Raw genomic sequence first — 72,089 nt, 5'->3', positions numbered from 1 at the left:
CAAGAGCAACCCGCTGGCACGAGAACAGCAATGCTTAGCTCGAGCACAAGTCCCACAGGACTGCACAAATGACCGCACATCCCGTGACAAGGAAGGCCACCAAAAGGACCTAGCCACCAAATCTCTGGTGCCAAAAATTCCCGGATGCCCTGCCAACACCGAGGAATGAACCTCGGAAATGACTCTACTGGTCCATTTAACAGGAACAAACAGTCTGTCAGGTGGACAAGAGTCAGGTCTACCAGCCTGAAATCTCTGCAACACACGTCGCAAATCCGGAGAAATGGCTGACAAGATTACTCCCTCTTTAAGAATACCAACTGGTTCTGCGACTCCAGGAGAGTCAGGCACAAAGCTCCTTGAAAGAGCATCAGCCTTCACATTCTTTGAACCTGGTAAATACGAGACCACAAAGTCAAAACGGGAGAAAAACAATGACCAACGGGCCTGTCTAGGATTCAGGCGTTTAGCAGACTCGAGATACATCAGATTTTTGTGATCAGTCAAGACCACCACACGATGCTTAGCACCCTCGAGCCAATGACGCCACTCCTCAAATGCCCACTTCATGGCCAGCAACTCCCGATTGCCAACATCATAATTCCGCTCAGCAGGCAAAAACTCCCTAGAGAAAAAAGCACATGGTCTCATTACAGAGCAACCAGGGCCTCTCTGCGACAAAACGGCCCCTGCCCCAATCTCAGAAGCATCCACTTCAACCTGAAAGGGAAGTGAGACATCAGGCTGGCACAAAACAGGCGCTGAAGTAAACCGGCGCTTCAACTCTTGGAAAGCCTCCACGGCTGCAGGAGCCCAGTTAGCAACATCAGAACCTTTCTTGGTCATATCCGTCAAAGGTTTAACAACGCTAGAAAAATTAGCGATAAAACGACGGTAGAAGTTAGCAAAGCCCAAGAACTTCTGAAGACTCTTAACTGACGTGGGTTGAGTCCAATCATGAATAGCTCGGACCTTGACTGGGTCCATCTCCACCGCAGAAGGGGAGAAAATAAAACCCAAAAAGGGAACCTTCTGTACTCCAAAGAGACACTTTGAGCCCTTAACAAACAAAGCATTCTCACGCAAAACCTGAAACACCATCCTGACCTGCTCTACATGCGAGTCCCAATCATCAGAAAAAAACAGAATATCATCCAGATAAACAATCATAAATTTATCCAGATACTTCCGGAAAATATCATGCATAAAGCACTGAAACACTGAAGGAGCATTAGAGAGCCCAAAAGGCATCACCAAGTACTCAAAATGACCTTCGGGCGTATTAAATGCAGTTTTCCATTCATCTCCTTGCTTAATGCGCACAAGGTTGTACGCACCACGAAGATCTATCTTGGTGAACCACTTGGCACCTTTAATCCGGGCAAACAAGTCCGACAACAGAGGCAAAGGATACTGAAATTTAACAGTGATTTTATTCATATAGCTACACCCCTGGACTAACGACCCAGGTGGGTGCCAAACTAGGGAAAGACAATCTCAGAGTCGTACCACTAGTGACCACAAGAGGGAGCCAAAAACGTCTAATTCACAACAGCCCCCACTGCTGCAGGGCCGAGGGGTACCCGGTACCGGGCCTCTGAGTCTCTGCTCTGGGGTTGTCAAGGTGGCTATACCCGGTCCGTGACCCTGCTGAGGGGCGCACAGTGAAAGGTGGTGGTATGGTGCTGATGTTATGGTGCGGTGTAGTGCCGGTCGCGGTCAATAACGAGGACACCAGGTTGCAGTCTCTTTACCTCTTTACTGAAGGCTTCTGAGTCCTCAATCCGGAATACGGTTAACAGGGCTGCGCAAGTCCGGCCGGTCCGATGGCACCTCCAGAGTTCCCTTTGCAGGTGGAAATCTGTGCCTACCTTCCTGCGCTTGTGTGTTGTGGTCCTTCCCTGCTGTGCTTACGGGATAGCACCCACAACTGTTGTGTCTGTTTCTCGTGTTCCCTCAAAACCTGATTCTGATGTTCTCCCTCTACGTCCCCCTGATCTTACGGTTAGGACGCACCCGTATGACGGGGAGGCTCGGAGCTTTTCCGGGACTCCAGCGTCGCCCCACTCCTGTTGTTACCCCCCTGTGTCTTCCTGGGTCTGGGTGAGACAGCCCACCTGTAACTGACTGTCCTGCCGTAGGTTTGAAGTTTGGCTTGGAGCTCTATACTTCCTCGGCGTTCCGGCCACCGGTTATGCGCCTCAATAGGATGTTGCCTCGTCTTACAGCACGACTCCTACTGGTATTCTCCTTGTTGCGTTGATCTCGTTTCTCACTCAGCACAATAAACCTCGCTTCTTGTCCTTTCTTAGGGTACCGCCGCTATATCGTGCAGGCGCGGTCCTATAACGTTCTCTCTGGTTGCTAGGCCTCTGTCAGGATCCCACCCCTGACAGGGACCCCTCTGAATCTTCCCCTACAACACCCTCTGCCACAAGGTGTTGCCTGGTTCCAACCCAGTCAGCTTTCTCTCTAACTTCCTGCCTAACCCCCAGTTTTACCAGACTGTGAGGAGTGGCCTAATGAATAGTGCTCTTAGCTCCCCCTGGAGGCCAGACTGTGAAATGTATTGGTGTCTGTGATACCTGGTCAGATGAACTCCTTCAGTGCCATCAGACGTACCATAGCCCCCCTTAGCGGCGGAGCCACAGTACTGCAACGACCAGGACTCTGGGGCGCTGCACATGCGCAATAGCTGGTGGACTGGGTGTACCTCTAGCGCCTGGAAGGCGCTCTGGGTTGAATACAACACAGGGTCCACAATTGGAAGCGCTTTGAGTATAATACAGGGAATATCCCTGTGATCCACCATAAGGTGATGTGCATCGGAAAATGGAGGCAGGCGTACAGACAGGAGCCTCAGTGTTCTCTCCTATGCGACGTTACCCTAGCTTAGCTATATGTTTATTTAAAGACCTAAATGCCATAAGGTAATGACCCCTGCAACCAAGCGCTATTTGAATCTGATGTCAGAAGACACGGATAACCCCATATGCCTCCTGAGGAACTACATCAGGGGAGGGAAACGCGTCGAGGCGATACATGATTACAGATAAGTGGGAGCAATGAGGATCTGTGCCATCACCTTGTTGGTCTCTGACTTTTTTCAATTGGGCATATATACATCTGCAATATATGGATAAACTAGACCATTTTTTACTGGTGTTATCAGTCTGCTAGTGATTGGTTCCCCGAGTGGGGTATAAACTAATTGGTGCCAGTTTTTGTGGAGTACAGTGCAACACTCAATTAAGATGTGGGATATGTGCGATTATGCTGAGATGACATTGTAAAATTGTACGGCATATGAAAAAGGTCTCAGTAGAGTTGGAAATGACTCTGGAAAGCTGAGAGACATCGCAATAACACATTAACGATCATGCACAAAGATATTTCCAAAAAATTTCTAACTAAGAGATATCTAAAAGCATGCTGAGATAACACTGTATAAAGTATATAGTATTGAATTGGCTTGTAAGGGGTTGCAAATCCATAAACCTCAGTAAAGAGATACTGCAGGATCTTGTTAAATGAGGTTGGAGTGATATTTGGAGTCAATACACTGGGCAGCCCCTTTTTTGTCACATATTGTGTGCCCATAGTTATTATATGATCTGGGATTCCCTGATAACAAATTTTGGCTCTGGACTAGTTTAGATCTCGGACTGGGATAGTTCTTGTTAAAAGAGGATCAATACTCCAGGTTACCAATAGAGACTGTTAGGGATACTGAGGGTGAGCCACTGTTGAGCGGGGGCGCCACATTGCGATCAAGAGGGTGCCAACCTCCGCTGACAGGCAGGGATCACCCTAGGGACTTGTTAGGTGTATATACATGGTCATATTGTGATAGAAATATATATATCATGTAGATCTCACTTGCATGTATACTCCTCTATAATCAAATATATACTTATATGCTCACAGCTAATATATACATTATAATCAATGGTTTAAAATGGCTGACACAAACTAATATAACCTAGACAGATCATAAAATGGCTGACATGAACTAATATAAACCAGACAGATCGTATGGGGTTTTCCATCCTTAAAAGCAGAAGAATGTCAGATGTTTGATGACTGCTGATCGAATGTCTCAGCTTAATCAGCAGTCATATGAGCATTAATCACCATATTCCATATATGTTTAGATAACCAATGACAGACGAGCTAGACAATATGGTAATTAACTAACCACCCCTGACAACCCCTAACCACTCCTTTCTATGTGAAAATATAAAACTATGTATGTACAATAAAGATTCAGTATTGATGGAATGTTGTTCTGACACAATGGTGTTGCAGTCTCATTCCTTTGAGCGCTCAAAATACTCAGTCTAATTGGGAGCGGCCACAGCACACACAGGGATATATTTATCCAACCCTAATATTTCCATAACAAATGGCGCCCAACAGCGAGGCCCGGATGAAACGCACACGTGGACCCACTACTGACCGGAACCGAAGTTATGGCCGTGGCTTTGGCACAGGGACAGGAGACTGCGCAGCTCCATAAGTAAGGTAAGAAAATGTTATCATCTTACCTGAAAGTCCCCTGTGCCCAGTCCTCGTCTATGCTTCTTGCCGGTAAGATGTGGTCACAAATTCCCAGGTAGTGTAAAAAATCCGTAGCCACGAATCCACCCTGGGAGGTGTCTGCTGTGGACCGTGTATGTGTTTGTGTAAAATCCGAGAGAGGAAGGAAAAAGTGACTTTTGTTTATGGTGGCTGGGTAGCAGACAGCAGGAGTTCAAATCGCTGAGTAAGCTATCACAGATTCCCGTGCAAGAGGAAAGGAACAGGTAGTTCCGGAGCAGGTGGCTCCAGAATCCAGGCATGGATGGTGATAGTTTTCAGGGGCTACCACAGATTCCCGTAGCCGGCGGCCAGTCAGGACGACCAGAGCGGAGGGTGGTAGAACCCGGCATATGCGTGCCAGTGCGATTGATAGTTGTCTGTTCCCAGCGCAGCCTGCATGTGTCACAGAATTTAAAAGGGCATCTCTCGGATTGTCTATCTGTCTGTTTGTGTCATGAACTATTGCCGCTTTAAGAAGCAGAAATAGTTCTCTTGTCCGAACTTCCTCTTTCTCCGTGCTGTTTAGCAGAGAGATATGCATTGTAAATCAAACTGTCATATCTATTTTTTTTTTCCCTGACTGTTTTCAGCTGCAATGCTGGGTATGCGTAGTTTTTTTGTGAAGAAGTGAAATTTAAATTGTATCCATCATTTTTGATATGACAAACGGGATTTTAGTGACATTGCATATTAGAATATTATAAAAAAAAAAAAAAAAAAAAAAGAGGAAGTGTGTCTCTGACTGCATTTGGGCGCAGAGATTCTAAAAGAGAAAAAAAAAAAAAAAAGGGAAAAGCCGTTTTCATTTTTAATTCTTTTTACTCTCTTAAAGGGTCTTTTTTTTTTCCTTTTTGCGGCATTTTAAAATTTTTAATTAAGTTTTCCTCAATCTTCAATCTCTTTATCTTTTTATTTTTTTTATTTATTTATTTTTGAAAAAAGTTTTTTCTTTACTCTTGTATCAAAGTTTTTAGTTTTTGGTTGTGAACTAAGTTTTTGACGGTTTTCTTATCGTTTTGGGTTTTTCTTAGAGTTTTATATACTCATTTTTAGAAGTTTTTTTAGTACTGTTTTCTTTTCTCATTTTTGTGTTTTTCATTTTCATTTTTTGCTTTTGCCATGGGGAACAAAGTGGCCGAGCAACAGGAAAGTCTTTTTACTTCCTGATGAGAAAAGAGCCCCTAGATAGTGGCAGGACACGGAAGGTATTAAGTATGTGAAGATTTTTGGAAGGTACAAAGTACGTGAAATTCATTAGAATGGCAGACTTCAAGCTGCGGAGTGGCATGACGTAGAAAGGAAAATAGGGAAGTTACAGTAGCCGATGTTAGATTGCTGAAAACTAATACATGGAATGAAGTGGCAGCAGAGCTTACATCGTTTAGTTGGTACAGAAAATTATGTGAGCAAACCAGGAAGTGATTTTTGTGGGTATAAGACGGGAGAATCTGAGTAGTCTGCTTTTAGCAGAATCCATGGTATAGGTAGTTATTTTTGCACAGTATGTGGTGCACCCCGTCTCTCCCTACAGGGAGAAGGCATCATTGCTCCACTCTATTGTTCTCATTCTGTTGTCAGTCTTTTCTCTCTGCATTCTTCTCTCTCTCTCTTTTCCTCTCCTCTTCCTCCACATATTTCTTCTCACCCTCCATCTTCTCCTCCCTTCTTCTCCACTTCACAACCACACCTATCTCCTCCTTCTTTTCCTTCTACACACCCATCTCTCTTCCCCTCCTTCTCCACATTTTCTCTCTCTCTCTCTCTCCCCTCCGACTATTCCTTTGTCTCACTCATCACCCCCTCCTCCTTCTTCTTCCTCTTTTTTCCTCCATGTTGCCGGCTGGGCCAACGCCCAATTCAAACAATATGGTGCTTACAGCACAAAGTGTCCCTGGCACAGTCCAGCCATTGCCAGTTGTGATATCGGGGAGGGAAGGTGAAAGCCCCCCCCCACAGTGGGCAGCCCCAGACATATCAGGCAGCAGTCAGCTCAGCCCTGGGTGCAGAGGGGGGAGGAGTGATATCAGAACGAGCTCACTGACAGATCCTCCGTTACCTCATTTCACAGTCAACAATATTGTAACCCTTAAGGTTTTACATGAACTTTGATATCACCATGTATTGATAATGTACAGCTTCAGCACCGGTCAGAGCTGCCTACATCCACATTCACACCAACATGAAACTATAATCCTAATCCATCATAGCTTCAGCAAGGGGGGAGACATCCTCACATAAAAAAGCAACTTCTAAGTCCAAAATCAGTCAGTGTACGACCCCAGTACAAGCTACCACAACTATTCTTCTGATGAAGATGAAGAGGGAACATCATACATGCTGTCCAGTACTAGAAAAGAAACCCACAGGCATCAAGAAAGCAGGGGCAGATAGAGGCACCACCATTACACTATGTGCACTGCACTTCAAGTCAGGTGACAATAGTCCAGACCCAGGGATGCATCCCATGCCATTTTACCGAAGAATGTAGCAGAAGCAGCAAACATATGCAGGCAGCTGCAATGATCTCTGGGCCATGAATGAAAATAGAAGCAGGTGATGCACTCTGGCCAATCATGAAGGAACAATTCAAACTTCCAGCAGAATCAGATGTACACGCTTGGGAGTCAGGGCCACAGCTAATTGAACAACTCAGAGAGTGGGCCAAAGGCAGATTGGCAGGACAAGCCATGACATGAGCCAAGATAAGACAGAGTCTGTAAAGAAGTTTCATGGCAGAGTAATGCAAGTATTCCAAGACTTGGGCTTTACCATTCATGACCAGATACACAGGCCTTTGGGCATGGACTGAGACAGCCAATCAGGAAACCACTGATAGTGGCTAGGCCTAGGAACAGGTCAATAGCAGTGGACTGACCCAGAAAAAATGTTTTATGTGCGCCTAGGAGACTGTCTATTGCTAATTGTTGCCAAAACTGCCGCCATTATAGCACGACAAAGAGCGCAAAGAAGGAAACCGGTGCCGTGCTGCTGAGAACACCAGAAGGGGAGCCAGAGGTGAAGATGCTACAAAGTGCCGACCAACACACCAGAAGAACTGCTGCAGACTCCAGAGAGGAGACACCGACCTCAATAAGGTTAGCAAAGGGGAGAAGCTATGTCAGACCAGGGGTAAGAAGTGACGGCAGATGCAGCCGCAGCCCCTGTAATGCCCCAAGACCTTGGGTTGGATGCAGCCGCCGGTCTCATGGCACCCCGGGCCTCGTCACGAATGCACCTGCAGGCCCCGTCTTACCACCGCAGCTTCAATCAGCAGGCCGGACCCCGCTGCCGCTACAGTACCCATCATGCCGTTGTCCACAGTAGCCAAAAGGATTGAGTCACAACCAGGGGTGCAGAGGACAGCCCCTCTCATGGTGACCACTGACCTGAAAGCGCAACCACCCTACAAAGACAGAAGAAGTGTCAAGTGTTACATCTGTGGCAAGTTTGGCCATTTCCAGAACCAGTGCAAAGCACTCACGCCCCCGAAGAGACTGGACCCATGCAATCCAAGAGTTGGTCCAGAGAAACAGGTCAAGGAGGAAGTGCAGAAAGCAGTGAAGTACCCCGTCCATAGGACAGAGGCAAGCAAGCCAGGTCTGCAAGACACTACGCTCCTGACATGTAAAACTTCATCTGCAAGACCAGTACCTCAAATTACCCTTTAAAGTGGATGGCGTTGTCAGATCCAAAGTGGTGCAGCCAGAAGTGTGATGACACCTGTGGAACTCGCTGATCCCACCTGCCTATCAGAATCCTCTGTGTCTCGCATGGGCATTGATGGTCAAGTCAGACATTCTCAGCTTACAAAGCCACTGAGCGTGTACACTCAGCCAGGACACTCTATCCTGTCCCAGTTTGTGGTGTAAAGGACCTGCCACTCAACCTGCTGGGAGCGAACCTACTGCAGAAGCTGAAGGCAACCACAGTGTTCCACGAAGATGGGACAGTGACACTTTCTTCATCCCTGACCCGAGAAGAGTCATGCTGGCGGCCCTACAAGAACATTAAACAATCGAGGCCTACCCAAGGAGGTACTGGATGTAGTACCAGAAAGTCTATGGTCTAAGGGACCCCAGCACGTGAGAAAACCTCAAGTTGCCCCAGTACGGGTGTCACTCAAGCCATGTACCCCGTACCCTCGTAAGGCCCAGGCCAGGCCTAGAGTCAAGCTGCCTCTGACCAACTGAAGGTCTACCTGGAAATAGGAATCATTGTTCCTCGCACATCGCCTTGCAATACCCCGCTTTTCCCCGTCAAGAAAAAGACTGTAAAAGGAGCGCCAGCCAAGTTCAGAATGGTATATGACCTGAGAGCTGTGAATGACACCACAGTGTTTGAAACTGCAATTATGCCGAATCCGCACACTCTGCTCTCGAATGTGCCTGCCACAGCAAAAGTGTTCACAGTGACCGACCTGGCTAAGGTTTTCTTCAGTGTTCCCCCTCATCCGGAAGACCAGTTCCTGTTTGCCTTAATGCACCAGGGGGGACACCACACATGGACAGTGATGCCACAGTGGGCCCAGAACAGCCCTTCACAGTTCACCAAAGCAATGTCCACAGTTCTCACCAACTGAGTCACAGAACAAGCAGAAGTAACCCTGCTACAATACATGGACAATCCACTCCTTTGTGCAGTTGACTTTGACACGTGTAAAGCCCATTCCTTGTATCTCCTACTCTACCTGGCGGAGCAGCACTGCAAGATCTCAAAGAACAAAGTCCAGTGGTGTCTGAAGCAAGTTACATTCCAGAGACACTGTATTGCTCACCAGGCGAAACACCTGACAGATGACCGGAGGACCACAGTGGAGAAGATGGTCCCTCCGACAACTCCAAAGGTGCTACAGGCCTTCCTTGGTCTAGTGTCATATTGCAGAGCCTGGATCCCTGATGCTTCCGTCCTAATGCAGCCTCTGTGTGAATACGTCAGTGTGACCCCGTTCCTCCAGACAGATGTGGCCTTCAGTTCGTTCAAGAAGTTAAAAGGCTCTGTAGTCTCAGCGCCAGCACTAGGCCTATCTGACTACAAGAAGCCATTCCGTCTCTACTTGATGAGAAGAGAAGGCCTTGCTACTGGAGTCCTGACACAGCTTCAGGGGGGAAAGCAGAGACTTTCGGACTACTTTTCAGCTTGCCTGGATCCAGTTGCAAGGGAAGCCTCTTCCTCCCGCATGAGAGCAGCAGTTGCAGCACATGCCCTCCTGGACAGGACTACTGACATCAGTGGAAAAACCATTGGAAATCCTGGCTCTGCATGACATCTCAGCAATCCTCAACCAAACCCAGCTAAAACATCTCTCCACCGCCAGGCATCTTCGCCTCCAGTGCTCTCTACTCCTGCCCAACAATGTCACCATCTCCAAATGCACAGTCCTCAATCCGCCCACTCTACTCCCACTCCCAAGGGGGGATACAGATACGGATCCTCAGATAAAAAGTCTGAATTTGCTCCGGACGGATGACCATGATTGCTTCAGCATCATGCAACAGGAAACAGCAGGACTACCCAAGGTGGCAGAAGAGCCACTGACCAACCCAGAGTTGATCCTCTATGTGGATGGCTCCAGATTTGCAGATGATGAAGGAAGATTCCACACGGGAGGTGCAGCGACCAGCAATCAAGAGATCCTGTGGTCCAGAAGTCTGCCGCCCAGTCTGTCAGCCCAGGAAGCAGAACTGATAGCGCTGATGAAGGCCTACCAGATGGCAGAAGACAAGACTGAGAAAATGTATACCGATTCAAGGTACTTGCATGGCACAGCACACGACTTCGGACCCATCTGGGCTGCAAGGGACTTCCTCACAGCAAGCGGAACAACCGTGAAGCATAATGGAGCCATTAAGGACCTGCTGAACACACTTCAACTTCCAAAAGTGGTGACAGTGCTAAAAGTCAAAGCGCATGGAAAACTAAACACAGTAGAGGCACGGGGCAACAACATGGTCAATATGGCAGCCAAAGAAGCAGTCAAGGGAAGACAATATGGACAAGTGGAAGAGGTCGTAGAGCCGGACGGCTACTACAGGACGGCTGAAGACAGGAAACCTGACAAGATGACATCCTGGGATCTGCTCAAAAAAGTTGCAAGAGCAAGCCCCAAAGGACAAGAAGGAATGCTGGATGCAGAAGTGAGCAACACATGAAGAAGGAAGGGTATACTAAATGGACTACAAACCCTGTTTACCCCGAAGCATGTACCCTATGGTGGTCCAGTGGGCACATGGGCCCACACACAGATTAAAGACACAGATGAATGATCCGATTGGTGCTTACTGGTTCGCTCCAGAAATCTCCACCCTAACAGCCAAGTTCATAAACAGCTGTCTGACCTGTGGCAAATGCAACCCTGGAAGAATCAAGAAAGTTCCCACTCATCAACTTGCCAGACCACTGTACCCCTTCCAGAGGATCCAGATAGACCACATCCAGATGCCGCCAAGTGGAGGATTCGAATATGCCCTTGTGGTCATGGACGTGTTCTCAGGACAGCCAGAAGCTTTCCCAGTGAAGAACCAGTCAGCAAAGACTACTGCAAAGAAGCTACTCTCAGAGACGAGATGTGCAGCTATGGGGTCCCAGAAGTGATAGAGAGTGACCAGGGACCTGCATTCACAGCAAACCTCACATGAGAGATCTAGTCAGCAGTAGGGTCAGACTTAGGCCTACACACTCCCAATCACACTACTCAGTGTTAGGCACACTCCCAGAGGCCCAGAAAAGTTGTCACCATATGAAATTTTGTTTGTGTCTAGTCCCAGGTTAGGGGTATCTTTTCCCTCAGCAGCTGACTATGTAATATGATACTTTGTCTGCTTTCGTAATTGAAATCACCAAGAAACTTGCTAACATCCATTCTCGAGTTTTTTCTTCATTGCCAGATCCAGATTCAGTGTCCGGTATGCACTCCTAGAAGCCAGGAGATTGGGTGTTGGTGAAAAAGCTTGTAAGGAGAACACCACTCGATCCCAGATTTGATGGTCCTGCTCAAGTGCTGCTGATGACACCAAACTCTGTGAAACTGGAGGGAAGACTCGCTTGGATCCACTCATCGCATGGCAAGAAAAGCTCCCCTACCAGAAGATGACACCCAAGCCAGAATGATGTCGTGGATGCCCTGCCTGACCGGAAAAGATGACCTACCTGATAAAGACTACACATCGCTCACTACACATGCTATTGACTAAGAGACTGATTGCAACGAACCCCCGTTAGGGACAGATCTCCTGACCGCCCATTTGCGAAAAGTCTGTATGGAGTGGGGCACAGGCGTTAGGCTTGTGTCAGTTCGCCAACAGCACAAAAGAGTTGCAGCGCTTTGGGACAGGAGGCTAGGATTAGGGCAAGTGATATCTAAGGGGGGCTTGTGATAGAAATATATATATCATGTAGATCTCACTTGCATGTATACTCCTCTATAATCAAATATATACTTATATGCTCACAGCTAATATATACATTATAATCAATGGTTTAAAATGGCTGACACAAACTAATATAACCTAGACAGATCATAAAATGGCTGACATGAACTAATATAAACCAGACAGATCGTATGGGGTTTTCCATCCTTAAAAGCAGAAGAATGTCAGATGTTTGATGACTGCTGATCGAATGTCTCAGCTTAATCAGCAGTCATATGAGCATTAATCACCATATTCCATATATGTTTAGATAACCAATGACAGACGAGCTAGACAATATGGTAATTAACTAACCACCCCTGACAACCCCTAACCACTCCTTTCTATGTGAAAATATAAAACTATGTATGTACAATAAAGATTCAGTATTGATGGAATGTTGTTCTGACACAATGGTGTTGCAGTCTCATTCCTTTGAGCGCTCAAAATACTCAGTCTAATTGGGAGCGGCCACAGCACACACAGGGATATATTTATCCAACCCTAATATTTCCATAACAATATAAGGACCTTATGTACCAGATCATTTTTTCATTTTTTCCATTCTGCACTAGATTCAATGTGGTTATGGTGTTCCGCAATTATTTATCCCTATAGGTTTGTGTAAGGTTGGATACCTGTATGAGTACGGGTTTTTAGGGTTGAGGTACTACCTAGGTATCCCCCATTGGTGTGTACACTAGGGTTTTTTAGGGATAAAATGGTAAGCTGCCGAGGAGCGGGGGCGCCATATTGCGTTCAAGAGGGTGCCAACCTCTGCAGGTAGGTAGGGATTAGGAAGGGACGGGTAGGACACAATAGGGACACCCATACCCCTCCCTCCCCCTACCAATTCATGTGAGTGTATTTAGTGTAGTATTATTGTTGCCTGGTATCAAAGTTTTAGGACATTGTTACATTTTAATCAATTTAATAAAATAGTGATTTTATGGTATTAGTTTTGTTTGTTGTAAGACGTGGTTTATACTAATCCAGACATATAGCAAGAATACTTTTTTCTAGAACGCACAACCTCAGCTGTGGATGTTACCGTAGTCGCTGTTCAGGCTGCTAGTGTGGCTGCAGCCAGTCTGTCCTCTGCTACCCCTGCTCCGACTTTATCCCGTCTCCTGCTTCCAGACAAGTTTGCTGGAGACAGTAAGCAATGTCAGGGATTCATGAGTCAGTGCTCCATACATCTAGAGCTTCTGGCTGCACACTTTCCTACGGAACGGGCGAAAGTGGGTTTTATCTTATCCCTTTTGTCAGGCAGGGCATTGGAGTGGGCAACGCCGCTGTGAGAGCGCAATGATCGTGTGGTGCAGAGTGCTCCTCTCTTCCTGGACTCTCTGAAACAGGTCTTTTTAGGACCTTGTGTCACCCACGACGCTCCGACTTGTCAATAACACAGGGTTTGTCCATGGTCAACCAGTTCGCTGTCCAGTTCCGGACTCTGGTCTTAGAGCTGGAGTGGCTGGATAAAGTCCTTATTCCGGTGTTCTGGAAAGGACTGGCAGACCCTGTGAGATACGCCTTGGCCACCAGGGAGATTCCTGCCAGACTGGAGGAGCTCATTACAATATCTACCCGCATTGACATCCATTTTAATGAGCAGAGGTTAGAGCGGATCCAGTGTAGGCAGAGGTTCCAGCTGGCTCCCACCTTCGCCAGACCTCTAGAATCTTCCGTTCAGGCGTCCGACTCCCATGAGGCCATGGAGATTTCTCTAGCGGGACCTAAGTCCCGGGCCGCTCAAGTACCCGTGGTTTATTTGCCAACAGTTAGGACATTATGCTAATAAATGTCCACAGCGGTTGGGAAACAATCACATCTAGTAACCATTGGAGGAGGTTCACTAGACACAGCGGCATTTTCCTCCAAGCTGTCTTTTAAAGGGACAATCACTTTTGGCTCATCCACGCTAACAGTCGAGCTTTGTGTAGACTCAGGAGCAGAGGGGAAATTCATGTCCTCCACCTTTGCTCACCACCACGCAATACCTCTGGTGATGCTCGCCCAAACCGGTGACTGTTCGAGTAGTGAATGGGTCGACACTGCCCTCACAAATCACACATCAGACTAACCCTTTCACATTATCCATGTCCCCTTCCCATCAGGAGATTATTTCCCTTCTTGTCATTCAAGAGGGAATAGACGAGATTCTGCTGGGAATACCCTGGCACCGTTTCCACTCCCCACATATTAAGTGGACCTCTGGGAGGATATTGGGTTGGAGTGAATCATGTAAGGGCAGATGTGTGAGGGAGTGCGTTCAGGTTACCACTACAGAGATACCCACAGATCTTACTTCCCTTCCCAAGTGCTATTGGTCCTATGTAGACGTGTTCTCCAAAAAGGCTGCAGAGACCCTTCAGCCTCATCGTCCCTATGGCTGTCCTATTGATCTCATGCCTGGAGCAGAACCTCCTCGGGGACGAGTCTATCCCCTCTCTCTCCCGGAAATGGAGGCTATGTCCCAATACATCCAGGAGAATTTGGCAAGAGGGTTCATTAGGAAGTCAGTGTCACCTGCAGGGGAAGGGTTCATTTTTGTTCAGAAGAAGAACAGAGAATTACGTCCATGCATAGATTACAGGGGTCTTAACGCCATCACCGTTAAGAATAAGTACCCGTTGCCCCTGATTTCTGAGCTCTTTGGTAGGCTACAGGGAGCAAGGGTATTTATTAAATTAGATCTGCAGGGTGCTTATAACCTGATTCGCATCCGTGAGGGGGACGAATGGAAGACGGCTTTTAATACCAGGGATGGGCACTGTTATGATCCGGTGACCTTGGAGCCGCATGAGATTTTCTCAGGAGTAGGTGGTACCTGTACTGACCGCAAACCCTAAACTGACACCACAACTAGAAGTAGCCGTGGGGTGTACCTAACACGTCCTAGACACCTCGACAGAGCTGGAGGACTAAATACCCCTATAGATGGAAATGGGAATTCTATCTTGCCTCAGAGCAGAACCCCCAAGGATAGGCAGCCCCCCACAAATATTGACTGTGAGTATAAGAGGAAAGACACACACAGGCAGAAAACAGGATTTAGCAAAAGAGGCACTTCTAGCTAAATAGAAAAGGATAGGACAGAATTCTAAGCGGTTAGTATTAAAACCCTAAAAATATCCACAGCAGATAATACAAATATCCTACATCTAACTAAAGACATAGAATGTATATCTGCATCTCCTGAGAATCCAGCATGACTGAAAAATCCAAACAAAGTCTAAGCTGGACAAAAACACACTGAATTGCACTGAATTGTAAAGCACACTGCATGTGTGCTGCAGAGACAAAAAAACAGACAGTTATCTTAGCTGAATTGACAGCAGGGCATGAGGAACCAGACAGAGATGCAATCCCTCCAAGAACAATGGACAACTGGCAAGGACTAATGGATCCTGCACACCTAAATACCTAGTAGAGCTGCAATCAGCAGAAACACCTGCCCTGGATTACAACCCAGAGACAACTGCACTACCACCAACAACCACCGGAGGGAGCCCAAGAGCAGAATTCACAACAGGGCACTATGAATATCTGGTGATGCCCTTCGGGCTCTGTAATGCCCCAGCCGTTTTCCAAGACTTTGTTAACGATATCTTCCGGGATATGCTCTCCACCTCGGTCATAGTCTATCTGGATGATTTTCTCATCTACTCTCCAGATATTGACTCCCACCGGAGAGATGTTTGCAGAGTCTTCGACCTCTTACGGGCAAATTCCCTCTATGCAAAGTTAGAGAAATGTGTGTTTGAGCAGGAGTCTTTACCTTTCCTGGGCTATATCATCTCCACCCAGGGATTGGCTATGGATCCTGCCAAACTACAGGCTGTGATGGACTGGCAAGATCTACATTCTCTTAAAGCGGTGCAGCGCTTTATAGGGTTCATGAATTACTATCGCCAGTTCATCCCCCACTTCTCAACTTTGGTAGCTCCCTTGGTAGCCCTCACCAAGAAGGGAGCAAATCCCAAATTGTGGTCTGAAGAGGTCTCCAAGGCTTTCACTTCTATTAAGTCTCATTTTGCTAGAGCTCCCATCCTACATCGTCCCGATGTTGATAAGCTGTTTATATTGGAGGTGAATGCCTCATCCGTTGGCGCTGGAGCAGTCCTCTTCCAAAAGGATGCTCAAGGTCGGAAGCATCCTTGTTTCTTCTTCTCCAAGACTTTCACACCAGCGGAGAGGAATTATTCCATCGGGGACAGGGAGTTGCTAGCAATGAAGTTGGCCTTCTCGGAGTGGAGACATCTTTTGGAGGGGGCTCGCTTTCCCTTCCAAGTCTTCACTGACCACAAAAATTTGGTGTACTTACAAACAGCCCAGCGGCTAAATTCTCATCAGGCCAGATGGTCCTTGTTCTTCTCCCGGTTCCACTTCACCCTCCATTATCTCTCTGGGGAGAAGAACATTCGTGCTGATGCTCTCTCTTGCTCCGTTGTGTCTTCTGAGGAGGAAGTGGAGCCTCAGCTTATTGTCCCTTCTGAGAGCCTGAGAACCGTAGCTCCGGTTTCGCTAGAGTCAGTGCCTCAGGGCAAGACTTTTGTACCTACTAATTTGCGACCCGAGGTTTTCTCTTGGGCTCATTCGTCTAGGGTGTGTGGACATTTTGGGACAAAGAGGACATCTGAGCTTTTGGCGAGGACGTACTGGTAGCTGCATATGGTCTGTGATGTCGGAGATTATATTCAGGCATGTGTCTCCTGTGCCAAAAATAAGTCTCCTCGACAATGGCCAGCTGGGTTACTTTATCCCTTGCCAGTGGCAGACCGACCCTGGGAGATGGTCGGGATGGACTTTGTGGTGGGCTTACCCAAGTCTCGTGGCTGCACCATCATTTGGGTTATCACCGACCATTTTTCTAAAATGGTGCACTTGGTGCCGCTTCCACGGCTACCTTCTGCACGGGCCTTGGCAGCGTTGTTTATAAAACACATCTTCTGCCTACACGGTATGCCGGACAAAATTGTCAGTGACCGGGGTCCCCAGTTTGCATCTCAGTTCTGGAGAGAGCTTTGTCGTCTTCTCAGCATTGAGTTGAATCACTCTTCTGCATATCATCCCGAGATGAATGGCTTGGTAGAGAGGGCCAACCAGACCTTGGTCACATATCTGCAACATTTTGTTTCAGCCAGGCCGGATGACTGGGCATCCTTGCTCTCGTGGGCAGAGTTTGCACTGAACAACGCCATAGCTGACTACTACTGGACAGACCCCATTCCTCCTTAACTACGGTCAGAATCCGCGGTTCCTGTTCCTATGCCCGTGTCTTCCGATGACTCCAGGGTGGCAGACTGGGCTGTGGAGGCACGGGATATTTGAGACCAAACTCAGGATGCCATTCGGGCCTCCAAGGAGAGAATGAGGTTCTCCGCCGATGCACATCGGCGCCCCACTCCGACCTTTGCTCCTGGTGACTTAGTGTGGCTCTCCCCCCGTAACATCAGGCTGCGAGTTTAGTCCACTAAGTTTGCACCTCGCCTCTTGGGCCCCTTCAAGGTCCTCGAACAGGTTAACCCTGTGATCTACCATCAGACCTTTCCGCCATGCCTGGGTATCACCGACACCTTTCATGTGTCCCTCTTGAACCCGTATACATGTCCCAGTTTTCCGAGTCATCTGCCGGAACATTGGGTTCATCTACGGACGATTACGAGGTGAACGCTATTTTAGGGTGCAAGGTGGTACGTGGCAAAAAATTTTATTTGGTGGACTGGAAGGGTTATGGTCCTGAGGACAGGTCCTGGGAGCCTGATGAGCACATTCAGGCTCCGCAGCTCATTGCTGCCTTCGAGCATAGCGAGGTCCAAGGAGGGGGGCCCTAGGGGGGTAATGTCAGGGGTCAAGTTCCCGCCTCTGCACAGGGGGAATCTCGAGCCATCTCTGCTGCGGTCTCCAATTCTTCTTCTGCCGCAGTGGAGCCTGCTCAGTGGAGGCGTCGGTCCCAGTGTCTCGCTCAGTCTGATACTGTGCAAAGGGTTAATGCTGCCTTTCCAGCTTCTGCCATTGTAGCCAGTACTGGTCAGCGGCAAGCAGATGTCTTTGGGATGAAGTCCTACATTTCCCCTTCTGAGCATGCCCAGGGTAAGATCTCTCATTGGAGATCAATGGTCACATGCTCAGGTACTGCAGCAACTCCCATTGGTCCTCTAGGAAGGTCCTGAAGTTGCTCAAGTTCTGTGGCAGCCTCCCATTGGTCCCTCTGGGAAGGTCCTGAAGTTGCTGCAGCTATAAAAGGTTTGCATGACCGCACGGCCATGCACTAGTATCAATCTATGTTATGTGCTTTGCGCCAGTGTGGTCTTGTGTGTATTTATTTAGAGCCCTGGCTGAAATAAGCCCCTAGAATACCGGCACCTCTAGTGAGGAGTTTTGTGTGTATGTATTCAGGGTCCCACCTGAAATAAGTCCCTAGTATACCGGCACCTCCGGTGATGAGTTTGTGTGTGTGCAAGACCACTGACTGCTATCAGCTCAGCAGTTAGCTGTGTTCCCCTGTGAGTCTAACAGGGCACAGTGCTTTCTTTTGTCGGCGACTCTGTGAAGTAGCAGAGTTCGCTTATACCGCCATAAAGTGCCATTTGATAGCATCAGGTTCCTCCTGCATGGTGGAGTAACTTCATCTATTTACTCAGTGTGTTCCACTAGCCCTAGCAAAGGGTAATTTATAATGTCAGGTAAAGACCTTTGGTAACCACTACCCCAGCTACAGAGGACGCAGAAAGGGAAATGCAGAGGACTCTTACCCACAGGTACAACGGGTCGAGGGTCCAAAGTCTATAGTAGGTTTATCTGCAGCCAGGAGCCGGGACCTGAGGAGAGTGGAGGTGCTCTGGAGTACTTTGCACCAACAAGACCTGCGGTCACGTGACCGCACTTCAGAGGAGGGGGTGGAACTACTGCAAAGCCCCACTGGGAGCCAACAGCAGCACAGGAAAGAAAAAGTGAAGAGGAGAAAAAAGTAGTCAGGTCAGCAAAGCAATAATATCATACACTGAGAGGTCGGTGTGGTACAGCAGGAATAAACAGAGGGAGGTCAGGACAAGGCCGAAGGTCATACACAAAGAGGACAGCAAAGTACAGCAGGGACAACCAAAGGAATATCAAGACGTAGCCAAAGGTCATACACAAAGAGGGCGGTGAGATAAATAATCAGCAGACGGAAGACTTAAACAGAGATGAGACTAGATCAAAAAACAAGCAGACATACAAGGATAGGCACGAAGCACAGGCAGAGCAGGGTCAGACACACTCAGCTTAGAGTATAAACGACAGAGAATGACCCCACAAAGAGGCTATAAAAACCCTCTCAAGCTCTCAAAGAGAGGCCATCCACATTAACACTTAAACCACCTAACCAGCAAACCCAGCGAACCATGACAGTATCGCTGTAATCGTACTGACCTGAAAAATAATACTGCTTTATCAATTTTACCAAACGTGGAATGGTATAAACGCCCCCCCAAAAGAAAATCATGAATAGCTGGTTTTTGTTCATTTTGCCTCACAAAAATCGGAATAAAAAGCGATCAAAAAATATCACATGCTTGAAAATGGTACCAATAATAATGTCAACTCATCCCGCAAAAACAAGACCTCACATGACTCTGTGGACCAAAATAAGGAAAAATTATAGCTCTCAAGAAAATTTTTTGCAATAAAAAGCGTCTTTAAGTGTGTGACAGCTGCCAATCATAAAAATCCACTAAAAAACCTCTATAAATAGTAAATCAAACCCCCCTTCATCACTCCCTTAGTTAGAGAAAAACAATAAAATAAAATAAATTTATTTATTTCCATTTTCCCATTAGGGTTAGGGTTGGGGCTAAAGTAAGGGTTAGGGTTGGGGCTAAAGATAGGGCTAGGGTTAGTGTCGTGGCTAAAGTTAGGGTTAGGGTTGGGGCTAAAGTTAGGGATGGGGCTAAAGTTAGGGATGGGGCTATAGTAAGGGATAGGGTTTGGATTATATTTACGGTTGGGATTAGGGTTAGGGGTGTGTCAGGTTTAGGGGTGTGGTTAGGGTTGGGGTTAGGGGTATGGTTGGGATTAGGGTTAGGGGTGTGTTCGGATTAGGGGTATGGTTAAGGTTATGGTTAGGGTTGGGATTAGGGTTAGGGGTGTGTTTGGGTTAGGGTTTCAGTTAGAATTGGGGGGTTTCCACTGTTTAGGCACATCAGGGGCTCTCCAAATGCGACATGGCGTCCTATCTCAATTCCAGTCAATTTTGCATTGAAAAACCAAACGGCGCTCCTTCCCTTCCGAGCTCTGCCATGTGCCCAAACAGTGGTTTACCCCCACATATGGGGTATCACCCTACTCAGGACAAATTTCTCAACTACTTTTGGGGTCCAATTTTTCCTGTTACCCTTGGTAAAATAAAACAAATTGGAGCTGAAGAAAATTTTTTGTGAAGAAAAGTTAAATGTTCATTTTTTGTTAAATATTCCAAATATTCCTGTGAAACACCAGAAGGGTTAACAAACTTCTTGAATGTGGTTTTGAGCACCTTGAGGGGTGCAGTTTTTAGAATGGTGTCACACTTGGGTATTTTCTGTCATATAGACCACTCAAACTCAAAGTGACTTCAAATGTGATGTGGTCCCTAAAAAAAAAATGGTGTTGTAAAAATGAGAATGAGTCAACTTTTAACCCTTATAACTCCCTAACAAAAAAAATGTTGGTTCTAAAATTGTGCTGATGTAAAGTAGACATGTGACAAATGTTACTTATTAAGTATTTTGTGTGATATATCTCTGTGATTTAAGGGTATAAAAATTCAAATTTGGAAAATTGCAACATTTTTGCCAAATTTCCATTTTTTTCACAAATAAACGCAGGTAATATCAATTAAATTTTTACCACTATCACGAAGTACTATATGTCACGAGAAAACAATGTCAGAATCATCAGGATCCGTTGAAGCGTTCCAGAGTTATAACCTCATAAAGGGACAGTGGTCAGAATTGTAAAAATTGCGGGGGGAGCGCGGCCGATCGCGGCCGGGTGTCAGCTGCATATCGCAGCTGACATCCGGCACTATGTGCCAGGAGCGGTCACGGACCGCCCCCGGCACAATAACCCCCGGCACACCGCGATCAAACATGATCGCGGTGTACCGGCGGTATAGGGAAGCATCGCGCAGGGAGGGGGCTCCCTGCGGGCTTCCCTGAGACCCCCGGAGCAACGCGATGTGATCGCGTTGCTCTGAGGGTCTCCTACCTCCCTCCTCGCCGCAGGTCCCGGATCCAAGATGGCCGCGGCATCCGGGTCCTGCAGGGAGGGAGGTGGCTTACCGAGTGTCTGCTCAGAGCAGACACTTGGTAAGCCTGCAGCCCTGCACAGCAGATCGCAGATCTGGCAGAGTGCTGTGCACACTGCCAGATCAATGATCTGTGATGTCCCCCCCTGGGACAAAATAAAAAAGTTAAAAAAAATTCCCCACATGTGTGTAAAAAAAAAATAAAAAAAATATCCTAAATAAAGAAAAAAAAATATATTATTCCCATAAATACATTTCTTTAGCTAAATAAAATAAAAAAAACAATAAAAGTACACATATTTAGTATCGCCGCGTCCGTAACGACCCAACCTATAAAACTGCCCCACTAGTTAACCCCTTCAGTAAACACCGTAAGAAAAAAAAAAAAAACGAGGCAAAAAACAACGCTTTATTATCATACCGCCAAACAAAAAGTGGAATAACACGCGATCAAAAAGACAGATATAAATAACCATGGTACCGCTGAAAGCGTCATCTTGTCCCGCAAATAACGAGCCGCCATACAGCATCATCAGCAAAAAAATAAAAAAGTTATAGTCCTGAGAATAAAGCAATACCAAAATAATTATTTTTTCTATAAAAGTTTTTATCGTATAAAAGCGCCAAAACATAAAAAAAATGATATAAATGAGATATTGCTGTAATCGTACTGACCCGACGAATAAAACTGCTTTATCAATTTTACCAAACGCGGAATGGTATAAACGCCTCCCCCAAAAGAAATTCATGAATAGCTGGTTTTTGATCACTCTGCCTCACAAAAATCGGAATAAAAAGCGATCAAAAAATGTCACGTGTCCGAAAATGTTACCAGTAAAAACGTCAACTCGTCCCGCAAAAAACAAGATCTCACATGACTCTGTGGACTCAAATATGGAAAAATTACAGCTCTCAAAATGTGGTAACGCAAAAAATATTTTTTGCAATGAAAAGCGTCTTTCAGTGTGTGACAGCTGCCAATCATAAAAATCCGCTAAATAACCCGCTATAAAAGTAAATCAAACCCCCCCTTCATCACCCCCTTAGTTAGGGAAAAATAAAAAAATAAAAAAATGTATTTATTTCCATTTTCCCATTAGGGTTAGGGTTAGGGCTAGAGTTAGGACTAGAGTTAGGGCTAGGGTTAGGGTTAGGGCTAGGGATAGGGCTAGGGTTGGGGCTAGGGTTAGGGCTAGGGTTGGGGCTAGGGTTGGGGCTAGGGTTAGGGCTAGGGTTAGGGCTAGGGTTGGGGCTAGGGTTAGGGCTATGGTTAGGGTTGGGGCTAGGGTTGGGGCTAGGGTTAGGGCTAGGGTTAGGGCTAGGGTTAGGGCTAGGGTTAGGGCTAGTGATAGGGCTAGGGTTATTGCTAGGGTTAGGGTTAGGGTTAGGGCTAGGGTTGGGGCTAGGGTTGGGGCTACAGTTAGGGTTGGGGCTAAAGATAGGGTTAGGGTTTGGATTACATTTACGGTTGGGAATAGGGTTGGGTGTGTCTGGGTTAGAGGAGTGGTTAGGGTTACTGTTGGGATTAGGGTAAGGGGTGTGTTTGGATTAGGGTTTCAGTTATAATTGGGGGGTTTCCACTGTTTAGGCACATCAGGGGCTCTCCAAACGGGACATGGCATCCGATCTGAATTCCAGCCAATTCTGCGTTGAAAAAGGAAAACAGTGTTCCTTCCCTTCAGAGCTCTCCCGTGTGCCCAAACAGGGGTTTACCCCAACATATGGGGTATCAGCGTACTCAGGACAAATTGGACATCATCTTTTGGGGTCCAATTTATCCTGCTACCCTTGGGAAAATACAAAACTGGGGGCCAAAAAATAAGTTTTGTGGGAAAAAAAAGATTTTTTATTTTCACGGCTCTGCGTTGTAAACTGTAGTGAAACACTTGGGGGTTCAAAGTTCTCACAACACATCTAGATAAGTTCCTTGGGGGGTCTAGTTTCCAATATGGGGTCACTTGTTGGGGGTTTGTACTGTTTGGGTACATCAGGGGCTCTGCAAATGCAATGTGACGCCTGCAGACCAATCCATTTAAGTCTGCATTCCAAATGGCGCTCCTTCCCTTCCGAGCTCTGTCATGCGCCCAAACAGTGATTCCCCCCCACATATGGGGTATCAGCGTACTCAGGACAAATTGGACAACAACTTTTGGGGTCCAATTTATCCTGATACCCTTGTGAAAATACAAAACTGGGGGCTAAAAAATCATTTTTGTGAAGAAAAAAAAAAGAATTTTTATTTTCACGGCTCTGCGTTATAAACTGTAGTGAAACACTTGGGGGTTCAAAGTTCTCACAACACATCTAGATAAGTTCCTTGGGGGGTCTAGTTTCCAATATGGGGTCACTTGTGGGGGGTTTGTACTGTTTGGGTACATCAGGGGCTCTGCAAATGCAACGTGACGCCTGCAGACCAATCCATTTAAGTCTGCATTCCAAATGGCGCTCCTTTCCTTCCGAGCTCTGTCATGCGCCCAAACAGTGATTCCCCCCACATATGGGGTATCAGCGTACTCAGGACAAATTGAACAACAACTTTTGGGGTCCAATTTATCCTGATACCCTTGTGAAAATACAAAACTGGGGGCTAAAAAATCATTTTTGTGAAAAAAAAAAGAAATATTATTTTCACGGCTCTGCGTTATAAACTGTAGTGAAACACTTGGGGGTTCAAAGTTCTCACAACACATCTAGATAAGTTCCTTGGGGGGTCTAGTTTCCAATATGGGGTCACTTGTGGGGGGTTTGTACTGTTTGGGTACATCAGGGGCTCTGCAAATGCAACGTGACGCCTGCAGACCAATCTATTTAAGTCTGCATTCCAAATGGCGCTCCTTCTCTTCCGAGCTCTGTCATGCGCCCAAACAGTGGTTCCCCCCCACATATGGGGTATCAGCGTACTCAGGACAAATTGGACAACAATATTTGGGGTCCAATTTATCCTGATACCCTTGTGAAAATACAAAACTGGGGGCTAAAAATCATTTTTGTGAAAAAAAAAAGAATTTTTATTTTCACGGCTCTGCGTTATAAACTGTAGTGAAACACTTGGGGGTTCAAAGCTATCAAAACACATCTAGATAAGTTCCTTAGGGGGTCTACTTTCCAAAATGGTGTCACTTGTGGGGGTTTTTAATGTTTAGGCACATCAGGGGCTCTCCAAACGCAACATGGCATCCCATCTTAATTCCAGTCAATTTTGCATTGAAAAGTAAAATAGCGCTCCTTCCCTTCCGAGCTATGCTATGCACCCAAACAGTGGTTTACCCCCACATATGGGGTATCGTCGTACTCAGGACAAATTGCACAACAACTTTTGTGGTCTAATTTCTTCTCTTACCCTTGGGGAAATAAAAAAATGGGGGCGAAAAGATCATTTTTGTGAAAAAATATGATTTTTTATTTTTACGGCTCTGCATTATAAACTTCTGTGAAGCACTTGTTGGGTCAAAGTGCTCAACACACATCTAGATAAGTTCCTTAAGGGGTCTACTTTCCAAAATGGTGTCACTTGTGGGGGGTTTCAATGTTTAGGCACATCAGGGGCTCTCCAAACGCAACATGGCGTCCCATCTCAATACCAGTCAATTTTGCATTGAAAAGTCAAATGGCGCTCCTTCCCTTCCGAGCTCTGCCCTGCGCCCAAACAATGGTTTACACCCACATATGGGGTATCAGTGTACTCAGGACAAATTGCACAACAATTTTTGGGGTCCAATTTCTTCTCTTACCCTTGGGAAAATAAAAAATTGGGGGCGAAAAATCATTTTTGTGAAAAAATATGATTTTTTATTTTTACGGCTCTGCATTATAAACTTCTGTGAAGCACTTGGTGGGTCAAAGTGCTCACCACACATCTAGATAAGATCCTTAGGGGGTCTACTTTCCAAAATGGTGTCACTTGTGGGGGGTTTCAATGTTTAGGCACATCAGGGGCTCTCCAAATGCAACATGGCGTCCCATCTCAATTCCAGTCAATTTTGCATTGAAAAGTCAAATGGCGCTCCTTTCCTTCCGAGCTCTGCCATGCGCCCAAACAGTGGTTTACCCCCACATTTGGGGTATCAGCGTACTCAGGACAAATTGTACAACAAATTTTGGGGTCTATTTTCTCCTGTTACCCTTGGTAAAATAAAACAAATTGGAGCTGAAATAAATTTTGTGTGAAAAAAAGTTAAATGTTTATTTTTATTTAAACATTCCAAAAATTCCTGTGAAACACCTGAAGGGTTAATAAACTTCTTGAATGTGGTTTTGAGTACCTTGAGGGGTGCAGTTTTTAGAATGGTGTCACACTTGGGTATTTTCTATCATATAGACCCCTCAAAATGACTTCAAATGAGATGTGGTCCCTAAAAAAAAATGGTGTTGTAAAAATGAGAAATTGCTGGTCAACTTTTAACCCTTATAACTCCGTCACAAAAAAAAATTTTGGTTCCAAAATTGTGCTGATGTAAAGTAGACATGTGGGCAATGTTACTTATTAAGTATTTTGCGTGACATATGTCTGTGATTTAAGGGCATAAAAATTCAAAGTTGGAAAATTGCGAAATTTTCAAAATTTTCACCAAATATTCATTTTTTTCACAAATAAACGCAAGTTATATCGAAGAAATTTTACCACTATCATGAAGTACAATATGTCTCGAGAAAACATTGTCAGAATCGCCAAGATCCGTTGAAGCGTTCCAGAGTTATAACCTCATAAAGGGACAGTGGTCAGAATTGTAAAAATTGGCCCGGTCATTAACGTGCAAACCACCCTTGGGGGTGAAGGGGTTAACTTGCAAACCACCCTTGGGGGTAAAGGGGTTAAGGACACACACTTACATTCTAGAAATTTCTGGGCAGTATAAAATTCATAATTGCTTTTCACTAGGGTTGAGCGAAACGGATCGGTCATTTTCATAAGTCGCCGACTTTTGGCAAAGTCGGCGTCTCATGAAACCCGACCCGATCCCTGTGTGGGGTCGGCCATGCGGTACGCGATCTTGGCGCCAAAGTCGCGTTTCGTATGACGCGTTTAGCGCCATTTTTTCAGCCAATGAAGGAGCGTAGGCAGAGTGATGACATAGGTCTTAGGGGCATGTAAGCCTATTGCCATTTTAGCGCTTGTGCGCAGTAGTGATTTGCAATGTGTAACACGAGAGAGAGAGAGAGAGAGAGAGAATTTTTCCCCATTGACGTGCATTGGGTTTCGTGTTCCGGCCGATCCCCGATTTTTCACAGTAATCGGCTGATTTCGCCCGACTCGACTTTTCAGATAGTCGGGTTTCGTGAAACACCACTCGACCCTAAAACAGGCAAGGTCGCTCAACCCTACTTTTCACTAAAAGAAAGTTGTACAGGTCTAAAAGCAGCATAGTAAAAACAGTAAAAATCTTAAAATAATAATAAAACGTACTTACCCAAAGATAATAATATTCACATTCTGTAAACCATGTTGCACATTACGTAAAAAACAAACAAACACAACAATGTTAGAATAGCTTTTTACTACTCCACCTTAAAAATAATAAATTTCAGGTAATACAAAATTGTGGCAAAAGGTATAATTAAACCTTGAAAAAATAAGCTCCCATATTACTTTGTCAATGGATCGATCTTGAATTGAACAAGGCACTAAGAATATCCAGCATGTTTGTAGGCTTTATACTTAATAATTTTTGTGAATTTCATTCCAGTGCTTCTATTAGATGAAAATCTAGTGACCATGCAGGGCATTTAGTTCACTGCTCTCTTTATGACAAAAAGGGCAATGAAGTCAATGCCCTGCATGGTCACAACATTTGTGCAACTAGCTTGAGGTCATTTGTAGTTTGAGCTTATGAGAAGATAGATAGCTAGTGATCATAAAGACGTTACCATAATCCACAGTATTAACCCCTTTCCGACATACATTCACCTCACAATCACGTAGCATTGCATTGATGATACGTGCTTGATCATATTTTAGCATTATTTAGCATACTGAATAATAACTACCTAAGTGGTTATTGGAGGTACATATTATAAGAAAAATATCTTGTTTATAAATGTTTTACAAACTTATGTAATTCCATTTAAAATACATGGATTCTCACAATATCAGTGACTTTTGGAATGAGAGATGTGAGTGCGCAGATGAACTACAGAAAATCTAAATTTAGTTATGGAAAGACATTTCATCTAGTAGAGTTTCCAACCTATTCACAGTACGGATCATCAACTGACAATGTCAAATATAAGTTATAATTAGTTGTTAAGGTTGAAAGTTTCAACTTCTTTAATGAAAAAACATAATACCTAAAGCATGTACTATATTATGTCACAAGTTTGAAATTGGAAATTGAAAAAAATTTGAAATTAGCTATTTATGAACATTGATCACAGAGACAAAAACAGTCAACTAAAAGAAAAAATATGCTTTAAAACGAATCTGTCAGACAAGGATGACAGTATAAGCTAAGCATATAGCTTCGTAAGGGATAATACCTCTATAAAAATTGCACTTTCAGTGTTTAAAATTGCTGCCTTCATTCAGCAGAAACTGAAGTTTATGAAATATGCAAATATGCTCAGAGCACCCATGACATTGCCAAAATGCACGCACTGTTCGGCCCATTTATTTTGTATGCCCCACCTCCGTCACTGTTTATTGGCAGATGCTGACTTACCTAGAGGGAGAAATTCTGCATAAAAAGCTCAGGCCAGCTAAGACTGTAAATCATCAGTGAGGTAAGCATGCAAAATCAGTGGGAGGAATGCTGCACTGAGCCTCTCTGCCACACCCATCATGCACCAAGGAGCCTATGCCAGGCTATATTATTTCCCTACAAAAATATAATTTTGCATATATTGTAAAATTTGGGGAATCATCAGTACAAATTATTGCAATAGTGCAATGATCAGGTCCATATTTGACATTCTGCCTTAGACACCTTAATTGTTAATACCCCTAATAGTAAGTCATGCTAACAGTGCTCATATCCTTTAGGTAGTAGTTAAGGCTCCCATACACTTTAGATGGCTCACAGGTATAGCCAATATCAATAGTTTTGGGCTACAGTCTAAGGCCATGTTCACACTTTGCGGGTGACCTCTGCGGGTTCTCCCGCAGCAGATTTGATAAATCTGCAGGGCAAAACCGCTGCGGTTATCCCTGCAGATTTATCGCGGTTTGTTCCGCGGTTTCCGCTGCGGGTTTCCGCCTATACTATTGATGCTGCATATGCAGCAATATGCAGCATCAATAGTAATGTTAAAATTTAAAAAAAGTTTATATACTCACCCTCTGACGTCCCGATCTCCTCGGCGCTGCACCCGGCGGTCCGGTTCCAAAGATGATGTGCGAGAAGGACCCTTCGTGACGTCACGGTCATGTGACCGCGACATCACGGTCATGTGACCGCGACGTCACCGCAGGTCCTGTTCGCACAGCAACTCTGACCGGCCGGCCGCGTGCAGCGCTGAGAGGTGAGTATAACATGATTTTTTATTTTAATTCTTTTTTTTACACACAAATACGGTTCCCAGGGCCTGGAGGAGAGTCTCCTCTCCTCCACCCTGGGTACCACCCGCACATTATCCGCTTACTTCCCGCAACGTGGGCACAGCCCCATGCGGGAAGTAAGCGGATTAATGCATTCCTATGGGTGCAGAATCGCAGCGATTCTGCACAAAGAAGTGACATGCTGCGCGTTGTAAACCGCTGCGTTTCTGCGCGGTTTTTCCCGCAGCATGTGCACAGCAGTTTGCGGTTTCCATAGGGTTTACATGTAAATGTAAACGCTATGGAAACTGCTGCGGACCCGCAGCATCAAAATCGCGGCGGTTCCACGGTAAAAACCGCGTGTGAACATGTGTGAACATGGCCTAATGTGTATGAAGTAACCAGACAGATGATTGTTGGGGGAGATAAGTTTCTGGCATGGCCAGATCCTTTTGCTCTCTAAGAGAAATGTCAACATCAGAAGAGTCTGGCAGTGGCTCACTCACAGAGAATAAGCACTGTGTATGGGAAAGTTGGGCTTCCTGCAGAATGATCATCTGTACCATAATTTATCCTTCAGGTGTCAAAAGTGTATGAGGGCTTTAAATAAATATTTGTTTGGCTGACATATATTATCTTGAAGCAAATATTAGATATCCCTGGCAAAGTTGGATGCTAATCCATACTCCAAATAAATAGTAATACCATATAAATAGCATAAAAAATAGGACTATTCTAAAGAACTGTTCTACGCAAAGAATGAAAGAACATACACAACAAAAGGTGTATTTTGAACAATAAAACTTCAATATTTTATTATTATTACATTAAATGAATGACAGACATACATTGAAAAAGTGCCATTAGTGCATGTTGATGAGCCCAGAAAAAAATAAGTGGCATGATCTAGTGGCAGGCAGGAATACTATAAATCCCTAAAAATTGTGAATACTACAAATTATAATTACAGACATGAGGTAATTATACAGTGTCAACAAAAAATATATTATATTATGCCACTCATAGGTTAGCTATAACATATATTAGACAATAATGGTGAATCTCTGAGTCTGTACTACACACCAAGTGTAGTGCTAAAATATATCATGATTTCTAGCATTGCCCTGCAATAATGTAGATTGAACATACAGTAAAAGGAGACCTACCAAAATCCACGTGATGGTGCCACTTCCCCTACGCGCATTTCGGCGGCGTGCCTTCATAGGTGGAGTCAAAGGGCTGCAGTGCCACTGTTCATTTTGAGCCTAAGGGTGCTTTCACACTAGCGTCGTACGACGCATGTCGCAATGCGTCGTTTTGGAGAAAAAACGCATCCTGCAAAGTTGCCCGCAGGATGCGTTTTTTCTCCATACACTTGCATTAGCGACGCATTGCGACGCATTGCCACGCGTCGCATCTGTCGTGCGACGGATGCGTCATGTTTTGGCGGACTGTCGGCATAAAAAACCGTTACATGAAACTTTTTTTGTGCGTCGTGTCCGCCTTTTCCGACCACGCATTGCGCTGCTGGAACTCCGCCCCCTCCTCCCCGGACATTACAATGGGGCAGCGGATGCGTTGTAAAACTGCATCCGCTGCCCCGTTGTGCTTTTTTGTCACAGCATGCGTCAGCACGATGCATTGCGTCGGCATGACGCATTGCGTCGAGCGTCGTATGACGCTAGTGTGAAAGTAGCCTAAGTCTGCACATTTGGAACTGGCTGTTTCTGTGTCTGCTACATGTCTTGGAGTCTGATCTCATATTGGAGGCTTATGTGCCACAAGAAAAGGTTACAATTACCAAACAAGGACTAAGGACATTCCATCTGTATATGGCGATATACAAAATATGAAATTGTGGATGAAATTGTACTAAAATAAATTGCATATAGTAAAAAATTTTTAGAGCATATTAATGCTGTTTGGAGTGAATTTTTTTCAATTTGCTACATTTTATGGATAGGAAGAATCCATGTGTGCACTCATATACTTGACTCCAAAATAATTTGGGTTTGAACTCTTTGTTTTGTTTATGTGTGCAAGAGACACCAAGCTGATCGTATAATAATCTCGAAACAAAAAAAATTAATACATGAATACAGAACCAGAACTATGATCAATACATAAATACAGTGTCTGGAATACAATTCCAAAACAATAATCAGTATATGAATGCATTACCAATATCATAATCAGTACCTATACACAGGTATAGAACCAACATCAGTACATAAATACAGCTGCAGAACTAAAATCAGTACATTAACACATCACCACAGTCATCATTGGTACATAAATACAGAACCAGAAGCACCATCATCAGTACATAAATACATCACCAGTACATCATTACATGAATACATCACCAAAACCACCATCAGTACATGAATACAGCATCAGAAACATCAATATTTGAATAAAACACCAAGCTTAGTACAGCATTAATTGTAATGTCAGATCAATTCCTGCCAAATTAATTTGTATAGCATGAATTTTCTACTCCCAGTGTGTCTATATCAATGGAAAGAAGATGCTGGGAGTTTTTTGTACTAGACTTCGATAGAATGTGGATCATAAAGTAACCAGAGTACTGAATAGATGCTTGAAATAGAACTCTTAAACATTTAAAGAGTAAATTAACTTTTGATGGATATCTTATAAGTTTTATGCCTTTAATTCTGAAGAAATTGGTGTGGGTCTGAGACTCCTATATATCATTCAAAATACCTATCAGAAGTGTATAGCTCCAGGAGACAGTAGTGCACAGAAAGTCTAAGACTTTGTACTGCATCTGTACTCTGCTGGGTGTGTGCGCTCAGTAGGAGTCTTGGAGCTACTTGTTCCATCAAAATGTTCAGAATAAAAGGGCCAAAAATATATAAAAAGTCTACCAAAAGTTTAGTTTCTCTTTAAGGTACATTTACAAAGTAAAACATGAGAGATCCATCTCAACGAACTTGTAACTCCTTCTTTATCATGATTAAGGGTGCGTAGTCACCTGAAACGAGTCGATGTCGCATATCATGTAACTGTCAACTCTGATGTTGTTTTATCCTCTGCTGAGCACCTCTTGGTGAATAAAGAAGGAGTTTGTTCACAAGTTTGTTGAGCTGGATTTCTCATGTTTTGATTGCCCCACGCTTTGACACAGAGTTCTCTCTGCTCTGGACACCTAAGTATGTCTACTATGGTGAGCTGGACTTTTTCCTGTTACATTTACAAAATACCATCAAATTCCCATCAGACAACGCTAGAGGAATGCAGCAAGCTTCCTTGCCCACCTAAGGTAGAGAGGAGACACACAGCAGTGGTAGGGGTATACTGTCAAAAGCCTGGGCCAAATTTATGACACCATCCCAGCATCCATACCCTGATGACTGGGTATTTTTAGCAAGGAGGCAAAAGTTTTTAAAGATGGTCAAGCAATACTTAGCCGACAAAACCAGCGAACTCCCTAATTCCTCGGAAACCTTCAGTTAGTGGGTCTCAAAGCTAGACACCTAGCATGAGTTGTCCCTCTATTCCTTGGAGGTGTTGTGCTGCCATGCAGCTAGCGTCTTGTCTGAGCGGGTTTTTAGTGCCACCAGGGGGTCATAACAGAAATGCGCTTTCACCTGTCAACAGAAAGTACTGACTGACAGGCTAACTCTGATAACAATGAAGACGCCTGGATTAGACACCACTTTTCCACATCACTAGATGACAGCAGCACATAAAATGTTTTAAATGCTCAATATTTGAATGAGGCCCACCAGTTGTTAGCTTTTAGGATTAATAGATGACTGGATGGTCCTACTTATAAAAGCCTTTATGAGTGTAAATGTACTACATGTACACTTTCTTATTTTTTTATTAGACACTACAGTTGGTGCCTTCAAGGATGTATGGATGACCCTGCTTGTAATTATTGGCAGGCTTTGCACTGTGTGCAGAGCCTTTATGAGTGTAGGAGTACCACAACTACATTTTGTTTACACTATATTATTGAGTCACTGCAGTTGGTGCCTTCAATGGTGTATGGTTGGCTCTGCTTGTAATTTTGGGCAGGATTTGCACTTAGTGCATAGACTTTATGAGTCTACGAGTATCACTTCATGACAATTTGAACAGAATGTGTATGAGACCCTCCTTTATGTCTAATACAGGGTGCATCTGAGTCCCTAACTTTTGGCACTTCTTGCTTCCTTTACAAACTAAAATTTAAATTTTTTTATAAAAAAATCAATATGGGTTTACTTAAATTACATTTTTTAAATGCTTTTTAAATTTTGCCTTATATACTTGTCATTACACAGGAAAAATAATTTCTTCACATTTTTTTCCTGTAAACTCCAAATTCTCATTGATTTTGAATGTTTTATTGTCAGTACTTAATGTGGAGTAAAAGTGTGACACTATTGTTCTCAGCAGCACTCTGGGAGTCTGAGGTGCTTCCAGGGGTCCTCCCCATGCTGTTCTTCCATTCAGCACTTTTTCCATCCATTTCAACATTTTCACTGACCCCCGGACCTCCTTGTAGGGAAAATGCTTGGATCTCCCATTGACTCCCATTATACTTGTTAATTGAAATGAGCACCCGAGCATTAGAAATTGCTTCGTTTGAGTAATGAGCATCTGAGCATTTTAATGCTTGCTCATGTCTCATTGCAACCTCTGCAATACCTATTTTGATGGCTCTAATGTTTTAAAATGTGGAAAATTAATTGTAATAGCATTTACATGTTAGGTACATATGAATTAAAAAATAGTAATAAATGTTCCCTTTACAGAACTAATTGTAAGCTATCTAAATAATTCAATGCGCAAAAGGCAGTTTTCTTCAAGACTTAATATTATTGTTATGTGTTCATTGACAAGATGATTCCCATTGCAACAGAAGTTAAGCTCATTTTGATGAAGCTATTTACATATAAAGTGAAATGAGCCGTTTAAAAGGGATTTCTTCACACAGTGAATGTTTCATATAGAATTAAGCCTATGCAGTTCTGTCTGTTAATAGGTATCTCTTTCAATCACTTTCATCGCACATTATCTTAATTGTAATTAAAGCACAAAGGTGAAGTAGTGTAAAGCATTTCATGTATAATTTTATAGCGTACACATGAAACACGTTTCCTTAAATTTTGGAGCAAATGAATATGGTAGAGCTAGCAGATAATAGTAACCTTAAAAGAAACCTATCATGTCCCCTGACACTTTAAACATGAGAGGTTAATAAACTACCTGGCAGCAGTTTTCAATATGGTAGGGATGTGCTGTTTTTAAAATGGTATCACCTTTGGAGGTTTTACAATATTAAGGACCCCCAAAGTCACTTCAAACGTGAATAGGTCCTTCAAAAATATACATTTTGTAAATTTCTTTGAAAAGATGAAAAATTACTGCTACAAAGAACATTTCACAAGTGGTGCTGATGTAAAGCAGCTGATGTAAAGCAGCCATGAGGGAAATGTTATTTTTAAATGTTTTTGTGTGGTATGACTATCTGAATTAAAGGGACAATCATTCAAACTTTGAAAATTGCTATTTTTTTTTACATCTTTGTCAAATTTCTGATATTTTTTATATATAAACACAAAACATATCGACCTAAATTTACCATTATCATAAATTACAATGTTCCACGATAAAACAGTTTCAAAATCACTTGGATTTGTTGAAGTGTTCCAGAGTTATTACCACATAAAGGGACACTGGTCAGATTTTAATAATTTGTTCCAGTCACTAAGGGGATAAAAAAAATATTTATAAAAACATTGATAGGTCAAACCTATCAATTAAACCTAACAGACCCTGTGCTGAAGTCATCATTATCCATTTAGCCTACCTTCGTAATAACATTTTGTTGAGAACAAACTTCTTTTTCAGGTAAAATGCTGACCTCAGGTTCCAAAGATCTGCTACCCATAACTTGGATATCATCTTTAACCCCTTAACGACCGCCGATACGCCTTTTAACGGCGGCCGCTAAGGGTACTTAATCCACAGCGCCGTTAATTAACGGCGCTGTGGAAAAAGTGAATAGCGCCCCCCAGAGTCGGATTTTCTCTGGGGTCTCGGTTGCCGAGGGTAGCCGAGACCCCAGAGAACATGATTCGGGGGTTTTTACCGACCCCCGAGTTGCGATCGCCGGTAATTAACCGTTTACCGGCGGTCGCAACAAAAAAAAAAAAAAACGCGATTTGCCGTTTAATTTCTCTGTCCTCCGATGTGATCGCACATCGGAGGACAGAGAAATGTGGTCCCCGATGGCCCCCAATAGCCCCCCAATACTCACCTACCTCCCCCGGTGCTCCTCGTGTCTCCCCATGGGCGCCGCCATCTTTTTTCCGGGAAAAAATGGCGGGCGCACGCGCAGTGCGCCCGCCGCCCGGCACCCGGAAGATCTTTGGGGTCTCGGCTGCCGGGGGTAGCCGAGACCCCAAAGAACATGATCGGGGTCGGTTTGCACCGACCCCTGCTTTGCGATCGCCGGTAATTAACAGTTTACCGGCGACCGCAAAAAAAAAAAAAAGCGATCAGTTATTTCTCTGTCCTCTTATGTGATCGCACATCAGAGGACAGAGAAATAGGGGGATTCGGGGACCCTATCATACTCACCCGGGGTCCCTGGGTCCTCTTCTGTCTTCTCCTGCCAGCCGGCTTTTTCATCATGGCGGGCGCATGCGCAGTGCGCCCGCCATCTGCTGCCATCTGCCGGCCGGCAGGAGAAGACAAGTTGGGGCTAAAATTAGGGTTAGGGTTAGGGTTAGAGTTAGGGTTAGAGTTAGGGTTAGAGTTAGGGTTAGAGTTAGGGTTAGAGTTAGGGTTAGGGTTAGAGTTAGGGTTAGGGTTAGGGTTAGAGTTAGGGTTAGGGTTAGGGTTAGAGTTAGGGTTAGGGTTAGAGTTAGGGTTAGGGTTAGAGTTAGGGTTAGGGTTGGGGCTAAATTTAGGGTTAGGGTTAGGGCTAGGGTTAGGGTTAGGCTACTTTCACACTAGCGTTTTTTGGCTTCCGTCGCAATGCGTCGTTGGAGAAAAAACGCATCCTGCAAAAGTGCTTGCAGGATGCGTTTTTTTCTCCATTGGCTTGCATTAGCGACGCATTGCGATGGATTGCCACATGTCGCATCCGTCGTGCGACGGATGCGTCGTGCTTTGGCGGACCGTCGACACAAAAAAAACTACATGTAACTTTTTTGTGCGACGTGTCCGCCATTTCCGACCGCGCATGCGTGGCCGGAACTCCGCCCCCGCCTCCCCGCACCTCACAATGGGGCAGCGGATGCGTTGAAAAAACAGCATCCGCTGCACCCGTTGTGCGGCGCTTGCAACGCTAGCGTCGGTACGTCGGCCCGACACACTGCGATGGGCCGAGTATGACGCTAGTGTGAAAGTAGCCTTAGGCTTCTTTCACACTTGCGTCGGTACGGGGCGGTCGCAATGCGTCGGCCCGATGTACCGACGCACGTTGTGAAAATTGTGCACAACGTGGGCAGCGGATGCAGTTTTTCAACGCATCCGCTGCCCAGTCTATGTCCTGGGGAGGAGGGGGCAGAGTTACGGCCACGCATGCGCGGAAATGGTGGACGCGACGTACGAAAAAAAAGGTTACATTGAACTTTTTTGTGACGACGGGGGCTAAAGTTATGGTTAGGGTTGGGGCTAAAGTTAGTGTTGGGGCTAAAGTTAGGGTTAGAGTTGGGATTAGGGTTAGGGTTTGGATTAGGGTTGGGATTAGTGTTACGTTTGGGATTAGGGTTGGGATTAGGGTTAGGGTTGGGATTAGGGTTAGGGGTGTCTTGGATTTAGGGTTTTGATTAGGGTTATGGTTAGGGTTGAGATTAGGGCTGTTTTGGGGTTAGGGTTGTGATTATCGTTAGGTTTGTGATTAGGATTATGGATCGGGTTGAGATTAGGGTTAGGGGTGTGTTGGGGTTAGGGTTGGAGTTAGAATTGGGGGGTTTCCACTGTTTAGGTACATCAGGGGGTCTCCAAACACGACAGCCAATTTTGCGCTAAAAAAGTCAAATGGTACTCCCTCCCTTCTGAGCTCTGCCGTGCGCCCAAACAGTGGTTTACCCCCACATATGGGGCATCAGCGTACTCGGGATAAATTGGACAACAACTTTTGGGGTCCAATTTCTCCTGTTACCCTTGTGAAAATAAAAACTTGGGGGCTAAAAATCTTTTTTGTTGGAAAAAAAAATATTTTTTTATTTTCACTACTCTGCATTATAAACTTCTGTGAAGCACTTGAGCTTTCAAAGTTCTCACCACATATCTAGATAAGTTCCTTAGGGGGTCTAGTTTCCAAAATTTGGTCACTTGTGGGGGTTTCTACTGTTTAGGTACATTAGGGGTCTGCAAACGCAACATAACGCCCGCAGACAATTCTATCAAAGTCTGCATTCCAAAATTGCGCTCCTTCCCTTCCGAGCTCTGCCGTGCGCCCAAACAGTGGTTTACCCCAACATATAGGGTACCAGCATACTCAGGACAAATTGGACAACAACTTTTGGGGTCCAATTTCTCTTGTTACCCTTGTGAAAATAAAAATTTGGGGGCTAAAAAAATCTTTTTTGTGGGAAAAAAATATTTTTTATTTTCACTACTCTGCATTATAAACTTCTGTGAAGCACTTGGGCATTCAAAGTTCTCACCACATATCTAGATAAGTTCCTTGGGGGGTCTATTTTCCAAAATGGGGTCACTTGTTGGGGGTTTCTACTGTTTAGGTACATTAGGGGTCTGCAAACGCAACATAACGCCCGCAGACAATTCTATCAAATCTATCAAAGTCTACATTCCAAAATGGCGCTCCTTCCCTTCCGAGCTCTGCCGTGCGCCCAAACAGTGGTTTACCCCCACATATGGGGTACCAGAATACTCAGGACAAATTGGACAACAACTTTTGGGGTCCAATTTCTCTTGTTACCCTTGTGAAAATAAAAACTTGGGGGCTAAAAAATCTTTATTGTTAAAAAATATATATTTTTTATTTTCACGACTCTGCATTATAAACTTCTGTGATGCACTTGGGCATTCAAAGTTCTCACTACACATCTAGATAAGTTCCATGGGGGGTCTAGTTTCCAAAATGGGGTCACTTTTGGGGGGTTTCTACTGTTTAGGCACATCAGGGGCTCTCCAAACGCGACATGGCGTCCGATCTCAATTCCAGTCAATTTTGCATTGAAAAGTCAAATGGCGCTCCTTTGCTTCCGAGCTCAGCCATGCGCCCAAACAGTGGTTTACCCCCACATATGGGGTGTCGGGGTCCATTTTCTCCTGTTACCCTTGGTAAAATAAAAATTTGGAGGCAAAAAGATCATTTTTGTAGAAAAAATGCGATTTTTTTATTTTCACGGCTCTACGTTATAAACTTCTGTGAAGCACCTGGGGGTTTAAAGTGCTCACCACACATCTAGATAAGCTCCTTAAGGGGTCTAGTTTCCAAAATGGTGTCATATGTGGGGGGTCTCTACTGTTTAGGCACATCAGCGGCTCTCCAAACGTGACATGGCGTCCGATCTCAATTCCAGCCAATTCTACATTGAAAAAGTAAAACGACACTCCTTCTCTTCCAAGCTCTGCGGTGCGCCCAAACAGTGGTTTACCCCCATATATGGGGTATCGACGTACTCAGGAGAAATTGCACAACAACTTTTGTGGTCTAATTTCTCCTGTTACCCTTGTGAAAATAAAAATTTGGGGGCAAAAAGATCATTTTTGTAGAAAAAATTAGATTTTTTATTTTCACGGCTCTACGTTATAAACTTCTGTGAAGCACTTGGGTGTTATGACCCCAGTGGACAGGGTCTCAGAGGAACGTGTAAGTCTGCGAGATTCAAAAATCCAGCTCATAGGGCTGTGGTAACTGGGTTGACCAAATAGCTACTCCTAACGCCAACACTAGAAGTAGCCGGGGATCATGCCTACGGTGATCGCTAGATGACTCGCGCCAGCCGGAGAATCTAACTACCCCTAGGAGAAGAAAACAAAGACCTCTCTTGCCTCCAGAGAAAGGGACCCCAAAGCAAGATACAAGCCCCCCACAAATAATAACGGTGAGGTAAGAGGAAATGACAAACACAGAAATGAACCAGGTTCAGCAAAGAGAGGCCAGCTTACTAATAGCAGAATATAGCAAGATAACTTATCTGGTCAACAAAAACCCTATAAAAATCCATGCTGGAGATTCAAGAACCCCCGAACCGTCTAACGGTCCGGGGGGAGAACACCAGCCCCCTAGAGCTTCCAGCAAAGGTCAGGATACAGATTGGAACAAGCTGGACAAAAATACCAAACAAAACAAAAGCAAAAAGCAAGAAAGCAGACTTAGCTTGAAATACAGGAACCAGGATCATAGGACAAGAGCACAACAGATTAGCTCTGATTTCAACGATGCCAGGCATTGAACTGAAGGTCCAGGGAGCTTATATAGCAACGCCCCTGAACTAACGGCCCAGGTGAGGATATAGGAAAAGACAGAAGCTCCAGAGTCAAATCACTAATGACCACTAGAGGGAGCAAAAAGCAAAATCACAACAGTACCCCCCCCTTAGTGAGGGGTCACCGAACCCTCACCACGACCACCAGGGCGATCAGGACGAGCGGCGTGAAAGGCACGAACTAAATCGGCCGCATGAACATCAGAGGCGACCACCCAGGAATTATCTTCCTGACCATAGCCCTTCCACTTGACCAGGTACTGAAGCCTCCGCCTGGAGAGACGAGAATCCAAGATCTTCTCCACCACGTACTCCAACTCGCCCTCAACCAACACCGGAGCAGGAGGCTCAGCAGAAGGAACCACAGGCACAACGTACCGCCGCAACAAGGACCTATGAAACACGTTGTGGATAGCAAACGACACAGGAAGATCCAGGCGAAAGGATACAGGATTAAGGATTTCCAATATCTTGTAAGGACCAATAAAACGAGGTTTAAATTTGGGAGAGGAAACCTTCATAGGAACAAAGCGGGAAGAAAGCCACACCAAATCCCCAACACGTAGTCGGGGACCCACACCGCGGCGGCGGTTGGCAAAGCGCTGAGCCCTCTCCTGTGACAACTTCAAGTTGTCCACCACAAGATTCCAGATCCGCTGCAACCTATCCACCACAGAATCCACCCCAGGGCAGTCAGAAGGTTCCACATGACCCGAAGAAAAACGAGGGTGGAAACCAGAGTTGCAGAAAAACGGCGAAACCAAGGTGGCGGAACTAGCCCGATTATTAAGGGCAAACTCAGCCAATGGCAAGAAGGTCACCCAATCGTCCTGATCAGCAGAGACAAAACACCTCAAATAAGCCTCCAAAGTCTGATTAGTTCGCTCCGTCTGTCCATTAGTCTGAGGATGGAAAGCAGACGAAAACGACAAGTCAATGCCCATCCTACTACAAAAGGATCGCCAGAATCTGGAAACGAACTGGGATCCTCTGTCTGACACAATATTCTCAGGGATGCCGTGCAAACGAACCACGTTCTGGAAAAACACAGGAACCAGATCGGAAGAGGAAGGCAGCTTAGGCAAAGGAACCAAATGGACCATCTTGGAGAAGCGATCACATATCACCCAGATAACAGACATGCCTTGAGACACCGGAAGATCAGAAATGAAATCCATGGAGATATGTGTCCAAGGTCTCTTAGGGACAGGCAAGGGCAAGAGCAACCCGCTGGCACGAGAACAGCAAGGCTTAGCTCGAGCACAAGTCCCACAGGACTGTACAAATGACCGCACATCCCTAGACAAGGAAGGCCACCAAAAGGATCTGGCCACCAGATCTCTGGTGCCAAAAATTCCTGGGTGACCTGCCAACACCGAGGAATGAACCTCGGAAATGACTCTGCTGGTCCACTTATCAGGCACAAACAGTCTGTCAGGTGGACAAGAATCAGGCCTATCAGCCTGAAATCTCTGCAACACACGTCGCAGATCTGGAGAAATAGCTGACAAGATAATACCATCCTTAAGAATACCAACAGGTTCAGCGACTCCAGGAGCATCAGGCACAAAGCTCCTGGAAAGAGCATCGGCCTTCACATTTTTTGAACCTGGTAAATACGAGACAACAAAGTCAAAACGGGAAAAAAACAATGACCAGCGGGCCTGTCTAGGATTCAGGCGTTTAGCAGACTCGAGATACATCAGATTTTTGTGATCAGTCAAGACCACCACACGATGCTTAGCACCCTCGAGCCAATGACGCCACTCCTCAAATGCCCATTTCATGGCCAACAACTCCCGATTGCCCACATCATAATTTCGCTCCGCAGGCGAAAACTTCCTAGAGAAAAAGGCGCAAGGTCTCATAACAGAGCAACCAGGGCCTCTCTGCGACAAAACGGCCCCTGCTCCAATCTCTGAAGCATCCACCTCAACCTGAAAGGGAAGCGAGACATCAGGCTGGCACAAAACAGGCGCCGAAGTAAACCGACGTTTCAACTCCTGGAAAGCCTCCACGGCAGCAGGAGCCCAATTAACCACATCGGAGCCCTTCTTGGTCATATCCGTCAAAGGTTTCACAATGCTAGAAAAGTTAGCGATAAAACGACGGTAGAAGTTAGCAAAACCCAAGAACTTCTGAAGACTCTTAACTGACGAGGGCTGAGTCCAATCAAGAATAGCTCGGACCTTGACTGGGTCCATCTCCACAGCAGAAGGGGAAAAAATGAATCCCAAAAAGGGAACCTTCTGTACACCAAAAAGACACTTTGAGCCCTTGACAAACAAAGAATTTTCACGCAAAATTTTAAAGACCATCCTGACCTGCTCCACATGCGAGTCCCAATTATCAGAAAAAACCAGAATATCATCCAGATAAACGATCAAAAATTTATCCAGATAGTTCCGGAAAATGTCATGCATAAAGGACTGAAAAACTGAAGGGGCATTAGAGAGCCCAAAAGGCATCACCAAGTACTCAAAATGACCTTCGGGCGTATTGAATGCGGTTTTCCATTCATCCCCTTGCTTAATGCGCACAAGGTTGTACGCACCACGAAGGTCTATCTTGGTAAACCACTTTAATCCGGGCAAACAAGTCAGACAACAGCGGCAAAGGATACTGAAATTTGACAGTGATCTTATTTAAAAGCCGATAGTCAATACAAGGCCTCAAAGATCCGTCCTTTTTAGCCACAAAAAAGAATCCCGCACCAAGAGGGGAAGAAGAAGGACGGATGTGTCCTTTCTCCAGAGACTCCTTGATATATGAACGCATAGCGGTATGTTCAGGTATCGACAGATTAAACAGTCTTCCCTTAGGAAATTTACTGCCTGGAATCAAATCTATTGCACAGTCACATTCCCTATGAGGAGGCAATGCACTGGACCTGGACTCGCTAAAGACATCCTGATAATCAGACAAATACTCCGGAACTTCCGAAGGCGTAGAAGAAGCAATAGACACAGGCAGGGAATCCTCATGAATACCACGACAGCCCCAACTAGACACTGACATAGCCTTCCAGTCAAGGACTGGATTATGGGTCTGTAACCATGGCAGCCCCAAAACAACCAAATCATGCATTTTATGTAGAACGAGAAAACGTATCACCTCGCGGTGTTCAGGAGTCATGCACATGGTAACCTGTGTCCAATACTGCGGTTTATTTTCTGCTAATGGCGTAGCATCAATACCCCTAAGAGGGATAGGATTTTCTAATGGTTCAAGAATAAAACCACAGCGCTTAGCAAATGAGAGATCCATAAGACTCAGGGCAGCACCTGAATCTACAAACGCCATGACAGGATAAGATGACAGTGAGCAAATCAAAGTTACAGACAGAATAAACTTAGGATGCAAATTACCAACGGTGACAGGACTAACAACCTTAGATATACGTTTAGAGCATGCTGAGATAACATGTGTAGAATCACCACAGTAGTAGCACAAGCCATTCCGGCGTCTATGAATTTTCCTCTCATTTCTAGTCAGGATTCTATCACATTGCATCAAATCAGGTGTCCGTTCAGACAACACCATGAGGGAATTTGCGGTTTTTCTATCACATTGCATCACATCAGGTGTCTGTTCAGACAACAACATGAGGGAATTTGCGGTTTTGCGCTCCCGCAACCGCCGGTCAATTTGAATAGCCAGGGACATGGTATCATTCAGACCTGTGGGAATGGGAAAACCCACCATAACATTCTTAATGGCCTCAGAAAGGCCATTTCTAAAATTAGCGGCCAGTGCACACTCGTTCCAATGTGTCAGCACGGACCATTTCCGAAATTTTTGGCAATACACCTCAGCCTCGTCCTGGCCCTGAGACATAGCCAGCAAGGCTTTCTCTGCCTGAATCTCAAGATTGGGTTCCTCATAAAGTAAACCGAGCGCCAGAAAAAACGCATCAATATCAGCCAATGCCGGATCTCCTGGCGCCAACGAAAAAGCCCAATCTTGAGGGTCACCCCGTAAGAATGAAATAACAATTTTTACTTGTTGAGCAGAGTCTCCAGACGAACAAGGTTTCAGGGACAAAAACAATTTACAATTATTCCTGAAATTCCTAAACTTAAATCGGTCTCCTGAAAACAGTTCAGGAATCGGAATCTTGGGTTCAGACCTAGGATTTCTGGTAACATAATCTTGTATACCCTGCACACGAGCGGCAAGCTGGTCCACACTTGTAATCAAGGTCTGGACATTCATGTCTGCAGCAAGCTTAAGCCACTCTGAGGTAAAGGGGAAAAGAAAAAAAAAAAAAAAATGAGAGAGGGAAAAAAAAACCTCAAAATTTTCTTTCTTATAATCCCACTTCTGCAATGCATTAAACATTTAATACTGGCCTGGCATACTGTTATGACCCCAGTGGACAGGGTCTCAGAGGAACGTGTAAGTCTGCGAGATTCAAAAATCCAGCTCATAGGGCTGTGGTAACTGGGTTGACCAAATAGCTACTCCTAACGCCAACACTAGAAGTAGCCGGGGATCATGCCTACGGTGATCGCTAGATGACTCGCGCCAGCCGGAGAATCTAACTACCCCTAGGAGAAGAAAACAAAGACCTCTCTTGCCTCCAGAGAAAGGAACCCCAAAGCAAGATACAAGCCCCCCACAAATAATAACGGTGAGGTAAGAGGAAATGACAAACACAGAAATGAACCAGGTTCAGCAAAGAGAGGCCAGCTTACTAATAGCAGAATATAGCAAGATAACTTATCTGGTCAACAAAAACCCTATAAAAATCCACGCTGGAGATTCAAGAACCCCCGAACCGTCTAACGGTCCGGGGGGAGAACACCAGCCCCCTAGAGCTTCCAGCAAAGGTCAGGATACAGATTGGAACAAGCTGGACAAAAATACCAAACAAAACAAAAGCAAAAAGCAAGAAAGCAGACTTAGCTTGAAATACAGGAACCAGGATCATAGGACAAGAGCACAACAGATTAGATCTGATTTCAACGATGCCAGGCATTGAACTGAAGGTCCAGGGAGCTTATATAGCAACGCCCCTGAACTAACGGCCCAGGTGAGGATATAGGAAAAGACAGAAGCTCCAGAGTCAAATCACTAATGACCACTAGAGGGAGCAAAAAGCAAAATCACAACACTTGGGGGTTCAAAGTGCTCACCACACATCTAGATAAGTTCCTTAAGGGGTCTAGTTTCCAAAATGGTATCACTTGTGGGGGGTTTCCACTGTTTTGGCACATCAGGGGCTCTCCAAACGCGACATGGCATCCGATCTCAATTCCAGCCAATTCTGCATTGAAAAAGTCAAACGGTGCTCCTTCACTTCCAAGCTCTGCGGTGCGCCCAAACAGTGGTTTACCTCCACATATGGGGTATCGACGTACTCAGGAGAAATTGCACAACAACTTTTGTGGTCTAATTTCTCCTGTTACCCTTGTGAAAATAAGAATTTGTGGGCGAAAAAATCATTTTTGTGAAAACAAATGCGATTTTTTATTTTCACGGCTCTACGTTATAAACTTCTGTGAAGCACTTGGGGGTTCAAAGTGCTCACCACACATCTAGATAAGTTCCTTGGGGGGTCTAGTTTCCAAAATGGTGTCACTTGTGGGGGGTTTCCACTGTTTAGGCACATTAGGGGCTCTCCAAACGCGACATGGCGTCCGATCTCAATTCCAGCCAATTCTGCATTGAAACAGTCAAACGGTGCTCCTTCACTTCCAAGCTCTGCGGTGCGCCCAAACAGTGGTTTACCTCCACATATGGGGTATCGGCGTACTCAGGAAAAATTGCACAACAAAATTTGTGGTTAAATTTCTGTTTTTACACTTGTGAAAATTAAAAAAAATGGTTCTGAAGTAAAATGTTTGCAAAAAAAAGTTAAATGTTCATTTTTTTCTTCCACATTGTTTTAGTTCCTGTGAAGTATGTAAAGGGTTAATAAACTTCTTGAATGTGGTTTTGAGCAGCTTGAGGGGTGCAGTTTTTAGAATGGTGTCACACTTGGTTATTTTCTATCATATAGATCCCTCAAAATCACTTCAAAGGTGATGTGGTCCCTAAAAAAAACATGGTGTTGTAAAAATGAGAAATTGCTGGTCAACTTTTAACCCTTATAACTCCCTAACAAAAAAAAATTTTGTTTCCAAAATTGTGCTGATGTAAAGTAGACATGTGGGAAATGTTATTTATTAACTATTTTTTGTGACATATCTCTCTGATTTAAGGGCATAAAAATACAAAGTTTGAAAATTGCAAAATTTTAAAAATTTTCGCCATATTTCCATTTTTTTCATAAATAATCGCAAGTAATATCGAAGAAATGTTACCACTAACTTGAAGTACAACATGTCACGAAAAAACAATCTCAGAATCAGCGGGATCCGATAAAGCGTTCCAGAGTTATAACCTCATAAATTGACACTGGTCAGAATTGTAAAAATTGGCTCGGTCATTAAGCACCAAATTGGCTCTGTCACTAAGGGGTTAATGTTGCATTCAGAAAGAAACAGACTTCTGCGTGAAGCCTTAGAAAAAGTAGAAAAAACATTAAAAAAACGAACCAGAAAGTCTTTAATAAGGGATAAAAAAATGAGTAACAAAAAATAGGATTGAAAATTCATTATTAATTTTAAGCATAGTGTTATGGATAACATAATACATACTGCAAATAACCGAAATTGGCATTTGATTGAAGGGGATAAAGATATGCGCAGTATAGCTATCCGAAAAATGATTTTTTTCATATAGGAGAGGATGAAACTTAGGGGACATTCTGGTCCATAAAAGAATGGAACCTGAAATAAATAATTACATTGATATAAATGTCCGAAAGGCAATTACAAGTGTAGAAATTGTTCCTTCTGTCAGATGCACATAACGAATAAAACAATCAGGATAGGTTCAACTCAACATCAAGTAAGGGAACTCGTATCATGTAGAACCACACACACATGGTATATATTATTTTCTGTCCTTGATATTTTTTATTACTTTGGAAAAACTATTAGACCTCTTTTTATTTGTTTTTGTGAACACTATAAATCTATTAGCACTGGAAAAGGCTGCCCAAATTTGATTAAGCATATTCAGGAATCCCATGGATCAAACCATAATGTATTATGCTTTGCCGGTTTGGAATGGGGAAGATCAAAACTAAATCACAACAAAATGTTATTAAAAAGGGAGGCTAAATGGATAATGAAGACTTCAGCACTGGGTCCGTTAAAATGATAGGTTTGACCTATCAATGTTTTTTTTTTTTTTTAATGTTTTTAAATATATTGTCATTTTTGTACTGTTGAAATGGTTTTTGTAATTAACACTGTGAATGTTTGCTAAAGCAGTGGTGAGGTGTGGATTTGTCAAACTACTAATAAGGAAGACACTCCCACAACTTGACACACCTGGACCCATAGAAGCACCAGAAGGGTGTGAAACAGCCATAGTCCACAATCTGTCCTGTACCTTGCAATCTCCTGCGTACCATATGGATGTCCCCATGCATTGAAAAAAGTACTATCCATTTACAGTGGTGAGAGCTGCTCTTTCTGTTTCTTCAAATGACTGTAATATCATGTGGAGGATCATTATAATTTTTTTTAGAGCACCATTGATTTCATGGTGCTGTTGTGACTCTAGTCACTTTTCACGTCCGCCGTGAGTCAGAATAATCAAGGGGTCCAAGGTCAGGCAACAAAAGGTACAGGGAGAACAAACCTCACTAGCTGAATGTGCGTCTGGCACAGGTCAGGCAGAAACAGCTAAGTTAAGTAGCATGTCAATCACCTAGGATAATGAACACTTAACCAAACCACAAGGATTCCTAAAATATAACTTTTAATGTATAAAGTTAAAACCACACAGTTCTAAAATTGAGGACAAAAATTGAAAAAATAACCAACATGGGGAATAACTGACCCCTATCAAATACCCTACTCCTGTCCACTACCTATTTGCGGAGGTTGGCACCCTTAGTTACTGCGGTTGGCGCCCCCACTCCACGAAGGCTGGCCCTGATGGCCCTACAAATTCCCTATAGTCCCTAATAGGTAGTGTCACAGATACCAATAGCCCAAAAACCAAAAGTAATATAAAAAATTAGCAAAACAGTTTATGTAAAAAATAGAAGAAATTAGAAAAAACAAACTGAACAAAAAAACTCAAAAATAGTTATATAGCCAACAGGCTGAAAACCCTAAATAGGGTACTTATATACAGTGTACCATTTTTTGGGTATAAAAAGGGGGAAATATCAATATCCCAATTATACAGACCAACTCAATTAAGGAGAACCACTCAGGTAACAAAAATACTGACATAGACTTATCCCACAATAGTGAAGTCAGCCATGAAATCATAGAGTGGAAACCCCAGTGCCACACATGATAGTTTCAGTGGCATACCAATTTACCCAAAAACCAAAAATAATATAAAAAATTAGCAAAAAGATAGTATGAAAAACAAAATAGAAAAAATCAGAAAAAACTAACTAAGCAAAAAAACTGAAAAGTAGTTTAATAACCAACAGCCTGGAGACCCTTAATAGGGTACTCAAACAAATTATGTCTTTTTGGGTAGACAGAGAGGGAAAATAATAATGTCCCATTTATGCAAAGGACTCAGTTATGGGGAACCACTCAGATGACAGTAGTATCAATATAGGATTATCACACAATGGTGAAGTCAGCCAAAGCTAGATACAAAGAGCCCACCTTAATATACTGGCTAATTCCTATTACAATAAGATCATTTCATGGAGTGGAAACCCCAGAGTATAATGCAAAACTTATCCCAGGGAGATATATATATAATGCATCAAATAGTCATTTAGATGGCCATATCCTATGCAGCTAAAACAGTCTCTGAGCCACAAAGCGCTTTACTCATCTGATTCATAGAAGTCCTATAGTAGCGCTGCGGATATCAGTCCAGCCACCGACAAGCATCTCCATGTAGGATAACATCCCTTATAATACCCAACGCGTTTCCCCCCCGTGGGAAAACCGGGGGTTCATCAGGGGGTATTGACCGTCCAAATGATGCAAGGATTTATTTGCTTTTGGTTTTTTTCAGATAATGAACACTTGGCAGAGCCAGTGCCTCCCAGTCTCATATTGGATAGTCGAGCTGTCAATCAACATGCTGACAGCTTAGCATACCGCTGTACCAGACTGGAAGACTGAGATGTCAATCAATCTACCAACAGCTTCTGCAGACCCCTGTACCAGATTGTATGGCTGAACTGTCAATAACTAGATCCCAGACACACTGAGGAGTGGAATCATGACAGTACCCCCTCTTCTAGGGGAGTCACCGGACCCCCAAGTTTCTCTGGAAATTTTAAATTGAAGACCCTGACTAACCAATTGGCCTTCACATCTCGATCAGGAACCCAGAATCTCTCCTCTGGTCTGTATCCCCTCCAGTGGATGAGGTATTAGAGGGAATTACGAACCCTCTGAGAATCCACAACCCTCTGAACCTCGTACTCCAGGCCACCTTCTACTAAAACCAGATGAGGGAGACAATGAAGAAGGGACCAACTCCTTTAATAGCGATTTATGGAACATGCTATGGATGTGAAGGGATGGAGGAAATATAATCTAAATGTCACAGGATTGACCACCTCTAGGATCACAAAGTGGACCAATAAACTTTGGACCCAACTTTGCTGTCAGCACTTTAAGTTTAATGTTCCTAGATGACAATCAAACCTTATCCCCAATCTTAGAAACAGAACCCACAGAACGTTTTCTATTGGCCTTCCATTTTTGGTGAATCTGAACAGTCCCAAAATTCTTCTGAACCTACCTCCAGACATCCCCAAGTCTCTGTACGGTGATCTCCATCCCAGGACATTCAAAACTAATCCTAGAAAATTCACCAAATTTGGGATGAAAACCATAATTACAGAAGAACGGTGAGGTTCCGGTAGATATACTTGACTGTTAAAAGCAAACTCAGCGAGAGGTAAAAGGGAAGACCAGTCCTCTGGCTAAGCTGCCACAAAGCACCCTAAAATTTGTTACAATTATTGATTTGTCTTCTCAGTTTGATAAGCAGAAGAAAACAACATGTCAATCCCGAGTTTAATGCAAAAAGCTCTCCAGAATTTAGGGACAAATTGTACTCCCCTATCAGACACAATGTTCAGAGGGATACCTTGTAATCTTACAATATGAGAAATAAACAACCTGGAGAGTGTCTTTGCATTAGGTAATCTTGACAAAGGAACAAAATGAGCTTGTTTGCTGAATCAGTCAGCTACCACCCAGATCCAGATAGCAGTTTTCCCATCAGACAGAGGCAAATCCATAATGAAATCCATGGATAAATGAGTCCATGGTCTTTCTGGAATTGGAAATGGAGCCAATTCCCCAACCGGCCATCTATGACTGACTTCACAAGCAGATACAAAATCTTTAATATCATTATGCATGGATGGCCACCAAAAAATGCAAACATTTGGTTTCCGTGTAGCAGTAACCCCAGAATGACCACTTAAGATGGAATTATAAAATTCCAGTAACACCCGCAATCTTAGGTACACAGGCACAAATAATTTGGTACCTGGGGTAGCAGACGGAGCCAACGACTGGACTCCTCTTCCAATTCCGAGGTAACCATAGAAATCACAATACCCTAAGGAATAGTGGAAGATGGAGGCTCTGGAGGAGAAATTGAATCTAGACTAGGATAAATTGCATCAGCTTTCACTTTCTGAATGTAATAGAAAAAGTAAACTGAGAGAAAAATAAGAACCATCTGGCCTGTCTAGGAGTTAACCTTTCAGCTGATTCAATGTCAGCTAAATTCTTGTGATCAGTAACCATCGTAACTAGATGAACTGACCCCTCCAAAAAGTGCCTCCATTCCTCAAAGGCCAATTTAACTCCCGTTTCCCAACATCTTAACTTCTCTCCGCTGGCGAAAATTTTTTAGAAAAAAAGCACATGGACGCAGGTCAGTCGGAGTTTTGGGAGCCTGCGATAAAACTGCCCCCACTCCAATCTCTGAAGCATTGAACGGTTCTTGGAGATCAGGTTGGATCAGAATGGGGACAGACATAAAACAGTCTTTCAATCTTTTGAAAGCCCTGATAGTACCCGGTGACCAAACCTTAAGATTCTCCCCCTTACGTGTAAGGTCAGTAAGTGGTTTAGCAATCTGTGAAAATCCTTTGATAAATTTTATATGATAGTTGACAAATCCCAGAAAACGCTGCAAAATCTTAAGATCATGAGATTGAACTCAATCAATTTTGGCCTGCACCTTCCCAGGGCCCATCTTAAACCCTTCTGCTGACAAGATAAACCCCAAGAAAGATCTCCTGAACAGAAAAAACACATTTCTCTGATTTAGCAAACAAAGAGTTCACCCTCAATCTCAGTAACACAACACGGACATGTTTCTGTTGAGTGTCCAAATCTGGTGAGAAAATTAGAATATCATACAGGCAAATCACAGCATATCTTCTAATGCAATCAGAGAAAATATCATTCATAATATTTTGAAACACAGCAGGCACGTTAGAGGCATGACAAGGTTTTCAAAAAGAAACTCAGACATTAAAAACACCGCTTTCCACTCCTCACCCCTACGGATGCGTATCAAATTGTAAGCCCCTCTAAAATCAAGAAAACACCCTGGCCCCAGAAGCTGATTATATACTGTAGGTCGAGAATGAGTGGAAGTGGGTAAGTATTTTTAACAGTGATCTTGTTTAATTATCGGAAATGAAGGCAAGGACGGAGAATCCCATCTTTCTTTTTAACAATGAAAAATACAGCAACTATAGGGGACAAGGAAGGACAGATATGATCCTTCCATAACAAATTCTTTCATGGCAGTCCGTTAAGGCCCCAAACATATTTTAAAGGTGAGCTTTAGGCAATTTGGCATTAGGAATAAGATCAATAGCACAATCATAGGGACGATGGGGAGGTAGCGTCTTTTTCTGAGAAAACATCTCTAAAGCCCTTCAGGTACACCGAAAGAACCTTCAGAATAGCAGAGCATATTTGTACTTTTTTTTTAGACATTTCTTGGCTCCATTTCACAATCTCCTTCTGATACCAATCAATAACAGGATTGTGAATCGGCAACCCAGTACCAATCCAGCAGGTAAATTACCCAACCCAAAACAGGAGATGAATTCAGAGTGGACTGGGGCAATGACTTGAATGGGTCTTTCTTAACTAACTGTCCCTAACCTTAACTTCAGAACCAGTCACATATCAATAAAGCTAGCAGCAGACCCTCAGTCAATGAACACCAATGTTGATAACACCTGGTTCTCAAAGGATAATATAGTGTTTATCAGTACTTTATCAGAGGAAGAAAAAAATACCCGGGAGTCTTAGCTGGGAGACCTCACACCTCTTGCAATACCTCCATATTTTATTTTTTACAGCCACACTTAAATGGCATAAACATCAGATTTATAGACTACTATTGATAGAAAAATTAACAATAGTAACACATGTAGTTGACTGATCAATTGCCCACAGTTGAACCTGTTAAAATGGCACACAAGCAGTCAGCCAAGGGCCATGCATAAGGTATCGGGCTCTGGTCAAGCATTTACTGTTTGGAATGAGGACCCAGTGGTTAAGGGAGTGGTGTAAGCCTTCTCAGCTGGGAGACCTCACATCTTATGCACGCATCACCTCCACTTTTTTTATTCCAGCCACACTCACATGGCACAAACATCAGTTTTATATACTACTATAGGTAGAAAAATGTAAGGAAAGTAACACAGTTAGTTGACTGAAAGTAAGTACAGGCCTGCCTTTCTCGGAGACCTACTTACACTGGAAATCCACGAGATAGATTCCCAACTTGGAGTCTCCACATTTCAAAAATTGTCACACAGCACTAAACTGGCATCAATTTCCACAGAGCAGAAACAGTATAATAGTCCTCTGACGCACCTTCCACCACAGGCAATCCACCTGATGGAGACCCAACTTGGAGTCTCAACATTTAAAAAAATTGTTTGTAACATCAGCAGCAGTAGCAACAGCAGGCACAGGAGAGACCACAAAGATGGCATTAACTGCAATAACGCAAAATCAATACATGACACTAAAAACGACACCATCGCCTAGTCTGCCCCATCTGCGACTGGGGTGAAAAAGTCATCGGAGATACATGACGTGTTCATTTTAATGAAAGTTAGGCAGTCTACACTTTGAAGGGACAGCCGGATGCACTTATCTGTTAAGACACCACCAGCAGCACTAAAGACATGTTCTGAGAAAACGCTGCCTGTTGGATATGACCTCCAAGGTGTGACAGGCAAGCTCAGGCCACTCTTCCATTTTTGAAAACCAAATGCAAAAGGGTCCAAATTCTCCCCCCGATGGCATTGATACTGAGCTCCAGATACTCCTGCACCATCCTCTCCAATCGTTCACAATGTGACAGACTTGTACTCTGTTCTGCTGGTGCATGGGCTGGTCTAAAAAGTGTGTTAAATGACTCAGAGAGATTGCTTATACCACTTACACTGTTGCAGCTAATGTTTTGACAATGAATCCTTGACATTCCTGGGGTTGGACATCTACAACTGGAATGCACACTGTGTGTCTCACTGCTGTCTTGGGGAAAACCATTCTTAAGATTATCTACAAGCGTATTTCGACACTCAAATTTACTCTTGTACCATGGATCTAACAGAGTGGCAACCCGGTAGACAGCACTATTTCTAACCCTAAGATTACCGGCATTGTGTTGAAGATAGTGCAGAAAGAAGGTGGTCATGTGTCAGATGCTTCCATGAGGTCCAAATCCATGCTGTGCTGGTGATGGGGTGACACTCAAGGTTGCTTCCTCTGTCTTCTCCCACCAAACATAGAAAACAGAGAGCGTATCATTATCCTTGTCATCTCCTGACTGTTGCACGTCCATCACCTCATCCTCAATTTGATTCTTGGCTCCTGCATCTTTACTAACAGTTAAAAAGAGCCCCACTTTATCGCTGTAAGCCACCCTCCCATGGCACCTGCCCATACGATGACAGTTCGTAAATTTGAGATATTGTTATCTCCTCCGAATCCTCCTCTGCTTCCAACTCTTCTTCTGGGACCATCACCTCCTCATGCAGACTGTTCAAACTGTGCCTCAGCATGTAGATGACTGGAACAGTGATGCTGATGACGGCATCATCACACCAACCATTTTAGTAGCCATTTCAAAACTGTGCAGAAAGGTGCAGAGGTCCTTCAACTATGCCCACTCTGCAAGCGTGATTTGCACCACATCCGGACTGCATTGACCCAGGCTATGCAAAAGGTCATACTGCACCAGGGCTCATCGCTGCTGCCACAGTTGCTGCAACATGTGCAGAGTGGACTTCAACCATGTCAGAACATGGCTAATTAAACAGTTAACTGGTAGGCCAAAAGACCTCTGTTGCGATGCAAGTCAATGACCTGCGAATTGCGATCATCGCAAGTGAGCACACAGCAACCGTGCTTTCTGCAGCAGCACATCCAGACCGGGATAGTGGCATAGAAATTGCTGTATCACCAGGTTGAGGATATGAGCCATGCAAGGCACATGTGTGAGGTTGCCATGGCATAGGGCTGCCAACAGCTTTGCACCATTATAGCACAAGGTCTTTACTGGCTCCAGGTTTAGTGGAGATAGCCATTGCTTTAACTCAGCCTGGATACCTGTCCACAACTCTAGAGTTGTGTGACTGCAATCTCCAAGGCATATTAATTTAAACACTGCCTGATTGCAGTTAACCATGGCTGCGCAGTATGGAGGTGGCAGATATTCTATCTGCACTGTTGAAATGTGTGTCTGATTAAGGGAGTTGAGGGCACAGTTGGAGGCCCTATAGGAGGTGGAGGAGGCAGAAGAAGTGGAGGAACTGTTAGATACAGAGGTTTGTCCCACCCACAAGCCTTGAGGATTCAAAGACTTGTGGAGCAGACCCTTGATTGCCTGACCCCACAGCCACGAGAGTCACTCAGTGCCCAGTCAGCAAGATGTAACGCCCCTGCCCATGTTTGCTTGTCCAGTTATCAGTGTTGAAATGCACCCTGGCAGACATAGATTTTTTTCAGGAAACTGTTGATGTTGTCTGCAACATGATAGCATAGTGAACGTACAGCTTTCTTTGAGAAGTAATGGCAACTTTGCAACTGGTGCTGGGGAACTGCAACGGCCATCAACTTTCGGAAACCATCTGTATCCATCAGGCAAAAAAGCAGCATTTCTGTGACCATCAGATTAGAGATGGTGGAGTTCAATCTCTTAGCTTTGCCATGTGTAGGAGGAAATGTTCTTTTACGTGACCACAACTGCAACACAAAAGCAGCAGTCATGTCTACATTTATAACAGCTGACCAGCTCTCACTCACCTCGATTGTGGTGGGTAACAATTGTAGTTTCTGTGACTGCAGACCTGTGTGTGAACATTTGGAATGGTGACGGAGAAGCAACAGATGCAGCTGATGGGATGGCCAGTAGTTGGCAAGGCCCACTAGTCCACATTTAAGCGCAGTGAGATTCCCACACTAAGAAATATTGATTGTGCATTTGCCGGTTCATGCATGCACACCAAGTGGGATCTACAACTTCATTGTCTTCCTCTCTGTTCTCACACTCCTCATGCTGAGAGTCAGCCTCCTCATCTTCGTGCCCACAGCACAGTCCGCGTGAGCCTTTGGTATCTGAGTCTCATCAGGATCAACTCCACCTTTTGAAGATAGCATCTGTTAACGAGGCTCTGGATTCTGGTCGGACGATAATTTGTCCGACTTCAATCAAAAATGAAAAAAATTTGGGCATTGGTGGAGATGCTTTCCTTCTCTGGATTCTGTGATTCTTTGGAGCAGACCTCTAATGCCCATGGAATACAATGTGTGAGCAGCTCTTCAGAATGGTCCTCACAGTCAGATGGGTGTTTGGAAATTTTTGATGTGGGAGGAAACAAGGATGATGGGGTGCCACCTCTGAGGATTGTACTGTGTGTGATGTTAAGGTGGAGGAAGAGGTCTTCTGATTTGCCACTGAAACACAGTTTTAGCACAAACGATTTGGAGTAGTTAATTGGACCTTGTGGATGCACCACTAGGGTTGAGCGACTTATTTTTATAGGATCGGGTCGGGTTTCACGAAACCCGACTTTCTCAAAAGTCGGGTCGAGTGAAATCGGACGATCCTATAAAAAAGTCGGGGTCGGCCGAAACACGAAACCCAATGCAGTGCAATGGGATACTATGGTTCCCAGGGTCTGAAGGAGAGGAAACTCTCCTTCAGGCCCTGGGATCCATATTAATGTGTAAAATAAAGAATCAAAATAAAAAATATTGATATACTCACCCTCGGACGTGCCCTGGTACTAACCGGCAGGCTTCCTTCCTAAGAATGAGCGCGTGAATGACCTGCGGTGATGTCGCGGCTTGTGATTGGTCGCGAGCGGTCACATGGACAAGCCGCGACGTCATCTAAGGTCCTTCACGCGCTCATTCTTAGGAAGGAAGGCTGCCGGAAAGAAGCAGGGCGCGTCCGAGGGTGAGTATATTCCTATTAGGTATATACTCACCCTCGGACGTGCCCTGCTTCATTCCGGCAGCCTTCCTTCCTAAGAATGAGTGCGTGAAGGACCTTAGATGACGTCGCGGCTTGTCCATGTGACCGCTCGTGACCAATCACAAGCCGCGACGTCACCGCAGGTCATTCATGCACTCATTCTTAGGAAGGAAGCCTGCCGGTTAGTACCAGGGCGCATCCGAGGGTGAGTATATCAATATTTTTTATTTTGATTCTTTATTTAACACTTAAATATGGATTCCGATACCGATTCCCGATATCGCAAACATTTCAGAACTCGGTATCGGAATTCCGATACCAGATTCAGAAGATCGCCGACCTCATGGCCGACCCCACACAGGGGTCGGGTTTCATGAAACCCGACTTTGCCAAAAGTCAGCGACTTCTGAAAATGGCCGACCCGTTTCGCTCAACCCTATGCACCACTATATTAGACTTAACAATTTTTAAATGGAAATCTGGCCTTCTGATTTGCCACTAAAACACTGTTTTAGCACAAACAATTAGAAGTAGCTAATTGGGCTACGTCACTGCAGGACTATAGTAGGCCTAACAATTTTAAAGTGGAAATCTGACCTTCTAATTTGCCACTGAAACACAGTTTTAGAAGAAGCGATTTGTAGTAGCTAATTGGATCTAGTGGCTGCCCCACTATATTAGGCTTAACAATTTTTAAGCTGAAATCATAAATTTGCCGCTGAAACCCAGTTTTTAGCAGAAACGATTTGGAGTAGCTAATGGTGCTTCCAGAGACTAAGGGTAGTTTCACACTTGCTTTGAGGAAAATTTTGCGTTTCCGTGCGGTCGCCGCTCATCTCAAATCGCCGCATGCGGACACATCCCCATACAACGCATGTCCCTGCGTACCCATTGTTAAAGATAGGTACGCAGCAAAACGCAGGACGCATGCGGCAGTAGGTTTAGCGTGGGCAGAGCTTCACAGAGGAAGAAAGGAGGAAGTAAATTGCCATCCACAGCCCTCCTCAACGCAAGTGTGAAACCACCCTAACACAAACATTTTGCACAATCTACTTCAATGCTGGAAGATCGATTTCACACAAGTTTACTTTCAGCAGCACCAGCACTAGCGCAAGAGCAACCTCTCTGCATAGTGGCACTGAGAAAATGGCGCCAGCAAAACAAGATGTCCACTTTTCATACGGACAGGGACATGTGACTTCAGCGGCCAATAAGTCCATAGAAGAACTTGTGTCATGACGTTGTGGATGGTTTCTGTGCCGGAATCAACACGCATAAAGTTAAGAAAGAAAAAACCTTGCGCAGCTCCTGTAATCTCTTCAGACGTACCTCTAACCTTTCCACACCCCCTTCCCTTATCGAACACATTCCGCCCCGCTCATCATACAGCAGAATTATCATAGCAAAAGTAATACAAAAGCATTAGTGGAAACGCGATGATTCACTGAACTGTGACCGACTTTTGCCAACTTTGAGTAAAAATGCTCGTAAAAGCGAACACGAATCTGAATGTGCTACGTTCATGCCGAATTTGAGATTGGCAAACATTTTCCAAACATGTTCGCTCATCTCTACTACCTAATGCTATGCTGACATATTAAAGACAGTAAAAAAGAAACAAGGGGTCTTTATTGTCACATTTCTCGGGTATTATTGCTGCATGGAGAGCTGCACACAGCAGCAAGCAAGCTGAGCAAAACGCCGGGTTACTAACCAGGTAACAAATAGGTGTGGGAGGTGATCGGGGGTGGAGCCAGATGCTGGGTTGCAGAGGGAGCCCCCCTTAACAAGGACATTAAGATCCCCACCCTCTGCCTTTCATTTCCAGAGGCCCGGGGATGCATTTTGAAAAACAGCTTGCATTCCTCCTTGAAGACTCTAAACAATTTTTTATCCCTGGAAAAATTGTCAGGGAACTGTACCAGTTGCTCGGGGTCTGCTAGAGATACATCAGTGGGGCCCCCCTCCTAGAACCCCAACGGAGCAGACCCCTGTAAAGCACCTGCCACAAACATCTCTCTGCACCTGTTGGTGCGAGTGGCCCAGGGCTTGCTGCTCCATGGACAGCTTCTGCATAAGCTGGGAGAGCTCATTAAGCTGCCCTGTGAGAACATGTACCAGATCCATAATATACTAACATCCCACCACCAGGGAAAGACTATATGGTCAGCTATAATGTCACGGCTCCCGGGTATTATTGCTGTGGGGAGAACTGCACACAGCAGCAAGGGAGCTGAGCAAAACGCCAGGTTACTAACCAAGTAACAAACAGGACCTGAACCATGTGACATAGTGGGAGGTGGTCGGGGCGGATCAAGACTCCAGGGTGCAGAGGAGACAATACGCACAGGAGAATAGTCAAACAAGCTAAGATCAGAACCAGAAGATCACGAGGTACCAAAGGGGAAAGACAGGGGAATGTCAGAAGAGAAGCCAGAGGTCAGAAATCCAAAAGAACAAATGAGCAGAGTAATGCACGGAAAGCAAGGAACACAATTGCAAACTGAGCACACACTCCAGGGGTCAGGCACACAGACTAGAACGAAAGTATAGCTAACAGGGAATTCTAGTCTGGAGTGAGTATATTACCCCTCCCAGATCCAAAGGGAGGCCAGCAAAATTAACCCTGAGAGAACAGGACATTAACCATGTCCTATGCATTACAGTTATAAATTCAGAAAACCCAACTATTACTCTAAATAGACAATCATAAGTATAGATTCCTTCAGACCTTTCCCGTACTTTAAATTGATAGGGATAGTAGCCAATAGCATACAGCAGGGGTGGGGAATGTCTGGCCCACAGATATCATCTGGTGCAGCCCGCAGCCACTTTGCTCGATTTTTGGCCGCGGGCCAAAGGGCCTATAGCCACACAACTGGAGGAGCACCAACATGGAAGAATCATAACTGCACAGTGGAGTACCAATATGCCAGGACTCACGTGACTGACAGCACATGCTCCACACTCGGACAATGGAGCCCCCCAGGTCACAGCACTTCTCCCTGCATAAACATCTGATGTCTAGTTACGTACTGCGCGTGCATGTTTTCATCAGCCGGTTTACGTGCTTCTGAGCTGAGACACGTCGGTGGACAGGGAGGAAAAGAGTCGGAGTCAAAAGACAACCCGGGAAGAGCAAGAAGGCTGCCGGCGAGCAGAACGACCCTGTAAAGGATATGAAGGAGGAGCAGGAGCTGGTGAGAAAATGAGCAGACACGCTGTCTCACGGTGTGGGAGAGTCAGTGGCCTACACTGGAGAGAGCTGAGTCACCCGGGCCCATACATAGCAGGTGCCCATGGGAGGCTGCAGGGAGCGGGCAGCAGAACCCAGCATCTGTGCAGTGTATACATTGTGCTTATACATGTGCGATAATGTAGTACAAGCTCTATGCAAGATCCAGCCCACATCATCTGCTCTCTAAAGCCACGATCACACAATCAGTATTTTACCTCAGTATTTGTAAGCTAGAATCATACATACAGAAGTGTGATCCAGCAACGCATCCAAAGGAGGGAGATAAAAATCTATAAAAACAAACAATGTTGAATCATATATGATTTTTATCTGCCTTCCCTTGGATGTGTTGCTGGCTACACCTCATTTTTGCTCAGGCCCTGTATACACCCCATGTGCTGTATACCTCAGACTCTGTGTACAACCTGTGTGCTGCATACCTCAGGCCTTGTGTACCACCCATGTGCTATATACCTCAGGCCCCGTGTACACCCATGTGATGTATACCTCAGGTCCCATGTACTCCCTATGTGCTGTATACCTCAGGCACTATGTACCACCCACGTGCTGTATACCTCAGACCACAGAAATGGGGTTAATCTGCAGACTAGTAGAATTCTGAATCTGCCTGGCTCCTGCATATAAAACCTAACATCGTATGCCTCACAAAAGAGAAGTCATTCCAGCCATCACATTAGGTGGGAGTTATTTAAATAAATATAGTTGGCTAATGTATAATTTTATATGACCCCCAAATGCTATTATTCGGGGGGTCTGTATACCTCAGACCACCAAACGTCAAGGCTTTACCATGTTATTAGCCAGAGGCAGACAGGTCAGGTACCCATCCGATCTGAGATTACCTTGACCTTTGGTGGATGGGCTCACAATTTTTGGCCAAATCTTGTGCTAAGCATCTCATGTGTTTTTTCATAGATTTCACAAGCCATTATGCTATTCACATTTCATGTATCACACATTTCCTTGCTTAAGTACAGTAACATTGAGTGCAGCCATTGATCTATTTGCTATGTAAGTCTTTTTTGGTTATGCACCAGTTCAGACTAGATTGCTGTTCAGTCAGTTTTCCTATATTTACTATGTACTATTTTTTCTGACTTGAACGCCCCGCCCTTCACCATGCTGTGATTTTAATTACATCCAAACATAGTTGGTTCTGACCTTCCTATAAATGCAGGCTTTACCATGTTATTAGCCAGAGGTAAGTGTTCACACTAGGCAGACAGGTCAGGTACCCATCCGAACATTGAGTGCAGCCATTGATCTATTTGCTATGTAAGTCTTTTTTGGCTATACACCAGTTCAGACTAGATTGCTGTTCAGTCAGTTTTCCTATATTAACTGTTGCCTACAGACATTGATTATTTTACTGCTTTCTACTCTTTTGGAGAACAAACTGACTTATGTTAAAGACATAAATTTTGACTCATCAAAGAACCCAGATCACCTGCTGCCAATCTTCTGCACCCTATCTCCTATGTTTTTGTGCATCGTTAAGTCACTTGGGCTTGTTTGCATGTTGAAGGTCTGGCTTTTTGGCTGCAAATCTTCTAGAAATGCCCCTTTTGGTCAGACTTCTCCAAACAGTGAATGGGTGTAACTTGGTCCCACTTGTTGCATATTCTGAGCTGAGGGCTCTGTTGGACATTTCCAGATTTCAAAGGGAAGTAAACTAGATGTGTATGGGTTCATATACTAAGTGTATGAGTTGACAAACATTTTCTCCTGGGGGTACACATCAACATACTGTGTAAATATTTTATTACGGGCATAATAAACACCCTTGCAAAAAAACTAGAGTGGCTGTAGCAGCATGGAACACGTTCACCCTGGTGATCTATTGGTGGTGGATGATGAGACTTGGAGCAAGGCCTCATTAAAAAATAGGCCCAATTTAAAGGAGCGGGTCCCCTAGACTTGCAATACTTATACACTAAGTGTATGGGCTGACAAACATTTCCTCATGGGGGGGTCAATTTAAAAAAAAAATGTTTACGGGCATCATAAACACCCTTGCAAAAAATTAGAGTGGCTGTAGCAACACGGAACACGTTAACACTGGTGATTAGTGGCGGTGGATGATGAGACGTGGAAGAAGGCCTCATTAAAAAATAGGCCCAATTTAAAGGAGCGGGTCTCCTAGACTTGGAATACTTATACACTAAGCGTATGGGCTGACAAACATTTCCCCATGGGGGTAAATCTTTAACAAAAAATTGTTTACGAGCATCATAAACACCCTTGCAAAAAACTTGAGTGGCTGTAGCAGCACAGAACACGTTAACCCTAGTTATCTAATGTCAGTGGATGATGAGACATGAAGGAAGACCTCATTAAAAAATAGGCCCAATTTAAAGGAGTGGGTCTCCATGACTTGGAATGCCCATACACTAAGTGTATAGGCTGACAAACATTTTCCCAGGGGGTCAATTTTTTTTTTAATTGTTTACGGGCATCATAAACTCCCTTGCAAAAAACTAGAGTGGCTTTAGCAGCACGGAACATGTTAACCCTAGTGATCTAGTGGCGGTGGTTGATGAGACATGGAGGAAGGCCTTATTAAAAAAAATATGGCCGATTTAAAGGAGCGGGTCTCCTAGACACTAAGTGCCTGGGCTGACAAATATTTCCCCCTGGGGGTACATATCAACATAGTGTGTCATTTATCTTTTAGGGGTATCATAAACACCTTGCAAAACTGTAAAGTGGTTTCTACACAGTTGCTGCTGGGAAGGTGCAGGTTTTTAGTAAAAATATGGTGGACGAATCGTTGGATGAAGTCATCAGGAAAGGGCCATGGTGATGACAGGAATGGGAACGTACATGATTAATAACAGCGGTGGCTATGGGAGGTATGAGATCCAGGATACAGCCTACAATGATTATTCGTTTAACCACCACCAATTACCAGAATGTGTTTCATGCCCATCAGAAGATCGGTGTAACAGATGCGCGTGTGAGACTCGGCCTAAAGAATGCCCGTCAAAAATATGTTGCCAAAGACGCACGTGTCTGTCTAAAGGGTAAAGTGTAACATGTTCGTGAGATGCTGAATTAGAGAAAGCAGATCAGTGTTGGAGGAAAACCAAACTGATGGATGCTTGTGAAAAACTAAGTTTAAAGAGGAGTGCACCATCCGTAACTATAAACACACCCGTGGCACAAGCTTCTTCATCTTCACCCATACATATTACCAACAATATCCAAATGTCAGTGTCGAAAATTATTTGTTCTAGTATAACGAATACTGTTAAAGGAATGCCACTAAACGTAGATAACCACGACCCCGGGAAACACCAGATTTCCTCTTTACAAGATATGGACAATGATGGCATTGATGGCGACTTTGAAATTTACCACATCTACACCAAGAAGATGAAGATCACAGCTGCAAAAAATGTGCAAAAAAGGCCATGAGTGTCTGGAAAGACATTTTCTCTTTGGCAAACTTTCCCTCTTACTAAATTGGTACCGAATGATGCATACACAGCTCTCATGTCTATTTAGAATGAGATGGTTGAAAGATGATGTATTCTGTTTTGTCCATGTCCACTTTTTGAAAGCGAGCAGAAAAGAAGGATGAATTAGCGGGAAGACGTGTGATTTTGGTCAGTAAGGAGGTGATGTCAGGTACAGATAGGTAGATCTGCGTGTCATCGGCGTACTGCTGATATTGCAAACAGTGCCATTGCATCAGCTGTCCCAGGCCGATGGTGTACGTGGAGAAGACAAGGGGTCCTAGAACTGAGCCTTGGGGAACACCAAAAGACAGGGGTCGAGGTGAAGAGGTGGTATGAGAGAAGGAGACACTAAATGTCCCCGTAACAGTCTGGTTGTTTTTTAAAGACTCTGCCAATAACCTCAAAAAGGCCATTTGCACCACCGTCCATGCACGCATCAGCAGGGGGTAGCAAAACTACCAGCCTAACCACCACCAGCATGATCAGGCACAAGGCAGCAAAGCACTCTCCTTTGTTGATTCAACAGAAGGCTCAAAGAACAGTGTCTGCGGGTGATACCACTGCTTCTTCCAATGTTGTGTGTGCAAACCAATCCCCTGTCCATGGTACATGCAAAAATGTCTCCCTCCTGCCCTGCATCTGTAGTTGCACACAAACTCAACTAGCACCAGCAACAAGCACATCCATACCACATGTCCATACCCCAGTCCTTAGAACGCAAGTGGAAATACACAGCGAATGCCACAGTACTAAATTCACACATTTCTTGTCTGCTTGTGCTCGAAATGTTGCATTTTAGGCTCATGCGAGACGGAAGCTTTCCACAACCTGATGGCAGTGACCATCACAAGGTACTCGATCCCCAGCAGCCATAATTTCTCCTGGTCTGCCATCACATTACACAAGCAAGCACGTGTCCCACCTAACCACGGACACGTGGACAAGTGCTTGTGGGCAGGGACATTACATCTCGCTGACGGTACACTGGGTTAGCGTAGACGAAGCCCTGACCCAGTCAGACATTGCGAGACCATGTCACAGATGTATGGAGACAGGTTGTGGAAGGCTTTGTATGTCATAGTTAGTGTTTTGAACTGTAGCCTCTGGGCAATAGGAAGGCAGTGAAGGCCCTGGCAGAGAGGAGAGACTGGGGAATAAAGGAGAGACAGTTGGATTACTTGCGCAACAGAGTTTAGGATAGATTGGAATGGTGCAAGAGTGCTAAGGGGAGGCCAGAGTAGAAGGTTGCAATAGTCGAAGCGGGAGATCATGAGGGTGTGCAAAAACATTTCTGCAGTTTCTTGAAATGTACAGATCCTGGAAATGTTTTTGAGTTGTAGTGGGCAGGAGGAGGCAAGGGCTTGGATACGTAGCTTGAAAAGAGAGCAGAGTCGAAGATCACCCTGAGGCTACGAACATGCAGGACTATTTGTCCCAGTGTGTCATCCCAGCATTACACAGACACGTGTCCCACAACATTATCCATGCCCTCAACAATGCTGTTACTGGGAAAGACCACCTAACCACAGACACATGGACAAGTGCTTGTGGTCAGGGACAAAACATCTCACTGACGGTACACTTGGTTAACATAGTGGAAGCCGGGACCCAGTCTGACCTTGGGATGGTGCACGTCCTCCCAACCTCGAGTATTGCAGGCCCTTCATCAATCTGGGTTGCCCCACAGTCTACAGCTCCTGCACCTCCTCCTCCTTCGCGTCCTCTTCCGCCTCCATCTCTGAAAGTAGCACATCAGTCACAAGCTAGAAGCACTGCAGCACTGCCTCATCCAAGTGGCCACAGGTTGTGCTGAAGCTAATATGCTTAAGTGACAAACCACACAATGATGAAGAGTTGTGGAAAGCTCTGAAAGAGCAGGCAGATCTGTGGCTGACATCGCTGAACTTACAGCCAGGCATGGTTGTGTGTGACATTGGCTGGAACCTGGTGGCTGCTCTGTGGAGTGGAGAGCTCACACATGTGCCATGCCTGGCCTATGTGCTTAACCTCATTGTTCAACATTTTCTGAAAAGCGACACAGGGGTGCCAGATCTGCCAGGAAAAGTACGAGGCTCTGTGTACCCATTTTAGGAAGTCAGCTACAGCTTCATACGCCCTTGCCCTGCTTCAGCAGCATTTTCAGCTTCTGGCTTACCGACTGGTGTGTGATGTCCCCATGCGTTGGAACTCTACACTGCAGATGTTGGAAAGGATTTTTGATCAGAAGAGGGCAGTTGGTGATTAACAGCATCAACAAGGCCATCGGTATTCACTTCTGACTTCACATATAAGATCTCAGGAGTGGACATGGATGTCAGAATATGTACCATCCTCCAAAACTTTGAGGAATCCACCCAGATGGTGAGTGGCAATGTTGCAATAATTAACTTCTCCATCCTGCTTCTCTGTGTTCTAATATTAATATTTATAGTTATTTATACAGCGCCAACATATTTACAGTTTAACAGTTTCAAACACAACAGTCCGAAGTAACAACGATAACAATAATACAATATTAAACAGAAATAAAACTACCCTGCTCATGACAGCTTACAATCTACACTATGTAACAACGATAACAATAATTAAACCCCCCAAAAAAACATCCTGCTCATGACAACTTATAATCTACAATGAGGTGGGGGAGATAAAAACTTCAGGGGTGTATTTACAAAAATGTATTTACAATGATGTATTTTCAATGATATTACTGAGGTTTGTCGAAAGTTGTGGAGGGCTGAGGACAAGGAGGAGGAGAAGAGCATGGCCATTCATCCTCTTGGTGAGGACACGGAAGTATTGACTGTGAGCAGTCTTGCACGCATGGCTGAGTTTATGTTTCCCGTCAATGTCGAGTTCTCAAAATTTTGGGTGACAGGCAATAATCCTAGACCCACGCTACAATGAGAACTTTAGATTTCTTATTCCAGAGGCAGACAGGTGTACTAAAATGTTGGAGTACCAGAGGGCCCTTCTTGCGGAATTATTAAAAAATATACCATCTGAACAACTGGCAGCAGAGGTCACAGTTCATTGGCCAAGCAAAGAGTACAGGTGAGAGAAACACAACTCCAATCCAGCAGAGGCAGTGGAACACTGGCAAAGTTCAGGGAGAGTTTTCTCAGACCCACCCATCACCCTAGCTCTGAGGCACGGGGAACTCTCACAAGGGGTGCGAAGTTTGGAAAAATGCTGAGGGAGTACCTTGCTGACCGTACCTACATCTTCTGTCATTCCTCTGTGCCTTTTAATTATTGGTTAGCAAAGCTGAACACGTAGCATGAACTGGCTTTCTTTACTGCACACGTGTGCTGTACTCATGGGCATGGAGTGCACAGCACTTTGCTCTCTGGTGGTCACTGGGCACATGGTGCCTCACTCTGACAGTACTGCTTTTAGTGGCGAGAGCCAATGGGAACAGTCCTTTATGGCGCCATGATCTAAGGACGGAGCACACTGCTCAGCCTCCTATGAACTGCTTGTCCATGCCAAAATTCTCTGCTGTTGTGCCCGCTTTCTCTTAAGCTTGCCACCTGCCTCTAGGTCACCAGGTCTATCTGCTGCAGTTTGTCACAGCGCCAGCGCTTCAGGTGCGTAGTGCACTGCCCCCCTTGCTGCTCACAAGCTGACAGCTGGGGATTCACTCCTGCTTTGCATTTTTTTTCCCTCAGCTTATAGCCAGGTCCCCTATCTAAATACGCCCCCTCTTCCTGGTTAATGGGGCCTGTCCGTTCCTCTATTCCTTCCCCTGGGAAACAGGGGATGCAGCCTTGACAGTTCCGGACCTGGCGCAGCACAGGTACCCGCAGCCCGGTCATCCTGAGTCCGTATATATCTGGCCAATCAGTTCTTTAATGTAAGCATCATAGAAGGCATGTTCTTCTAATATTCAAGATAAAATTGCACATTACATCCAGAACAGTTTCACTTTGAAGGACTTTGTGGCTCATATCAATTCACAAGATGACACTAGTCTCATACTTCTAAATTTTGGTGGTAAATCATTTCCCCACATATAGGTTGTGTATGCTCTGACTTATGTTACATCACTTGGGTGATAATTATTCATACCTATTTGCTTCACAATATATTCATCTGTTTCTTCAAGGCTTTGGAATATAATGTTGTAAAAGTGAAAGCAAGTTGGTGAAGTGTGTTTTAACTCACATGTGAAAGTAATTGTCATCTTTACTATTTCTCTATTCCATGTGCAGCTAACCACCTCATTGATCTTATTGAGTTTCTTTCGCAAGAAAACAACAGCTCCATCAATACCACATGCTTTTCCTATTAATTCATCATGCTGGTAAAGTAGAGGTGAGATTCGGGCTCTAGATAACATCTGTGGACTGTAGTCAACATGACACTGTGACAAGATCCACTGGGGTCTAGCTATGAATTTGACATAGTTTGTGCACAGCTGAACGGAGTTGTCAGAAAAACAAGATTTTTATTCAATAACATGTTGGATGGATTGTCTAGTGGAAACACCCATATATTATTATTATTATTTATATAGCACCATTAATTCCATGGTGCGGTACATGAGAAGGAGTTACATACAAAGTAAAAGATATCGTTTACAGTAAAAAAAATTTACAATGACAGACTGATACAGAGGTGAGAGGACCCTGTCCTTGCGGCCTTACATTCTACGGGATAATGGGGAAGAGACAGAAGGTCGGGGGTGCGGCAGTTTGGGAGGTGGTGAGGCAGAAGCACGGGTGGTGGTGTAGAAGTCACAACTACGACCACCACACTCTCCAATTGACAGCTCTGGGAATACAGCTGAAATGTCAAAATGTCTAGCTTCTGTTATAGAAAATGCAGAGGCTCCTTTTTGGCATCCTCATCCAACCAGTTCAGTATTAGTAGGCGATGGATCGTCAGAATCCAGCCCAGGAACACAAGGCTTCAGTAGTTGCGAGTCCTGGCCCCGTGCTTCCACGTGCTCTTGCTCTGGCTCTTCCAATCATGATTTAATCCAGAAGATTTTGCCTTTGTAATCCAGAGACAGAGTACAACACCACCCAAGCGTTCACCCTCTGTTCCTTAGACTTTCTATGTGAGCAGTGATTGCCTCTAGGCAGAAGATGATGATGGTGGTAGTAGATGGAGCATTTACGACAGTCATGAAGCAGCCATTACAACTTGAAACAGAATTATTTTTACTGAGATACCACACTGTTCAATATGTGGCCTGTATTTTTTCAATTTTTAAAACCAAAATAGTGTACCAAACTAGGGTAACAGACAGCAAATACAGTGGAATGTAGGCCTGAATTGCCACAACTTGTAGGCCACAAATACATGAGACATCTGACAGAGGTTCCACACTGTCAAATATGTGGCATGTTTTTTTTTTTAATACAAAATAGTGTTGTATACAAGTAGAGTAACAGGCAGGAAAAACACTGGAATACCGGCCTAAAATGCCCAAACTTGGAGCAAGCAGATATATGAGGCCTGTTACGGAAATACCACACTACCAAATATGTGGCCTGTATCTTTTATTTTTTTAAATGCAAAATAGTGCTGTATATAACTAGAGTAACAGACAGCAAAAAAATGGAATTTAGACCTAAACTGCCCAAAATTTTAGCGCACCGATGTATGATGTGTGTCTCAGATATACCACACTGTAAAATATGTGGCCTGTATGTATTTTTTGGGGGGTTCAGCAAAATGTTGTCAAGAAATTGTTTAAGACACTCAAAAAAAATTCTACTCTACCGTACCACAAAAAAATGAAAGATTTTTCTGCGCACTCATGAGTGATTTTTGTGACCCCTTTAAAATTGCTGGATTTTCAAGCTGTGCTAGGAAAAGAATCTGGCTGTATTGTGCAGTCAAAAAGCAAATAGAGAAAAAAAGGGCTCTGGGTTGCTTTGCAATAGAATAATCTCTATTAACCTGGCAAAAAAAAAATTACCTAGCCAATTATACCTGGCTATATATATGCTATAGGTAGCAGCAGCAGATAGTAATGGAATGGACCCTCTTGATGTAAGCAATGATATTTATATACACACATACAGTGGCTGCAGGCCTTGCACTGATATGTATAGAGCGACGTACACTCCCCCGCCTACCAAATACTGCAACCTATGTACTCCAGAGTTAGTCCTTAGAAGGACTGTTGGTTTAGCTGGATTTTAGTAGTTTAGGATGGTAGACCCCACACTGACTAAGAAATCCTTAAATCTGACCCTATCTCAGCAGCAGCTCTCCCTACACTATCTGATTCCGGAGCTGAATGTGCTGAGCAGGGCTGCGTCCGGTCTCTTATACCCCTGATTAGGACCGGCGTCAGCACCCAGTGCACCCGGGCAAGTGACGGGGCCCTGAGCAGGCAGGGGGCCCACTCGCCATCGGGGACACTGGCGCCCTATAGTGCCGGCCCCCACGAGTGGACCCCCGCCTGCTCCGGGCCCTGGCACTTGCGATACTTACCTCTCCCGTTTCCAGCGCTGCAGCATCTTCCATCCTCTGACTGTGACGTTCAGGTCAGAGGGCGCGATGACATCACCAGTGTGCGCCCTCTGCCTGAGCAGTCGCAGCACAGAGTAGGAAGATGCTGAAGGTGAGGAGTCCAGAGCAGAGCAGCATCAAGCAACGAGAGGTATTTTTTTTTTTTATATTTGGAGCAATATATGGGGACCATCAGAAGGGGCCCATATATGGAGCATTATATGGGGCCAATTTAATATGGAGCATCTTATGGGGCCAATTCTATTTGGAGCATCTTATGGGACCAAGTCTATAGGGAGCATCTTATAGGGCCAATTTAATAGAGAGCATCTTATGAGGCCAATTCTATATGGATCATCTTATGGGGCCAATTCTATATGGAGCTTCTTATGGGGCCAATTACATATGGAGCAGTATATGGGGCCTATAATATATGAAGCATCTTATGGGACTAATTAAATATGGAGCATTTTATATGGCCAATTATATATGGAGCTTTATATGGGGCCCATTCTGTAAGGAGTATTATATGGGGCCCATTCTGTATGGAGCATCATATGGGGCCCATTCTGTATGGAGCAATACACTATACACTATACTGTATGGGGCCGATCATATACTGTATGGAGCATTATATGAGGCTCATTATATATGGAGCAATAGATGGGGCCCATCATATACTGTATGGAGAATTTTATATGGCTCACTATACTGTATGGAGCATTATATGGGGTCAATTCTGTATGGAGCAATATATGTGGCTCATTCTGTATGGAGCACTCTGTGGTGCCCATTATTCTGTATGGAGCATTATATGGGGCTCATTATTCTGTATAGAGTACTACAAGCTGCCCATTATACTGTATGGAGCAATATATGGGGCTCATTATTCTGTTTGGAGCATAATATGGGGCTCATTATTCTGCTTGGAGCAATGTATGGGGCTTATTATTCTGTTTGGAGCAATATATGGGGCTCATTATTCTGTTTGGAGCAATATATGGGGCTCATTATTCTGTATAGAGGACTATACTGCCCGGTTTCTGAGCTAATGTAGAATGTCCAATAGATATCACTCATGTAATGAAATCTTAGGCATTGTACTATACCTATATTTCTCTGCCGTATCGGTGCATTATGAATTGTGGTATGTGTTAAAGGGGCCCACCGGGCCCTGCCCCTGATGATGCTGTGCAGCCAGCCAATCACTGCAAGACCACAACAAAGATGGCTGCGGCGTTACAGTGCATGACAGGCAATCCCGGCATGTTGATTGGGTCTCTAAAGACAACCAAAAATGCAGGGTGGAGACCCGAGTTCCAGCCGAGTAATTCCAGAAGTGCTAAGAGCACAGTGATACTCCGGCGAGTAAGGAGTAGTAGCGAACACGTTCGCTCTTCACTAATTAGGACCTTTCCCTTTACTACTAAGCCAAGAATGAGGTTACATAATATTTCCAATCTGATGAGATTCTTTAGCCTTAGTTCTGGAGTGCATTGGTTTTCATTATTTTACACATTACTTGAATTCTTTCTTGCAGCTTAGACAGACCTTCAGTGATAAAAGAACCCTGTCACTTTTGCTTACTGCACTGAAAAAAATCATTGATATCCAATTGAAGTCATGGACCTAAGATTACTTGTAACTTGTAACTTACTTTCTCCAAGTATCGTACAATCCATCAACGGCATCTACACTGCATGATCATAAACCACGTCATAATTTTGACATTGATTACATTTAAATTACATTGATGCTGTCATACCCCCTTATACTCCTTTATTTGTATTTTTGTTCCTGTAGTAATACAGTGAAAAATGAATTATCAGTAGTAGTTGTATCTGCTTAAAAAAAAAAAGCAAAAGCCCTGCAGCTTTAATGCACCAAGCAATAGGAAGTCTCAACAATGAACTACAGTACACAAATCTTTATCAACAATCAAAAAAATAACAGTGTGAATGCCTCGCAAAGGGGATGGAGGACTGGAGCAGGGATCTTAAACAAACATTTTTGTTCCTCTAGGCATTTGACCATATGCTCTTGTTATACATGCATGATGTCAGTACCAGAAGGGGGATGTAAGGGAGGGATGCTTTCAATTCATCAAGCCATTGCTTTCTGTTTATATTTACGTGTAGAAAAAATAGTCTTCTGGCCGCATTTTTAACATTATACTACTCAAAAACATAAACAGATTTCTGCTTGGGCACTGCATGTCTACAGTAAAGAACGTAATGTATCTTTTGACAAGTCGGAATATAAATGTATGTCTTTTTTATAATAAATTAGTGCATTTAGACCATTCCAAGGAAGCCAAATGTCATCTAGCCAATTTTTAACAGAGAACACTCCACTATGTCAACCAATATATACACAGGTATCCACTTAATGGACCTTCTAAGAGATGAATATTTTGACTAAAATATTATGTCACTTTAGGAACTCAATTTTCAAACACCTGACTAGTCTGTTGACTTAAAGGAATTGTACATTGAAAAATATAATCGAGCGACTGGTAGATAATTAATTACTGCTTGAATGTGACAAAATAAGCATTACTTAAACATACCATACAAGTCCATGAATGCTCCAATGCCGCTTCTCCGCTACTTTCTTGGATAGAGTTATTTGGATGGAACAGTGACATCATATCTACAATACATGACGAAGACAGATGGCACAAGGCTGCTGTGTGACCTACAGTAGTTACTCACTATAAACACAGTTGAAATTTGGCATAAAATAAAGTTGTTTTAATAGAGCATAACCGTGAGGTTGGTTCATAGGACAAAGTTCTAAAATAATAAACCGATAAATGAAGAAGCTTGGAGAATAATAAAGAAGCAATCCATACTTATGTCGGCTATAAAAGTAGAGTTACTAATGAAGATCATAATAAATGTGTAATTACATTAGGGGTCTATAAACATAATTTGACAGATCATGATTTGGTGCCCAGTCATGTCCGCCCATCCCATCTTAATGGGTATTCTGGACAAGTTCCAAAATTTAGATGAGGGAAAAGTCAGTACTATACACATATGTATGTGGATGTGTAAATGAAAATGTATATTTACAGAGGTGCAACTGGTATTCAAGATCATTATAGCATATGTGAAAGCAAACAGTACACAGATTCTGAATAATATCTCAGCATTTGGTAACGCTTGAATTATCTTTTTATTTATGTTACAGTAAAGCACATATGA

The sequence above is a fragment of the Ranitomeya variabilis genome, chromosome 3, assembly GCF_051348905.1.
Source record: "Ranitomeya variabilis isolate aRanVar5 chromosome 3, aRanVar5.hap1, whole genome shotgun sequence".
NCBI lineage: Eukaryota > Metazoa > Chordata > Amphibia > Anura > Dendrobatidae > Ranitomeya > Ranitomeya variabilis.
The sequence above is the reverse complement of the archived record's forward strand: the minus strand, read 5'-3'. Positions refer to the sequence as shown.